This window comes from Callospermophilus lateralis, unplaced genomic scaffold (genome assembly GCF_048772815.1).
Source record: "Callospermophilus lateralis isolate mCalLat2 unplaced genomic scaffold, mCalLat2.hap1 Scaffold_79, whole genome shotgun sequence".
NCBI classification, from domain to species: Eukaryota; Metazoa; Chordata; class Mammalia; order Rodentia; family Sciuridae; genus Callospermophilus; species Callospermophilus lateralis.
The window spans coordinates 5,462,636-5,534,724 of record NW_027515935.1 but is presented as its reverse complement, the minus strand read 5'-3'; the positions used below and the strand labels follow the sequence as shown (position 1 = coordinate 5,534,724).

Sequence of the window (72,089 nt, the reverse complement as noted above, 5' to 3'; positions counted from 1 at the left end):
GTCCTCAGGGAATAGTCCGAGGAGGGCGATAGCTGGGTCAAATGGTGGTTCCATTCCCAGCTTTCCCAGGAATCTCCATACTGCTTTCCATATTGGCTGCACCATTTTGCAGTCCCACCAGCAATGTACAAGTGTACCCTTTTCCCCACATCCTCGCCAGCACTTATTGTTGTTTGACTTCCTAATGGCTGCCAATCTTACTGGAGTGAGATGATATCTTAGGGTGATTTTGATTTGCATTTCTCTGACTGCTAGAGAAGGTGAGCATTTTTTCATGTACTTATTAATTGACTGTATGTCTTCTTCTGAGAAGTGTCTGTTCAGGTCCTTGGCCCATTTGTTGATTGGGTTATTTGTTATCTTATTGTTTAATTTTTTGAGTTCTTTATATATTCTGGAAATTAGGGCTCTATCTGAAGTGTGAGGAGTAAAGATTTGTTCCCATGATGTAGGCTCCCTATTTACTTCTCTTATTGTTTCTCTTGCTGAGAAAAAACTTTTTAGTTTAAGTAAGTCCCATTTGTTTATTCTTGTTATTAACTCTTGGGCTATGGGCATCCTATTAAGGAATTTGGAGCCTGACCCCATAATATGTAGATCAGAGCCAACTTTTTCTTCTATCAGGTGCAGGGTCTCTGCTTTGATATCAAGCTCCTTGATCCATTTTGAGTTAACTTTTGTGCATGGCGAGAGAAAGGGATTCAGTTTCATTTTGTTGCATATGTATTTCCAATTTTCCCAGCACCATTTGTTGAAGATGCTATCCTTCCTCCATTGCATGTTTTTAGCCCCTTTATCAAATAAAGAAATTTGTAATTTTGTGGATTGGTTTCTGTGTCCTCTATTCTGTACCATTGATCCACCTGCCTGTTTTGGTACCAGTACCACGCTGTTTTTGTTACTATTGCTTTGTAGTACAGTTTGAACTCTGGTATCGCTATACCTCCAGATTCACACTTCCTGCTTAGTATTGTTTTTGCTATTCTGGGTCTTTTGTTATTCCATATGAATTTCATGATTGCTTTATCTATTTCTATAAGAAATGCCATTGGGATTTTGATTGGCATCCCATTAAACCTGTAGAGAAGTTTGGGTAATATCGCCATTTTGATAATGTTAGTTCTGCCTATCCATGAACAGGGTACATTTTTCCATCTTCTAAGATCTTCTTCTATCTCTCTCTTTAGGGTTCTGTAGTTTTCATTGTATAAATCTTTCACCTCTTTTGTTAGGTTGATTCCCAAGTATCTTATTTTCTTTGAGGATAATGTGAATGGGGTGGTTTTCCTCATTTCCATTTCAGAAGTTTTGTTGCTGATATACAGGAATGCCTTTGATTTATGCGTATTGATTCTATATCCTGCCACTTTGCTGAATTCATTTATTAACTCTAGCAGTTTCTTTGTAGACCCTTTTGGGTCTGTTAAGTATATTATTGTGTCATCCGCAAATAGCGATAATTTAAGTTCTTCTTTTCCTATTTTTATGCCTTTAATTTCTTTTGTCTGTCTAATTGCTCTGGCTAGTATTTCAAGAACTAAGTTGAATAGAAGTGGTGAAAGAGGGCATCCCTGTCTAGTTCCAGATTTTAGAGGGAATGCCTTCAGTTTTTCTCCATTTAGAATGATGTTAGCCTGAGGCTTAGCATAGATAGCTTTTACAATGTTGAGGTAAGTTCCTGTTATCCCTAGTTTTTCTAGTGTTTTGAACATAAAGGGATGCTGTACTTTGTCAAATGCTTTTTCTGCATCTATCGAGATGATCATATGGTTCTTATCTTTAAGTCTATTGATGTGGTGAATAACATTTATTGATTTCCGTATATTGAACCAGCCTTGCATCCCAGGGATGAATCCTACTTGATCATGGTGCACAATTTTTTTGATATGCTTTTGCATTCAATTCGCCAGGATTTTATTGAGAATTTTTGCATCTAAGTTCATTAGAGATATGGGTCTATAGTTTTCTTTCTTTGAAGTGTCTTTGTCTGGTTTTGGAATCAGGGTTATGTTGGCCTCATAGAATGAATTTGGAAGAGCTCCTTCTTTTTCTATTTCTTGAAATAGCTTGAAAAGTATTGGTATTAATTCTTCTTTGAAGGTTTTGTAAAATTCTGCTGTATACCCATCCGGTCCTGGGCTTTTCTTTGTTGGTAGTCTTTTGATGGCCTCTTCAATTTCTTCTTTTGTTATTGGTCTGTTTAAATCGTGTGTGTCTTCCTGACTCAATCTGGCCAGATCATATGACTTAAGAAATTTATTGATATCTTCACTATCTTCTATTTTATTGGAATATAGAGTTTCAAAATACTTTTTAATTATCTTCTGTATTTCTGTAGTGTCTGTTGTGATATTGCCTTTTTCATCCCGTATGTTAGTAATTTGCGTTCTCTCTCTTCTTCTCTTCGTTAGCGTGGCTAAGGGTCTGTCGATCTTATTTATTTTTTCAAAGAACCAACTTTTAGTTTTATCAATTTTTCAATGGTTTTTTTTGTTTCAATTTCATTGATTTCCGCTCTGATTTTAATTATTTCTTGTCTTCTGCTATATTTGCTGTTGTTTTGCTCTTCCTTTTCTAAGGTTTTAAGATGTGTGAGTTCATTTATTTGTTGGTTTTTTCTTTCTTTGAGGAATGAACTCCAGGAAATGAATTTCCCTCTTAAAACTGCTTTCATTGTGTCCCATAGATTCCGGTATGTTGTGTCTGTATTGTCGTTTATCTCTAGGAATTTTTTGATTTCCTCCTTTATATCTTCTGTAACCCATTGATCATTCAGTAACATATTTTTCATTTTCCAGGTGATGCAGGATTTTTCCTTCCTTCTTTTATCATTAATTTCCAGCTTCATTCCATTATGGTCAGATATGGTGCATGGTATTATCTCCACACCTTTATATTTACTGAGAGTCGCCCTATGGCATAATATATGGTCTATCTTTGAGTAGGATCCATGTGCTGCTGAGAAGAATGTGTATCCACTTGATGATGGTTGATATATTCTATATATGTCAGTTAAGTCTAGGTTATTGATTACGTTATTAACTTTTATAGTTTCTTTGTTCAGCTTTTGTCTAGAGGATCTGTCCAATGGCGAGAGTGGTGTGTTGAAGTCCCCCATAATTATTGTGTTGTGGTCTATTTGACTCTTGAACTTGAGGAGAGTTTGTTTTATGAATGTTGCAGCACCATTGTTTGGTGCATATAAATTGATAATTGTTATGTCTTGATGGTGGATGGTTCCTCTTAACAGTATATAGTGTCCTTCTTTATCCCTTTTGATTACCTTAGGTTTGAAGTTGACTTTATTCAATATGAGAATGGCCACTCCTGCTTGCTTCCGATGGCCATGTGAGTGGTATGATTTTTCCCAACCTTTCACCTTCAGTCTGTGAATGTCTTTTTCTATCATATGAGTCTCCTGAAGGCAGCATATTGTTTTGTTTTCTTTTGTTTTATTTTCTAAATAGGGAATAATTTGGGTAAACAGATTTGGGCTATGTTTTGAAAATGAAAGTCAAATTATCCATTTTTATTTCTCATCATGAGATAATAGTAAAAATGTGAATAACACACACTATGTCTGCAACTGAGTTCATTCTTTTTCTTTATTCCTTGTAGTTTACTTATGAGTTTTAACATAGATTAAACCTAGACATTGTTCTAATGAAAGAATTTCTTGATATGAAAGCAAGAGAACAAGACAGGTCTACTGAGAAAACATATTTTCTACCATTAGGAGTAGTGGGTTCATCAATATTTTTAAACAAATAATTATTCAACTAAGCCTTTTCTTTTCCAGTATTTCAATGACACTGCATTTTATTTTTACTGGTTACTATGAGGATTACAATTTCTATATTATCATTTCAATTAAAATCAGTATTATATGATATTACTAAATACAAAATAAAAATCTTATTATAGACTGTATCCTTTTCTTGTATCCTTTGTGCAACTACTGTTTTTCTACCTATTATACATCCCAAAATATACTGTATAAATTTTTGTACAAAATAATCATAGATTGTTATAAAACAAAGATCAAAAGTATTATTCATAAGATTGCTAATATCTGCCAGCCATGGTGGTACACACCTATAATTCCAGTGACTTTCGAGGATTAAGCAGGATGATCCCAAGGACAAATACTTCCTCTATTACTTAGCAATGCTCTAAGCTACTCAGTAAAACACTTTCTAATAGAAATATTAAAAGGGTGGAGGAACTCAGGATGTGGCTCAGTGTTTAAGTGTACCTAGGTTTAATCAATAGTACAAAAAAAGATTTCTAATATATTATAAAATTAGCAGTGTGGTAAAACTTTGACAATAATATAACACATACAGAATTTAATAGGTAATAGTAGCAAATTATGTAATCTTATCAGTGACATATTTGCTACAATACTAGTGGATATGAAGATTTTTGTTAAATTTTCTTTCCTATGTGCCACATAGTCCTAAGTATAAATTTTCAATGTCATTATTTATAGCCTGAGATACCATTTAAACAACAGGATATATTATACTTTATACTGATTGTTTTATGTTTTACAGGTTATTTTGCTCTCAGTTTTTTTTAAGTCACAAAAGTAAATTCAAGAATGGTTTCAAAGTCACTAAACACTACACAATAAGGACCATAGAGATAATTTAATACCCCTGGTCACAACTCTAAGACACATTAAATATGAAAAACAGTTTTATGTGGACATACTAAACATAAGTCTTGACTCTCAAATTTTTATCTACACAATGAGAACTCACTTCAGATAACAGTCAGAAATTCACCACATTATATACATTAATCAGAAGGCCAATTGCAAATGCTTTGTTGGCCTTTCCATTTCATAAAATTTTTCCTATATTTACACACTTCTTTTTTGTGACCTTGAAAATATATACTTTTTAAGCTCTGTTGTTTCTCATTTGGGAAAAGAAAAATATTAAGAAAGCAAGAGACACAAGGAAGAAACTGCATGTACCTTACTTTCACCATATTAAAAACATTATTGGGAATCTCACAAACATACAACTCAGAAACAACAACAACAAAAAAGACTACAAAACAGACACAAATACATACATCAGCACAAGAAGTAAATGAAACAGGAATGAGCAAATTCCCTGATCTCAATTAAGTAGAAGACAGAAACAATAAAGAAATCCTCCAATCTTTGAAAATAAAAACACATTTGATGAGGAAATTTGGCAGAATTATCTCTATATTTTTTTATTGATTGTTCAAAACATTACAGAGCTCATGATATATCATCTTTCATACATTTGACTCAATTGGGTTATGAACTCCCATTTATACCCCAAATACAAATTGCAGAATCACATCGGTTACACACTCACATTTTTACATAATGGCATATTAATGACTGTTGTATTCTGCTACCATTCCTATCCCCTACTATCCCCCCTCCCCTCCCCTCTTTTTAGGAAGAATAAAATTACAAACATGTTAATTGTTTGTAATTGTCAAACCCTTTTATTTTTTGCCATGTAAACTTTTAGAGACTTGTGGAAAATTGGTTTGGTACTATCTACATAGGCATACCTTAATTTGTCATCAGTTCTACTCTTTGACACCAAAATATTCTTAATGTTCCAACAGGTGGCTGCCACTTCTGCTTTCACCACCAAAAGAGACTGAATCTGCTATTACCTTCCACTGTCTAGTCCCTCTAAGTTAGGGCTCTGGTAACCAAGTTTCCCATGAAACTATGCCCAGTACCACAAAAATGTCAGAGAAAAGCATAGGGAATGTGGAATGTGGCATAGGTGAGAATCAAGTATCTAAAAGAGAAGACAATGGAAGTAAAGGTAAACTTGACAAAGAAGAAGAAAAATTGGTAAAGGAACAAGAGAATGGATCTCAGGAGAAAGAAAAAATGGCTAAGGGTGTATTAGATAAGAAAAAGGCTGATCACAAGTGGGAGAAGAGAGAATCTATTGTGGCAGTATAATATGTATGCCAGTGGCCTCATATATGGAAATTTCTAAAAGCCAAAACTTAATGGTGTAATGGTGAAATCAAACAAGTATGCCACACACCTGGCTTCTTGATCTTAGAGTTCTGCTGGAGATGTGACACTTTTTTCTCTCAAGACTTGTAATTTCTTCTTCTTCAGGCACTGCTCATCCAACTTCAATCTGCTTTTGCTCCACTTCTGTATCTGTGCCATTTGAGATTCCTCAGATTTTCTCTGGTAACTCATACCCAATCTCTTTTTTTTTCTTCAACCAATCCAACCAATACTTATACTCTGATAAATTTTTATAATTGAATTCTTAATGTCCCAACCCCTCGATATTCTGACTCCTTGATAACTCTCCAATTTGCTCCACCAACAAAGAATCAAGCATGATTGGCATAAGGTGTGGTTTCCTACACAATTAGCTACATAATCTACACTTTTAAAATAATTAAATGAGTAGATGTTCCCAATTCTGTGTTTTGTTTTCTTTTAAAAAATAATAATTTTTTTAAGCAATTAGTTGGAAGAAAAAAAGTGGAAGATACCACTAGGGTGACTGGAGGGTATAGTGAAAGCAAAAAGACATGAAGCTGTTCTATGTAGCATCATTAATATTCTATTTCTGAATATAAATAGTAGTTACATAGTTTATTCTCTTTGTAATAATTCACTGATCTGTATAGTTTTGATGCTGTTCAATTATTTGCATTGTTACATAATATCAACTTAATTTCATGAAAGGTGGTGGGGAAGAACATAAGGGAGAGACTAAAATGGTACTAGAAAATACTTTGGGGTAATGGATGAATTAATTGATTATTGAGCTGTTCTTATGGATATGTGTGTGTGTGTGTGTGTGTGTGTGTGTGTGTGTATATATATTTATTTATTTATATAGTTTATATATAAAAGTATACACCTTAAATATTTATAGTAATTAGAGCAAAGGATATAGCTCAGTTGGTAGAGTACTTTCCTCACAAGCAAGTCCCTGGGTTCAATCACCAGCACCATAAAATCTCTCTCTCTCTCTCTCTCTCTCTCTCTCTCTCTCTCTCAATATATATATATATAGATATAGATAGATAGATAGATAGATAGATAGATAGATATGTAGATATAGATATAGATATAGATAGATAGATAGTAACTATATCAATAAACCTTAAAAATTTGTTTAAGTTGAGGTAAAAATAGAATTCACACTACTAAGAGTTAAATTTAAAATAAAACTAAGAATTTGTTAGCTACTTATCAGTATCAGTATTTTGGGAAAGGTAATTTTTATAGGAAGAGACTCAAGAAAAATACTGACAAAGGAGTAATACCTAAACATATTAACAGTGAACATAGCAGAGAAAGTATCAATAATACCAAATGTTGCAATGAGAACACAAAATTAAAAGGGCTATGGTAAATTTTACATGTAAAAATTTTATATTATTTATATATTATATAATTTAACATGTATGGTATGTATAATGATGCTTCATTTAATGATGTGGATACATTCTGGAAAATGCACCATAAGATGATTCTGTTATTTTGTTAATATGATGGGTACTAACACAGTCCTAGATGGTATAGAGCATTACATACCTACATTATAATTTAGCCATTATAATGTACATGAAGTCCATCATTAATGAAAACAATATGATTTATAATGTTAAATCCATAGAGCCACATATGACTCTAGGATTTAACATTATAACAATCACTGTAGACCTTATAATGAAACAAATAATTAGCCCTGTGGAATTAAAGACAGAAAACTTAAAAAGGCTCTCACCACTTATACAATGATGAAAGACAGATACTTTACTGCCATAAAGGAGAAGAAATGATATCCTTTTCAAAGAAAGCTGCTAAAACAATGGAATATCTGCATAACAAAAAAGTCATTGTATTATTTCCTGGTAAGACATAATAAATCATTCATTGGTAAAAAAAATACTTTTAATATAAAAGAAAAATATAAGATATGCAAAAACTTTTACAAGAAAGGGATTTATACAATTTATATAGTGGTGGGTGACTGTAATACCAGCTACTTGGTAAGAAAAGTAAGAAGAATTGCAAGATAAAGTTCATCTTCAGGGCTGGGGCTGTAACTCAGTTGGTAGAGCACTTGTCTAGCATGTGTAAGGCACTGGGTTTGATCCTCAGCACCACATAAAAATAAATAAATAAAATAAAGTTATTGTGTCTTTCTACAACTAAAAATATTTTTTAAATGCTTAAGCATTATAGTGAGATACTTAAAATAAACTTTAGAAAGAACGCAATTGTACCTGAGTAGTATGGCAAACCTTTCTTTAATCATCCAAAATAAAATAATAATAATAATAATAATAATAATAACAATAATAAATACATGAATATGGTTGTTTGTTTTCAAGTTATATAATGTTTCCATAACAAAACAGGGAAATATTAAAATGTAATTTGTAGTTGTGATATGATACCATTAAACGGTACCAACTGAAGTAACAAATTCGGACAAACTAATTGCCTCACATATGACAAAATGTATGCCTCACATGTGAAAAATAGAGAAGGAAGCTAGGGCAAGAGAATTCCAAGTTTAAAGGTAGCCTTAGCAATTCATTCAGGCCATAAGAAAATTAGAGACATTGCCTTAAAATTTAAAAATAAATAAAATAAAAAGAGGAGGGGATGTTACACAGTAGTTACGCATCCCTGATTTTAAAACTGGGTAACAAAAAAGTAAATAATAATTTAAAGAATGTCAAAAACTGAGACCCCAAGGAAGAGAACATAAAAGCTATATATACATAGTAGAATATTCCTATAATATTAGCAGCTTGGGATACTCAGGAAGAAGAATTGTGAGTTCAAATACAGTCTCAGAAATTTAGTGAGGACCTAAGCAATTAAGTGAGATTGTGAGTAAAATGAAAATATTTAAAGAGATCTAGGATATTTTTCAGTGGTTAAGTGCCTCAGGATTCAATTCCCAGAACCAAAAAAGAAAAGAAACATATTTCAATATACATCTTTCAAAAGGAAACATAAGTGTTAAATAATCATAAGATATCTCAATAGCATTAGAAATTAGGAAATGACAAATAAAATAATAACTGTGAGACAAAATTAAATAGTATCAGTAAACACATGAAACAAATTTTCATGAACTAAAGAGGAAGTAAAAATTGTTATTTCTTCAAAGAAACTGGCTATTGAAAATACATGTTTATTCCCCAACAGAAGCATATGCTTATAAAAATTACTGCACATCTGAACCATGATAACATATAAAGTATGACAGTATTGGTCCAAACAGATAAAACCCAAAACATGAAGAAAAGGCAATGTACATTGAGAAAGATATAAGAATAAAGTGACGAAAATGATTTCCAGAACCCATTTTATCATAATATATCCAGTTTGACAAATATGTAAATCATCAAATAGTTTTATGTAGATGTAACATATATGTAATATTTTGCTTGCATACATATTTAAAAATATGTAGAGTTTCAGAAAATAAATATATACATATAAAAGACTTGATTATACTCACTATTGTGTACATGATAAAACTCATCATTACCAAGATGTAAAATTCCCCCTAAATCTCAAACATCACCTCATTAAAATGTTAACATGTTTTACTTTTATGGAAGAAGTGACCAGAGCAAAATTCTAAAATTTATCTGGAATGTTATATGTTATACATAAAATTAGCAGTCAAATTCTGAATTAAAAGAACTTATTTTTCAATAATAAAAACCAAAGAATCGTAATACAAAACAATATCCATAAATGAATGTATATGTCTGTAAAACTCAATGTTTATTTAATAAAAATTGAAAGGCCAACATAAATCTAAACACCTTAAGAAACTCACCACATGTGAAAGGATGACATGGCCAAACCTAAAGGAAAATCAACTACAGGGCAGAATTTACTGGTATAGTTTTTGTATACAATATGCAAGGCACTGGGTTCAAATTGCAGCCCAATAATAAAAGGCATATTTTAAGTGAGGGCAATCTTGGGAATATAAAAGAATAGGAGCTACTTACTCTCTCGCCATCCATGGATACATTGAATGCAAATATTGTTTCAAGTTCCTCTTAGGCAAAGTAAAAAAATGAGTTGAAAGATTTATATAAATTGAATAGCTGGGAAAATACCTGCCACTTGATGATTTTAAAAAGCTAGGGTAAACTTGGGCCTCAGTTCAGCCTTAGGCATTGTACTATGTAATTGGAACAGAATTACCAACAGCCAGTATCACCCTGAAAAGAGAAAGATTGGGACCATATATATAACACAATACCTCTAAATAGTTTTTGTGCTTACAGCTTAATTTTGCTTGTGCTGAAGAAGGATCTTGACATTAATAAGTGCTAAGAACGTAGAAAAAGTGATAGTTATCTATGTCCATGCAAGGACATCCATGTGCTTAAACCCTGAGATCAGGAGAGAGAAGTTAATCACAAAAGATTTGGTTTATGCATTTGTGTGTGTTCAACACACAAAGAACTCCAATCTCCAGCTTGCCTTTCTAAAAATTCCATGACTGCCAATTTTTCCCAGGAGAAAAACGTTTTCTTCACTGACCATCTAATCTTTTAACATGTTCCACTCAATGGACAAAAAACTATTTTCCTCATATATAACAAAACACTCTGAAAAAAAAAGTATAAGTCTTAGGCAGGGGGACCACAAATAGAAAGACATTTCAAGCCCTCAAAGTTCTGGGAGTAAAGCTTACTGATCATATGCAAATATCTACCAGATTAAAACCCGAGGTCTTCTATTGATTTGTAAGCATGTCTATGGGCTGCTAAAATCCCATCCAGTAGTTCAGAGAAGAGGTTAGAAAGCACAGATATCTGTTAATTCCCAGAAAAGATTTTCTACACACTCTCTCTGTGGCCACTTGACAGATTGGACTCTACAATCTTCTAACATGAATTTGATGTACTAGCCAAACAGTGGACACTTGTATACTGAACACCACTATTAGAGTAGCTTTTGCCACCAGGCATGGTTGCACATGCCTGTAATCCAAACAGTTTGGGAAGTTGAGGCAGGAGGAACCGCAATTCAAAGCCAGCCTCAAGAAAAGTGAGGCACTAAGCAACTCAGTGAGACCCTGTCTCTAAATAAAATACAAATTAGGGCTGGGAATGTGGCTCAGTGGTTTAGTGCATCTGAGTTCAATCTCCAGTGCCTACACTAAAAAGGAGAACAGTTTTGTCAATAATTTAATAATAAAAATGAGTCAAGAAATTATGGATATAGAAAAAAAGAAATCCTTGTACACTGTTGGTAAAAATGTAAATTTAGAAAACTCATTTGGGAAAATCATGTAGACTACTTGAACTATTTAAAAGAGAGCTAACACATAACATGATTACACTAATTCTGGGTAGAATTTCAAGAAGTTAGAATGAGGAAGTCAAATAAATGACTGCATGTCCATTATCACATAGCAGTATTTTCAATAGTCAAAGAAAAAAAATGATAGACTTAAGTGAAGGGTGTTCCAAGAGATTTCTTTCAGCTCCAGGGCATCCAATTACTCACCAGATAATCTTCACACCATATTTCACACTGTTCGCTTTTGTCAGAAGAGGACACAGAGACACAAATTGGCTATACACTCCAAAATTATGTGGACATGATAGCTATGGATACATCAGAAACCCCTGACCAAGGAGAAAGTATGAGAGTTACATGAGTGACAAGAGGACATATCATCTTGTAAAGTCCACAAGAGGGAATCCCGACTCAAAGACAATCAAGTAAGTATCTGTTTCTATAAAAGACAAAGAGAGGAAAAGAATAAGCATTTCATTACAAAGTGTCAGTGACACTTTTTTTTTCTGTCATATTAAACACAAACTGGAGGATAAAAATTCCATAACACTGCCACCTAGTGCTTGGGTTGTGGCTCAGAACACTCACCTAGCATGTGTGAGGAACTGGGTTTGATCCTCAGCACAACATAAAAAATGAAATAAAAATATTGTGTCCACTTATATCTAAAAAGTATTAAAAAACAACAATTTCAACTAGTTGTTACCTGAATGTAGGACTATGTTTTCCAGACATTTTATATTCTCCCAAGTTGCCATATGCACTATAGATATTTTAAAGTACTGATTTTAGAGGCTGGTTTGTAGCTCAGAGGTAGAAAACTTGCCTAGCATGTGCAGGGCCTAGTACTGCAGAACAAAAACCAAAAATATTTATTTTCTTCCAATTATTGATGCATTATTTAACTACACTACTGTGCTAGATATTACTCTGAAGTAAAAATAAACCATAGACTCACTGAGTCACTCAAGGCTAAAACCAGTTTTGAATTTCTTAATAAACAACAAATAAACCAATTTCAACTTTTTTTTCTCCTTTCTCATATATTGTCAATTTCTCTATTATATCAAAACCACCAATTAATTAAATCATGGGGTTATAAAACAAATACCTAATATGAAAATAAAAACTTCAGCTTTAAAAAAATTATAATTGTATATGGACAGAACGCCTTTGTTTGCTTATTTTTATGTGTTGCTAAGGATCAAACCGAGTGCCTTTCAGGTAAGGTAACTACTCTGCCACTGAGTTATAGCCCCAGCCCCAAATTTCAGGTTTTAAACTAGAATTTTAATATTCCAATCAGTTGAAGATTCGTGGGTTCTTTTTCCTTAACACAGTCTAAAGTTTTAAAAATATTATCATTAGTTAGATTAGCCTTTTTTACAAGTCTTTGGGAAGGTTTAATTTAACACAATTATGATGTTTTGGATATCTGATGAAACAGTATAGACTCTCACCCAAAATGTGGTTTGCATATTGAGACTGATGATGCCACACATCCCCATTCAAATAGGATATGAAAAGATTTTCTACTCACATAACAAGATTTTATGGGGAGGGGAGGGCAGGCCTCCATATTGATCTGAAAATTGCCTAAGAAAAGAGACTGCTCATGGGTTTTTAAGGTGGTTATGAGTGAAGGTGGGGTGAGAGTTCTTGTACACTTGTTACTGACACCAAAGGAGAGAGCCCCTAGATTTTCTTATCAGTTTGACCAGATGTGGGAAAGAAGGGGAATCAGAAGAAGTAAGGTTTAAAAATGTGACAGCAGTTACACATCAAATATGGATTTAAACTCTTTATTACTTGACATTACAACCAATTGAAAAAGCACAAAATACAAGATACTGTACAATATTTACATAATTTCAGAAAATTTTAAACATCTTGATTTAAGTTATATATAATTAATTGAAAATACAAAATATAAGTATGAAATTGTTTTCTGTTGAAGACAGGGAATAAAGTTTTAAATGTTCTTCAAAAAAGGTTTAAACAAAAAGCAGGAACACCATTGATAACAACAACTCAATTTTCAGAAAATAGTCTTTCTCATACAATTTTCTTCCATTAAAGATAGAAAACATAACTGATAAAATTAGAAATTTACTATTTGTTGTATTTAAGAGAAAACAACAGAGATTTAATTCACTGTCAATAATAAATCCTCTGAAATGATTATTAGAATACTATTCAAATTCTGGAACATTGATGCATAAGTGAAACCCAGTAATTGTAAAAAAAAAAAATGTTTAGTTGCTATAGTATACCCGAGCACAAATTTTAAACAGTTGCCACTAAAAAGTCTTCTGATGACCTCAGGAATTCTTCTTCTTATGAAAACAACTAAAATACCATTAAGAATGAAATTTGGACTCCAGGAATAAACAGATTTATATTTATAATGAAGAGTAATGGAAGAAGTATCAAATTTTACAGATTAACAAAAGTTCTGCCTGGGTATGCCTTGCAAAATCAAAACCAAAATAAATGACTAGCTAATGTTATAAATAAAAAATATTAAATATTTAAATTAATATAATCAAATAATTTCACTATGGTAAACCATTTCATCTCATCACCAAAAAAGGAGTATCTTCAGTTTTTAGTAGTAATGTAAATTTATGCCCTAGATGATTATAAAATATTAAAATAATTCAAAAATTAATAACTAGTTCAAAAAAAAGTAAATTGTGCTGTATTTTGTGAGGAAGATGAAAAACATTTTAATGAAGAAGAAGGTATTGTTTGATCCTGTTCAAAAGAAAAGGGAAAACTAAAATCATCTTTTCCAGTACCAAATGTATGAGCTGATTAAAAAGTGTCTGATTAAAAAGAAAATGTAAAGGTGTCTTCTCCTTCTGGTTTCCCAAATAAATTTCCTGAGGAAGACAAATATTACAAGATCATGCTATCCATGTTATATAGAATGCATATAACCTAGAAGATTACAATACAATTTATACAATAAATACAGTACCACTGAATTATTTACCTGTTTAACAGATATTTAAATGTATTCTTCTCACATGGGAGGCATTATTCTTGACACTATGGAAGGATAAACAGACTCAAACATAAACCCAACTTGTAAGTAATATGAACTCAAGTAAATAAAGAACTACTATATGTGGTAGAAGGTGTAATAAAACACTTCAAATGAAGAGACTAGCACAGAGGCCCAGAAATAGGCATAAGAATTATTAGAGTAACAGAAATCAGCTCAACTTGGCAAGATATTGAGAAATAATAATGATATATTAAGCAGGATTTAATGAAGATGAGCTTGGAAAGACAGTTGAATGTCTCACTAGAGAATCAGGACTTTATTTAGTAGACAACAGGAAAACATTAAGCATTATCAAAAATAATATGATATTAAATAAATTGTTTTATAAGGATTCTTCAGGAGAGATGTGTAGAAAGGCTGGAACAGAAGTGTCTAGGAGTGGAGAAAACCAAAAGGAAAAAAACTCTATTGTCCAGCAAAGAGATGGTGAAAATTGACTTTACCTATACCATCATAACAATGGAAATGGAGAGAAAAAAATGTTAGATCTGAGAGACATTGCATAAGTCAAACTTATCCAACCATTATTTATTGACCAACTACAATATACACTCATAGCATTGTTCAAAAATCAACTTTATGTATAGAATTATTTGGTGTTTGACTCTCTGAATTTCCACTAAAGAAAAATACTGTTTTCATCATTATATTATTTAAAACTATACATATTAAATTTGTCAACATCTTAAATTTAAAATCAATTATTATTAACTCTACAATAAATGAAAGATTTACCTAAAACAAGTATTCTAAGGCACCTAATATTTTTTTCTTTAGAGAACTGATCAACTAGTACATTAAGCAAAAGAAATTACTTTGTAACACTTTGAAGTTTTCTTATATTTTTTAATATCTCAGTTATTTTATTCTAAATAAGCCAACTACCAATTAAAATGGCTGACTGACTGGATGGACTGATTACCAGACAGTTGTGTTTTGTTTCTCTCCCTTTCTCATTCTACTGTCTTCAGCACATACCCATAAATCTTAAAAAGAAAATTTAGACATACATCCAGAAAAAACTAAAATCTTGAATCACTCTTTGCATAAATAAATTTGATTTTATTTTTTAATTTCAGAAGATTATATGTGGGCTTCATAAAACTATGTTCACTGTAAATAAATATAGATTGCTATGCAAGGCAGGATTCTAGGTGCTGTGAGGAATTCAGAAGTGAATATAACAGGTCTTTGCCCTTAAAGAAACAAAAATCCAGAGAGTATCTCATTATATATATGTACACTTATTTTAACATTCATAGTATTACTGTAAATGAGAATTTAGTAACTCTCAACTATTTTTCTAATGTACTTTTTTAGGGATTACTAATTTTTTTGTTGTCGTTTATTGGGGTGCTGGGGATTGAACCCATGACCTTGTACATGTGAGGCAACACTCTACCAACTGAGCTATATCCTCAGCCCCACTAGTTTTTGAAATAAGTATTTAAGTAAAATTGACACCAAAGTTAAAAGAAACAAAATATGAAATGTATACTACTATATCATCAACAAACTTATAATTTCAACAGCTTAATATAGTGCAAGGAACACAGTAATAAAAATTCTAATAAATATAAAAAATGGGTAAATATGACTAATTTAAATAAGTAATAATACTTATATTACATTGATACTTATATGGTATTATTAAGTGATTGAAACTTCTAAATGTTTTATGTGCATAAACTCACCTAAATATTTACAAACCTTATGGTAATAATTATTTTCATTTTACAGATAAGGAAACTGAGAGTTACCCAAAATCTTACATATAGTATACACTCAAGTAATCAGGCTTCAGAGTCTAGTTTTAACCACAAATTTATATTGTCTCTGCTTTTCAAATAAAGCATATCTTAATTTGGGGGCTTAATTACTAAATACACAAATAAGCATTTCCAATGAACAGTAGCAATGTTGATGCAGGAAATTCCTTAGGTCTTTTAAAATGAACCAATGATAATGTTGCCATGTACACACACATAGTTGAAAAGACAAAACATGAAGCCATTGTAAGTTCACTGATAATATGTAAAGTTTGTTTTCAGGATATGTAGTTTGGGGGCTGGGGATGTGGCTCAAGTGGTAGCACGCTCGCCTGGCATGCGTGCGGCCCGGGTTCGATCCTCAGCACCACATACAAACAAAGATGTTGTGCCTGCCGAAAAACTAAGAAATAAATATTAAAAAATTCATTCTCTCTCTCTCTCTCTCTCTCTCTCTCAAAAAAAAAAAAAAGAATATGTAGTTTGTTTAGTAGGCACGTTAATTAAAAAGACAAATTCATTGCAAATTGCCCTTAACTGAAATCCTTAACTGAAATTTAAATCATCCCTATCTTGAAATTTAAAAAAATAAATACAGTGAATATGGGGCATCTAAAGTTAAGAGCAAAAAGATAATAGGGCACTTTGCTATACTACAGCTACCCAGAATTTTTTTAAAAATTGCCTTATCCTGTCCCAGGATAGTTTGGTACTAAGGAAATAAAATTACCCCTAAGTTTCAGTGTACAATTTTTAGAAATCAACTTTAGTTTCTCATTTTACCTGATTTGATGAAATTTCTGAATCAAATACAGAAGAATCAAATAAATTCAATCTAGGTGATCTAGAAGTATAACTTGTAAGAAATGAAAATCCAGAGGATTCTTTTTGTGTTTGACCTTCAGGAACTGCATTTCTGTTACAAAGAGATTTTTAAAAATTATCAAAATGTTAAAAATCTATAACTAAACACTGAAGATTGACCACAAGCAATGTCATGGGGGTAAACATTAGCATAGAAGGGAAGGTAGGAAGTAGTTATTGAAGCAACCTATAAAGAAAAGATGGTTTGGGAGGAGACTACTATAGAAAGTCAACTTTCTGATAATTATTATGAATATATACTCAATATACTCTCAGGCACTCTTCTAGGTACTTCCATAAGCATAACTTATTCCTCATAATAACTCTATAATACAGATATTATTTCAGTCACTTTAATTTTACAGTAAAATATTTTTAAGCATAGAAAGTATAAATGATTTGCTCAAAAAAATACAGTAAGTTCTAGAGTTGAGAATTGAATTCAGCACTTCAGATTCAAAGTCCAAGCGCTTAACCCCAACATGGTCTTCAAGATCTTGAAAGTCAGTAACAAGCTGTGTCTATGTTGTTTATATATATATTTAGTTTTTGATAGACCTTTACTTTATTTATTTATCTGTGGTGCTGTGAATCGAACCCAGTGCCTCCCACATACCAGGCAAGGGCATTACTGCTAAGCCCCAGCCCCAGCCCCAACAAGCTGTGTCTGGATTAGAAGCCAGCCATTACTAAGTGTCTATCAGGGAGTTAAACAGTAAAATGATCAGGAAAAAATAGACAATACAATGTGTAACACATTGGTTAGGAGAATGGATTCTAAAACCAGAACTGCCTGGGTTTAAAATCTCAACTCTAACAATGATTATTTGTATTACCTATAATTATGTTTCCTCATTTATAAAATAATGATAATAATGTACCTAAAATGTATAAGATTGTTGTGAACACCAAATGATCAATATTAAATGGTCTAAAGTGCTTATAACAGTGGCTCACAGATAGTGCTACATAAGTGTTTTTAAAATATAATAGGGGCCAGGGGGATAGCTCAACAGAAGATTAAGTACTTAGTATTCACAAGGCCTTGGAGACAATTCCAAATACCAAAAAAGGAAAAAAGTGTGTGTGTGTGTGTGTGTGTGTGTGTGTGTGTGTGTGTGTATGAAGTGTAACAATACTTCCATAAACTATCTCTATGACCATGAATGAGTCATTTAACTTTACAGATCATAATTTTCTCATCCATGGAGAGAAATTTTAGCATATAATCTGATATTCCTTAATAATTCTCAGATTTGAAGTTGAGTTTCACTTTAAACATGCTGTGCTTGAGTCAATAGCATAGAATTCTTATATAAAACTTATTTTAACAATTTAAAATACAGAAGTAGGATATAGGTGAGATATCCCTGATAAAGTGAAATCTATCTGACATATTTTGGAAAAACCTCAGGGATCAGTATTAAGGAAGAGACTGAACTAAAGACAACATTTAAAGGTAGCACTATTTTCTTGAATGCAAACCATATATCTATAGTTTTCAAAGATAAATATTCATGTTAGAGATATTTATGCCTAACTAGCTTACTAAGCAGAATGGCAATTCTTGCTTCAGACACTATAACATGTGGGAAAATGACTGCTGGAACATTATTCAATGATAAGCCCACAATCTTCCAAATGTGGCAGTAGCTCTTTAACATTTTAAATTTCTCTACAAAATTTAACCCTTTGGAAAATTTTAAATCTATATAGTATTGCCCTGGGTAAGTACTCAGGATCTACATCATCTTCAGCGAAACGCTGCAGGAAAAATAGAGAGGAAGACCTGTGAAACAAGAAAAGCAGAACATTAATACTTCAAACAGGATGATAGGTACTTGGAAGTTCATTATGCTAGTCTTTACTTTGCATGTCTGAAATACTCTGTACTAAAAAAAATTTAAAGTTACAGGTATAAGTCATTTTACTATTCCTATCAACTTTATCTGACTTAATGCATAATTTACTTATAATTATCAAATAAAGTCCTACATTTCAAATGAGGGAGCTTTAGGAAACTATTTTCTCCAAAGATTCGTGTGTCTTCATAGCTTCAGGAGTTTTTAAAAATATAGGAATTTCAGGAGTTGGTGGAAAATTCTCAGGCCTTTCTTCTACTTCATCACTATTATATTCTATTGACTTTCCAAAATGTTCTGCATGTATAGGCTGCAAATTCAAAGTAACAGAAAACTAAAAATGAATGTTGTTGCATTAATAGAATGACATATATAAAAATGCACAAGACAGAAAATACCATACTAATCTGTAGTCATTTCACAGATAAGTAAGATAAGAATAACTGGAAAAGTGATGTTAAAATACACATTCAAACAATAATTATTTTAATGATCATTTTTTTCTTTTCTTTCCAGCTCCATCTTCCTCATTGCTACTTGAGAAAAGTATAACAACCAGAAAATACTGAACTTGATAAAGAATAATGTTTAGGACTGTAGTATAGATGAATAACTGTATATACTAACTCCTTGAAAGGAAAGAGTAATTTGGGTCTGATAAAAAAAAATTTATATGTACTTATTATTTGTATTTCCTTACAGAATAATACTACTATATTGTTTCTCTTATTTAAACCCTTAGTATCTAGGGTAAAGTTTAAAATATATTGTCTACATCTATCATAATTAAAGCTTCCCACTATTCAAAAATAATTTCAAGTATGGCAATTACTGGTCTTGGACTGCCACAACAAATCATTTAATCTTACCAAATTGCAATCTCAATATATATCAGCACTTAGTTTTTTAAAATTTTAATTTATCAGCCCTTATTAATGACAATTTTTGCATATTTATGTGTAAACTTTTTGTGGCTTTTGGTTTTTGTCTTGTTCTGTTTTATTTTCTTAGTGGTGCTGGGAATGGAACCCAGTGTTTTAAGCATGCTAAGCAAGCACTCTACAACTGAGCAATACCCCCAGTCCTTTTGGCTTTTTTTGTTTTAATTAGTTATAAATGACAGGAGAATGCATTTATGCACTTTGATATATCATATATAGATGGGACATAATTTCTCATTTTTCTGAGTGTGTATGTTGTAGAATTATATTGGTCATGCAGATATATATATATATATATATATATATATATATATATATATATATATATATATATATATTCATTCTACTATCTTTCCTATTCCCACATCCCCTCCCCTGTCCTCCCTTTTCTTCCCTAAGGTAACGCTATTCTTCTCTCATGTTTTTGGCCTTGCTTTTGAATCTGAAAAATAGAATCTGTAACTTCCTAGAAACCTGATTAGCAACTAATAAAATCTCACATAAATAATCTTTATTGTACTAAATCCAAAATTAAAATGGACACAAAATTTTAAAATTAGAATGGTCAAATCAAACATTTGACTTACTTGTGAAGTGCATTTTGATTCTCTTAATTGTCTTACTGTCCCTTTTTCTCCACACTCAGCATCTGTTACATGAGAACAAACTGTTTTTCTTTTTGCAATTTTATTATAAAGTAAAACACATTAGTTTAACCATATGAAATTGCCAATATTTAACTCTGTTAGTCTACCAAAATGGCAATTTCATGTTTCAATCCAATATATATATATATATATATATATATATATATATATATATATTCAATCCAATATATAAGAGAATAAAATATAAACAGTTTAACAAACAAAATTATAAAGAGAACACTCATGTAACCACATCAAGTAAAGAAATAAAACATCACAAGCACTCCAAAAGGTCCTATATTCTCCATGTCTTTCTCTTAGAGGTAATCCCTATCCAGACTTTTGTGATAATTTTTTCCTAATTTGTTATATATGATTTTATCATCTCAGTAACATATTTTCCTGATTTAAAATGTTATATCATGAAATTAAATATGTCCTATCTCTTGCTTTTGTTTACTTTTTTTTTTGAGTAACATAAGCTTGTGAGATTCATCCATTCTGTAGTACATGACATAGTTTTCTTACTGATATAAAGTATTCCATTGCACAAACAGGACATTATGTATCTATACATTCTACTGCAAATGGGTATCTAGGATGTTTCCACATTAAAACTATTACAAATAATAACATTCTTTACTGATACAATTGTATGTATATACTTGTATTTCTTTAAGTATATGCCTAGAGGTGGAATTATGAGGAATAGAGTATGTGCATTTCTCAAGACCAGATGCCAACCTTTTCTAATGTAGTTGTACTAATTTACACTGTGACAACTAGCCACCTTGGAAATCATTCAATCTCATTAGACAAATTAGCTCTAATTTATTAAAGACAATTCCTACCAATAGTTTGAAAGCTCCTATTGTCCTGTATTCTCATCAAAACATAATATTGTGAGACATTTTGAATTTTGCTAATTCGGTAAACATGTAACGATAACTCAATGTGGGTTTGGTTTTTTTTTTCAGTTCCATGATTTGCTGAGTATCTTTTCATGTTTATCTGCCACAAATGTTTCTTTCTCTTTTTAAAATACCTAGTCATATTTTGCATATATTTCTAATTGGGTTGTCTTTTTCTTCTTTTGTAAAAGTTCTGTATATACTTTCAAATTACTCTTTTTAGAGCTTTCTGTATTGCAAATATATCTTCTGGCTTGATGATGCACTTGATACTCTTTTAGGGTATCTTTTGATAAACAAAAATCTTAATTTTAATGTGGCCAAATTCATCAATTTTTCTTTTATGACTGGGCTTTTTAATTCCTGTTTAAGAGATCTTTCTCTATATTGAAGTCATGACAATATTATTCTATCTGATCTTCTGAAAGCTTTCTTGTTTTTGTCTTCTGAATTTAAATAAAAATTACTATTTTCATTACATATTAATTTCTTCAAATTTTGGCTCTAAAGATTATTGAAATAAATATTTTTATTTCAAGATAATTATATGACTTCTTGTGTATGAACAACAGGTAGAGTTATGCCAGCTATATGCAATTCCCTGCATTGTTTGATTAATTATTTGTCCTTGTTTAACACTGTTGGTTTGGTATATAGAGAGAATTATAAATAGCTAGAACAGATCACCTGTACAGGTAAGATAAGTTTTTATCTTAGAAGAAAGCAAGGAGACTATTCATTTGTGTACAATAAACATATTGTGTTGGATCTCCTAGTAAGAGTAAGAGAAAAAGACTCTAAGTATATAATCATTCTAAAATGCATACATTAACAGAATTTTCCTGGGATCAGAAAAAGCCATCTTTAAAACTTCAAAATAAAAGTCAATAATCCAAGAAGAAGAGAAAAAGACTTCCACATGGCATAATAAATTAAATAATTATTGTGAATTACTAGATTACCAAAATACATATGCATGTATGCACTTAATATACAATATATACTCACGTTTATATTTATATATTCATGTATACATGTATATACATAACTATACAAACATGAATATTGAAATGTATATGGAGAGAAAGAAAAATAAATTATATTTCCAAAGATATGAAGTTTCAATAGCTAGTTCATTTGAGAATAATAAATTCATGCATATATACTGTGATCTTTCTGTGACTTTATTCAAAGAAAATTGTCCAAGATAATAATATATCAATGCAAAAATATAATAACATTATTTATAATAGTAAAAAACAGGAAATCAAAAAGAATTCAATGTGAAAGAATGGCTAAATAATGGCATATCCACACAATGGGACATTATACAGTCATTACTAATAAAAACTAATTAATGATATGTAGAAATAACCTCAATAATTTATTATGAAGGGGAAAAGGATGCAAAATTATATACATAGTATAATTAAAATTTGGAGGGTAAAAGAACAAAACATACACATAGAAAAAAAGACTAAAAGAATATACACTGGTATGTATCATGTCCATTATTTCTGGGTGGTAGTATTTTTTATATTTTTTTTTATTTCAAAATTTCTTCAATAAAATACATTTACTTAATATTTAGAGGGAATATGTTTTAAAACCAGGTATGCATGATCAATTATACAGAGATGTAAACAATCCAAATAATTCTAGTATAAAAAACTGATGTAATTTATTACCCTTATTTATTAGGAAAAATATGAATAGCAAATACCTGTATGTCTTTTTTCAAACCACTGATTGTTGTTTGATCGTTTCTGAGGAGTTAACAATCTAAAATGCAAGGCATATAATTTTTATATTATTTTGAATTGATATTCACAAATTGCAGAAATTAAAGTTTTTTTTATTGGGGGCAGGTAGGGGTGGGGATTGAAACAGGGACCTAGTAGCATGCCATGTAAGTCCTCTACCACTGAACTACATTCTCACCTCTTAAGAATTTTCTTATTTTAAAAAATTACCTGAACTGCATAAAATTTTGTGAACATTTAATAGCAGTAACATGTGAACATTTTGAATTGTTATTCACACCAGAATCATTAAATACCTGAAAGAAAAAAAAGAAAGCATTGAATTGACTACATATGATGTGGGGAGAAAGGTACACTCATACATTGCTGGTGGGACTACAAATTGGTACAGCCAATAAAGAAAGCAGTATAAAGATTCCTTGGAAATCTGGAAATGGAACCACCATTTGACCCAGCTATCCCTCTCCTCAGTCTATACCTAAAGGACTTAAAAACAGTATACTACAAGGACACAGCCACATCAATGTTTATAGCAGCACAATTCACAATACCTAAACTTTGGAACCAACCTAGATGCCCCTTCAGTGGATGAATAGATTTTAAAAAATGTGGCATATATACACAATAGAATTTTACTCATCATTAAAAGAGAATAAAATCATGGCATTTGTAGGTAAATGGATGGCATTGGAGAAGATAATGCTAAGTGAAGTTAGCCAATCCCTAAAAACCAAATTCTGAATATTTTCTCTGATATAAGGAGGCTGACTCATAGTGGGGTAGGGAGGGGGAGCATGGGAGGATTGGATGAATTCTAGATAGGGAAGAAGGATGGTAAGGAAAAGGAGAGGCTTGGGATTAGCAAGGACCATGGAATGTGATGGATATCATTATCTGAAGTACATGTATGAAGACTCGAATTGGGTATCAACATACTTTATATACAAACAAAGATATGAAAAATTGTGGTATATTGTGGGAGACCAACCTTACATGTGACTGAGTAACAGCCCCTGACTGGATTCTGAGGTGCTCAGTCACAGAAATGTGGCAGAGCTTTCCCCACCCTTCTTGGATTCGAGGGACAGTGTCTTGTGCATGGATGTGTCTTGCTACAGCCCCATGGGTGAAGCTATGCTCCTTTGTAATATAACCCCTTGCCCTGTTTAGGATAGAATCTTCCATGGAAGTGCCTTGTGTGTCCCCTTCTCTTACTTTGTCTTTGGGTGTGGCCTGCCCAGATGTCAGTCAACCTGCTGACAGTGGACATCATGAAGATAGACTCAGCCCCCTAAAACCTGACCCCTTGCCTCATTTGAATAGCTTCTCCTCAATAAAAGGGGTCAGCGTGTGCTCTCGCTCTCTCTCTTCCTGCGGACTATTAAGGTCAGAGGAGCCTTCACAGCAACCCCAAAGAAAAAGGTATTTGTGTCTCTTGTGTGTTTTTTTTTTTTTCACAGCCTAGTCAGCCCAGTTTAACTGGAATAAACCCTGAGCCTTTTAGTCGAGAGAACAGAAACCCGGCAGTATATATGTGTAATAAGAATTGCAATGCAAAAAAAAAAAAAGTACATGTAAAAAGTCATGAATTGAACATACTCTATATACAAAGATATGAAAAACTGTACTCTATATGTGTAATAAGAATTGTAATGCATTCCGCTGTTGTGTATTTAAAAAAATAAAATCAACAAAACTAAAAAAAAAAAAAAAACAAACAATAAACATTTGCTAAAGCTATACAAGGTTCTCTCATTTCATTGGCATTTCAACCTTATCATCATCATTTGCAATATAATGCTTATATACATTAATTGAAACTACTACATATAAGACATACAAATACTGGAAAACAAATTCAAAACCCTCAATGAATTTGATGTTTATAATAAATTAATAACTTTTTTTATAACAGTTAAGGTAAATCTTTTTTAAAATTTATTCCCTTCATATTATAACTAATTAAGAAAATCTTGCCATTTCTCAATTGATGATCTGCTCTGTGTCCCTCTATCCTCTAAAATCTTTGAAACAGAATACAGAAAAGTAAAACAACAAATTAAAAGATTGAAGCCTGAACTTTCTTTTTTATTTACATATGAAAGAGCTAATACTTCATTTTTAACTTTAAATAAAATTTGTTTTATATTAACATGTAAGCCACTGCTTTATTATGTTCATTTACAGCCTTTAATTTTTCCTAAAAATATCTGGCTTAAATGGAAAGTTTATTTCATTGTTTTTGTTATGATAGATGTTCTGTCAATTTTTGCTTTGCATAATTTGGTGCAACATGGTTTTTATGATTTCTCAATGAACTGTTCTCTTTAAAAAATAAGAAATATATATATCCTTGCTAATGCTTGTGTTATTTCTATATATTGTTATATTTGCTTTTTTGTTTGTATTCACCTGATGCATACTTTCCATTTTTTATTTTTAGCCTTTATTTGTAAAATTGTTTCAGCTATTCTGTTTTAATAGTATGTAACTGTATTTTTAAAATATATCCCATACAAGTACCTCTGTCTTCTAATAGTGGTTTAACCCAGTCAGATTTTTATGATTGTTTATCTGTTCAGAACTTTTTCCAGCATCTTGTTTGTTTTCTATCTAAATGCTAACTGTTGTTTCCACTCTGTTAACCTAATTTTTATCTTTTTTCTTCTACTTTTAAAAAATTTACACCTTCCATTTCTCTTCTGATGATTTTCTTAAATATTTGACATACAGACATAAATTTGCATTTTTCCAGAATGTATACTTAATCAGCATTTATATTTTCTCCCTACATCTACTACCCCTCCACCACCAAAAAATTAAAAACTTCGGTAAACATTTGTTTTCCTCATTTATCTACCTTCATCCCATATTAAAATCATCTGTAATTTTAGATTTCTATAATACATATTTAGACTTAGTTTCATTTCAGTGTCTGTATTAATTACAAATCAGTGAAAGGACAAATATTTTTTTTTTCATTGAGGAATTCCCTCTGGACTGTTTTCAAGGGAAAATAAAGATATGCAATATTAGCAGTTAGTTACTTGGTTGGTGTAGTCCTTATTTTTCACAGGCATCAAGAACCACCCAGGACACAAGCCAGTTTCTCTTACCCATGCTCCACTACTCACTGCTTCCACCTGGAGTCAGTCATCCCATTACTGAGGCTGACCAAAGGCAAAGTAGAGAAATAAAGATGAACATGAGTTAAGTTACTTAACTCCCTCTGAAGGAGCCCAACAAATTACCTTATTGATTGTCCCTGCATCTCTATTTTGATAACAGAATTATCCTATGCATGTCCCAGGTTATAATTTCCTTCTTCAATCCAATCAGTGTTTCTTCTTCCAGAGATTTTTCAAGTTTTTGGTTTAATAGATAAAGGGCTTGGTATTTTAAAATATTTTTTCCATTATTTTGAAGGCAATGGAGCATATTATAGTCTATATTCAGAATGTCATATTCAAATTTTAATTTTTTTAGATCTCAAAGGTTATGCTAATGGCTGATTTAATATATTTATAACACACACCTGCACACACACATCTCTGTCTCAAGTGTAGTACATTACTCTCATTTAACAAAAGCAAGTATTTAATCTATATTATTTAAAAAGAAATACCTATGTGTGGGTCTTTTTCCTTTTGTCTGAAGTCAATATTGGCAAGATTTGACTGCTGCACAGAACTTTCTTCTTTTTTATCTAGATTATTAAGTAATACTACTTAAAAATCAATTCTGAAGATAGAATCAAACATCTGACTTTTTTTTCATACTGAGGATTGAATCCAGGGCCTTATGCACACTAAGTTTGCACTCTACTACTTAGCTACAACCCTGGCCCTCATCTCCACCATGTAATCTAACCTTATCATTTAGACAATCAAGTCTATATGAATATTAAATTTAAATTTAAATACACAATTTTTAAACATTACATCTCTTAATTTATCACTCTACATTCACTATGATAGCAATTAAATATGAAATGATAAAATGACCAACTGACAAAACTGTATCTTTAGAATCCATAACCAAAAAAGACAAAGTAATAATAGTAATGATGGAGGGGAGACTGATAATATAGTTAAACTAGTTAATCTATGGATCCTTGAATGAAATCTAATTCAAATGTCTCAATGACCAAGTCTCAAACACTATTAACACAAGTATGCCACCCATAGAAATCATACATATGACAATAGAATTCCTCAAATAAAAATATCTAATTATTTATATTCCTCTGACAGCAGAGCAACCCAACCAAAACACATTTTATGTAAAAAGTTTCCTTCTCAGAGGGAAAAAAAATATGTAGAGAAGACATTTTATGTTTGCTCTCCGACTCAAAGCAGTACTTTCCTGAATCTGTAAGTCTCCAGTATTGTTTGTTCTTGCTCACATCAAATGATAACTAAAATTTATTTTTATTTCTCCTTCTGTGGGTTTACCCAAGCAAATAAAGTTATTAAATAATAAACAATTCTGTACCTGTAACTCTTGGTTCTGAAGAATGCATCTTTTTTGGTCTTACTAATTTATGAGGTTCATAAGGAAGAAATAATTGAGTGCTTTCAGGGAGTTTATTCAATACAAGCATATGCTCATCTTTTTCAAAAATTCTAAAGAGAAGAATAGATTACATTAAATGAGCTAAGTAAAAATTAACATATTCTGAAGCTAGAAGGGATATTTAGATACTATGTAGTTAAAATCCTCCACTTTGCAAATAATGAAACTAAGTTCCAGAGATTTTTTTTAAAGAGAGAGAGAGAGAGAGGATTTTTTTTAATATTTATTTTTTAGTTTTTCGGTGGACACATCTTTGTTTGCATGTGGTACTGAGGATAGAACCCAGGCCACACACATGCTAGGCAAGTGCGCTAATGCTTGAGCCACATCCCCAGCCCCAGTTCCAGAGATTTTTAACAGACTTTTGTACAATAGTATTAAATTACTTGGTAATAGTGTCAGAGCTAAAACACCTTTCCTGATTAAGTCCAGTAGTCTTCTCAGTATGTCACAATTTTATTTTTAAGACATAATCATTCTTTTTGTTTTGGTACTAGGAATTGAACCAAGGGACACTTAGCAACTGAGCCATATCCCCAGGCCTTTTTATATTTTGAGACAGAGTCTCATTAAGTTGCTTAGGGCCTTAAGTTGCTGAGGCTTCAAACTTGCAAGCCTTCTGCCTCAGCCTCTCAAGTCACTGGGATTACAGACATGTATCAATACATCCGACAAACATAGTCATTTTTAACGACTTTTCAAACATATCAAAAACATCTTAAACCAAAAGTCTAATCATAAAAGTTACATTTTAGATTTCAGAGTACTTTAAACTTTAAAAAGACTGATTTGGAAACAAATCAACTACCATGAATACAGAAATCATTAAAACAATAATACAACATAAGTGGGTCTTTTAAGTTTTTTACTGAAAGATAATTTCATTGACTTCTTCCTAAATCAATGAAGTAGAATAAATGCTATCAAAATACACTATCAAATTACACATGATAAGTTCCCCAGTACCGAACTTTACATATACCATAGTTTTTCCTATACATACATAGACAAATTTAACACCTTTTCCATCTTAACTAAGCAAGCACTTATTACACATTGTAGCTTTTTTTTCTCCTGTGGTGGATTTAACCCAGGATTACTTAATCACTGAGCTACATCTCCAGTCCTTTATATTTATTTTTTAAATTTTGAGACAAGTTATCTCTAACCTGCTTAGGGCCTAAGTTGCTGAGGCTGGTCTCCAACTTGCAATCCTCCTGTCTTAGTCTCCCAAGGCATGCACCCCCACACTGAGCTGTGGCTTAACTTTTGCAGTGTGAGGTATGATAGCAAAACTAGCATAAATTTATTTTTTCTTCTTCATAATTTCATGGACAGATAAATCTAATCACAGATCTTGGCATCCTAAGCATATAACTGTTTTTTCCCCCTTATGTTAAGAACTTTCACCTTTTCACTTACATAAAGCATTTTACAGTTTCTATTCAACATATCCAAATTGCCAGCCTCACTAATCTTTCACTTTGGGGTCATTTTTAAGTATAATAAGGGTTACTTGAACACCAGCGCCATGATAATATAACATTCGATGGGATAATTGAAATGGCCACTAAGTAACTAACAGGCAGGTAATGTATACAGTTTAGACATACTGAACAAAGTGATGATTCAAATCCCAGGTAGGATAGAGTACAATGACATGAAATTTCATTAGACTATTCAGAACAGCATGCAATTTAATTGTTTATTTCCAGAATTTTCTATCTAATATTTCTGGATCATGGTTGACTACAGGTAATTGAAATCATGGAAAGCAAAACCATGAATAAGGGGGTGCTATTGTGTACACTGAGTAAAAAATGACTAAATATCTATATAAGTTCCTCTCAATATACAGAATTTTATGTTAAAACATTGTTGGCAAAGCAAAATTCTGTATGTTTGCCTATTTTTTAAAATCAGTTTCATCATAAAACTAAATACATACTGCCATAGATACGATATGTGGGAGTGCAACATGTTGGGGAGGAGGTCAAGCAAATAACAGATCCAAGGAAGTGGGTTCAGGGAAATAAACTCGAGAAGAGTGTGTTGAAAAATTAACACAAAGGCAATGAAGACTGAGGAATGGAAATTTAGAATGAAAAAAGGGCACAGGCAAAAAGAAAAAAATAGAAAGTAGATCAGAAACAGCAAGAGTAACACATCTATTTTTCTTTAAGAGAAAAATTAATGACTTTTTCTTTATGCTTCCATCACGAAGGTCTATTTTATCAAAAAACAGGACAAAAAAACAAGGAAACATATGACGTCATGGATTAAGTCACAATTATAGGCTCCTCTACACTCTCCATGATAAAGACAGAACTAAACAAGTTGGTGACAAGATGATAAAAAGGTAGATTGTGCATCAGATGTGCTGTTGCTACCCTCTCTCCCTCTACAATTATAATATCCTCAGCCTCACTAAAGCATACTAAATAATACTAGTTCAAATCATTTCAATTAATATTTAAAAAAATATTTTATTTTTTAGTTATAGTTGGATACAATAGGTTTTTTAAATTTATTTATTTTTTATGTGGTGCTGAGGATCGAACCCAGGGCCCCACATGTGCTAGGCAAGCGCTCCACCACTGAGCCACAACCCAACACCTTAAATTAATATTTTTCATAAGAAATTAATAGAAGATAGCCTGCATGACAAAGGTGTAGAAAACATACATTGGAGAAAAGATAGCCTCTTCAACACATGATGCTGGGAAAACTGGAAATCATATGCAGCAAAATGAAATTAAATTCCTCTCTCTCATCATGTACAAAACTCAACTCAAAATAGATCAAGGACCTAGGAATTAGACCAGAGACCTGTGCCTAATAGAAGGAAAAGTAGGCCCAAATCTTCATCATGTCAGATTAGGTCCTGACTTCCTTGATCAGACTCCTAAAGCACAAGAAATAAAATCAAGAATCAATAAATGGAATGGATTCAAACTAAACAGCTTCTTCTCATCAAAGGAAAAGATAAATAACATGAAGACAGAGCCCACAGAGTGGGAGAACATCTTTACTAGACACACATCAGATAGAGCACTAACTTCCAGGATATATAAAGAACTCAAAAAACTTAACACCAAAACAAAAACAAAACAAAACAAAAAACCACAAATAACCTAATCAACAAATGGTCTATGAAACTGAATAGACACTTCTCAGAATAAGATATACAATCCATCAACAAATAAACAAAAAAAAAATATTCAACATCTCTAGTAATTAGAGAAATGCAAATTAAAACTACTCTAAGATTTCATCTCACTCTAGTCTGAATGGCAATTATCAAGTATACAAGCAACAAAAAATGCTGGCAAGGATTTGGGGAAAAGGTACACTGCAAATTGGTGCAATCACTCTGGAAAGCAGTATGGAGATTCCTCAGAGAACTACGAATGGAAACACCATTTGGCCCAGCTATCCCACTTCTCTGTCTATACCCAAAGGACTTAAGATCAGCATACTATAGTGACACAGCCACATCAATTTTTTATAGCAGCTCAATTCACAATAGCAAAACTGTCTGATCTGGATGCCTTTCTATAGATGAACAGATAAAGAAACTGTGGTATATATACACAACGGAATATTACTCAGTATTAAAAGAGAATAAAATTCTGGTATTTGCAGGTAAATGGATGGAGTTGGAGAATATCATGCTAAGCAAAGTAAGCCAATCCCCCAAAACTAAAGGCTGAATGTTCTCTCTGATAAGTGGATGCTGATCCATAATGAGGGGAGGGGGCATGGAAAGAAGGAAGGGACTTTGGATTGGGCAAAGGGGAGGGAGGGAAGGAGAACAGAAATGGGGGTAGGAAAGATGGTGGAATGAGGACATTATTACCTTAGGTATATATATGACTGCACAAATGGGTGACTCTACATCACGTACAACCACAGAAATGAAAAGTTGTGCTCCATTTGTGTACAATGAAACGAAATGCATTCTGCTGTCATGTATAACTAATCAGAACAAAAAAAAAAGAGGATAGAATACAGAATCAAACTTTTAGATGCAGAATCTCTGGTCACATAAAATTGAATTTTAAAATTTACCTATACCTTTCTTTCAATTCCTTTCTCATTTCTGTACTTTTTTTCTTTTCTTCAAGAGTTTCTGAAAGATTCTTGGTTTCATTAAGTCTTGCAATCAGCTAAAAATAAAAATGGGAAAGGAAAATGAAATAATTACCTGCAAAGAAGAATATTTTGTCTTAATTAATGAATATGATTTTTTTTTTCTGTAGAATCACAAGATTTGTATTTTTGGCAGAATTTACTATCTTCTATTGAAAGTCATTAAGAGTTACATCAATATTAAATCATACCCCTTTAACTTTTCCTTACTACTAAATTTTCAATCATAAATATCAATAATTTCCATTTTTTAAAAGAATAATCATAAGCAAAATAGACATTGAATATTTACATAGGGACATAGTTATCACATATTTTAAAGGAAATAGCATCCATTTTTCTCTCATTATTAAAATTATATTGCTGGGGGCGCTGGGGTTGTGGCTCAGTGGTAGAGTGCTCGCATAGCATGCATGAGGCACTGGGTTCGATCCTCAGGACCACATAAAAAAATAAAATAAAGATATGTGTCCACCTAAAACTAACAAATAAATATTTAGAAAAAAAATAAAATTATATTGATATTATTTTGTACCTTGTAACTATGAATGATCACTATAAAATCTAATTTTTAAAAAATTTAGAAAATTTAATTTTCAATTTTTTCTCAAAATTTATAAAATGATTTTGATGAGTTCTTGTATGTATGTGAATCAAAGCCACAATTCAACGGATGATACTAAAAATATTCAATAAAACCTTAAAAGCTTAACTGTTTCTAGACTGGTTTCCTAAAAATTATAAACTACAGTTGTAAATTTTGCAAGATTAAATTATTTAAACTATTTACTGTTCACCTTTTTGAAAACACTGTTACTTTTTCAATGCTTTTAAATTCCTGTTACAGGGCCAGAGGTATTAGGTACCAGTGGATCAAACCCAAAGCCTAGTGTGGATGAGGCCTTGGGTTTAACTTACTGCACCACAAGTCAGTAAGTAAATTCCTCTTAACCTACATCTTGATCCTTCTTCATGCCCTCCCAAAAGCCAACCTATTCCCCCAAATTCAGAGTTAAATAAATTCCACACCTGAAAAACATTTTGGCTTCAAAGTGATCTAAAGCTTATCAATTGGCCTTTGTCTACATTGAGGCTATCTTAACAGCTCTCCTAAGGTGTCAACTAACACACTATTATACATTAATACATATTTTAGAAACAATAACAAAATACATACCTTGTTTAATGAATTAATTTCCATTTCTGCTTCATCTGCTTCTTTCTTCAATTCAGATGAACTTTTGGTAAAACTGTTGGCATGTTTGAGGATATCTTGTGTTTTACATCTCAGATTAACTCTTTTTATGTTAAGGAACTATGCTGTGCAAGTAAACCTTACATTTAAAATAAATGTACTATGTCAGAAATAGTTAATATTATATAATGTCATTTATATGTGTGGTATATATAAGCAATAAGCACTGTTTCTGAAACAGGTAAGATTAATATAAATATTTGGCAGACTAATGAAGATAAGTTAGTATTGATCTCTATTAACTTAAAAGTAACATCCATCAAAAATATTTGTTAGAATTTTTTTATTCAGTTAAATATTTTCACAAGGTGTTATTTGTTTTTTTTTAAACTAAGTTCACTGTGTCATTGGGATGACTAATAAAATATAATAAATTCAGGTCCCAATTTAACTTTTTATGCTTCCATCATGTATTATTCCAAAATCAACATTAAAAATCCACCCAATTTCCCTTTTCTTGCCTTATAAGGTTCATCAATGCACCCTGTAAAACTGAGAACTTTCATCTGGACATTCTGTTTAGGGAGGATTTAGACTCAATTTCAAGTAGAAAATTTATCTGCTATTAATAGACATCCTACATGGTTATTAATTAACACAATTACCTAAGTTCCTCTATTATCTATCTAGAATTTAGAAATGAATAGAAGAGTAACAGTGAACAAGAACTCTAGAGAAATTTTATCAGAACTTCCTATCCTGCCTTAAAAATATGTGACTTATATGCTAGAACAAACATTTCAGGTGAATATTATTTATAAAGCTAAATTATTACCAAAAGTATCAGTTTAAATTTTTAGAAATAGATATTTAAATCCTAATCTTTAATTCTTCCTACCTCCATCTACTTCTTCTTGTTTAACATGCAATTTTACATCTCATCCCAACTCATATCCAACTCCCTTATACTTTCTGTACTTCATCTACCAACTAACCTCTGCCCTTTCCCACTAAGAAGTTAATGCATAGATAAACAACAAATGTTCATAAAAATATAATAGGCTCAAACCAAAACATGAAGGATAAAAAGCAGCAGAAGAGATAAAAGAATGGTTTAGGATGAAACAGAAAGGAAGCAAGGTAGAATACAGGGATAAAGAAGACTTAGTACAAACATAGGAGTAATAATCTGATAGAAAAGCATATAAAGGATTGTGGAGGTTGAAAGAGGATTAAAGTTTCAAGTTCAGCATCAGGAAAGATCTCTCTGACAAACAGGTGAGACTTAGACCAATTAAGAATTACTTAAGCATCTATCACAGTGATACTGTATTAGAATTCTTTATTTGTCTTTCTCCTCTATTAAACTGTGAGCTCCTTGCAAGAGAGCTTTGTAATTTCTTAAGTACTGCCTGACACAAGGTAAGTACCCACTGAATTTTTAAATATTAGTGAATAATTGTTGACTCACTTCCTTACCACCATCTATCATAACAAGTAATAATTAATCAATTTAATCAGAACGTCTTTGAAAAGACAAAGCAAGATGACATTTTCATTAGTTTGATTGTTGATATGCCACTTTAAAGCCAAATACATATACAATTTTATTCCCCTTAAAATTACTTGCTTTTGATCACATGTACATGAGAACTAATCCCAAAAGACCTTAAAGTGACCTTTAAAACCTGAATTAAACACAAAAACAAATCTATGAAGCTCTCACCAGGAAAACAAAATAATAATTAAAATACAGAAACAATACTTATCTAATAAAATTATAAATAGAAATACTATTGTGGATACATGTGTAATGGCCACTCGGTAAGTGATGGAAAGGGTGCAGGCACCGAAAAAAAGTCATAGTTGAGACTGATTTATTGTATTCTTCTCAGTACAAAGATATAATAATTAAAGCATCATATTACAGAAAGGTTAATACCTAGAAATTCCATAAGAATAGTTTCACTCATTTTTAGTAGTTCAGAACATGCCAACACTGTCTTTTGAATTTCTTCATGTTCTCTTTTCTTCTCATAATATTCACGTGAAAAGGGTGTTTCTGAATATTTTAGTTGGTATTGCTTCAAAACTTCTTTATACTGACATACATAATCATGATACATTTTTCTGTTAAAAATAAATGATGTAGAATAGATCTAAAAACCTAGTAAATATCACTTGTTAAAGTCTCCTAAATTAAGTATAAAAAGCAATTCAAACATCTATTTGTCTGTATTACTCTCATTATTGTCTGTCCTTCAACTTTCTTTAACCCCAAGACACTTCTCAGCTACACTTTTTTTATTCCTCACCTGGTTAATCTTCTTCAATTTAACTTCCACTCCCACCAGTATAATGACATTATTCTTTCCATGGTCATCAATGATCTAAATTGTCCAATCAAATGATCTATTTTTTATGTTCATCCTAACTGACATTGCAGAACTGGGTTCTTTTAGTCACACCTTTTTTTCCCCACATTTTTTATTGGTGCATTACAGTTGTACATAATGATGGGATTTGTTGTTACATATTCATTCATGCACAGGATATAATATAATTTGGCCAATATCAGTTATACCTTCTTAAATATCTATGCTCCCTGGGTTCTGACCTCTGTAACTATGCCTTTTAAATCTCCTTTAATTTTCTTTAGCTGAAACTATTACATGAAGTCACGTTCTATGTGTTAAAACTCTGGGTTCATAATCATTCATGTATACCCCACAAGTATTCTTATAAAAAAAAATTTGAGCCGTTTGGAGGAACTCTTCTATATCAATTCAACTAATAATGGGTGACCATCTATTTAGGCACAAGTCATAAGTGAGGCATTATTCCTACAAAAGAATATTAAGACTTCTTTTTTATTTGACCCATATGCCAAAGGAGTTGATTACTACTGCCTATGTGCCAAAACTTTGTGATGGGGTAGGGGAGAATATACTGAGGATAGAATCTAGAGCCTTGCATGTTAAGCAAGTGCTCTACCACTGAGCTACATCCCCAGGCTGCCTATGTGCCAAATCTAATCCATCCTCTGTTGTCTGTGAACTAAGAATGGTTTTTAAATTATTGAAAAAAAACTCGAAATATACTCCATGACATAATAAAATTATATGAAGTTCAAATTTCACTGTCCAATAAGGTTTTATTGGATCATATCTCACTTATTTATTTATGGCCTAAAGCCATCTTGTACCACACAGTAGAGTTGAGTTACAATACTTACTATCTGGTATTTTACAAAAAATGTTTGCCAATCCTGATCTATAACACTGAAAGTACTCAATACAGTTCTTCACTGAAAATATACCCTCAGCCTCAGTGTTAGGGACTGCACTGAGAGCCTCACTCATTGAGCTATACATCCCCAGTCCTACAGAAAATATATTCCTGAATTCTCTTTTTACCAAATTCTGGTTTCAAAAATAATATTCATAGTAAACTTTTTGAAAATATATAGTCCTTATATTCCTCAAGATTTTATTTCTTGGATCAAGAAATTTCTTAAAAGATGCTATAATGATTGTTCTCCTTAGCAGAGAATAGGAGCAAGTATTCTTAAAACTTCTGGTTTAATAAGTAGTGATTAATAAGTACTGGGTCAACAAGTCTGAATTTTAAGAATGATCTAATTTTTTAATATTGCTAAACTCTGTCCCCTTTAGCAAGATAAAGCAGTTGAGCCCCAAATAAGTTCCTGTTCTTCTAAATGTATGTTTATTAATTAAGACCCCACTTATATAATAACTTGGGAAAATGGTCCAGGGAGAAGAGAAATACCATTGAAAAATTAGGCCTAGGTCACCTGTTTCATATGAGATTAGCATACCATATTTTATCTTGTTCATACTATATAGTCATATCCACTTCTAACATCTTCAATATAGAAACTTTGGCAGAACACAGCATAGCTAAGTCATGATTCAGAAAGTCATTATTATCTAATTTATTCTAGCAGTACTAGTCTTCATGAATGCTCAGAACAAGAATGGGAGATCAGAAATAAGTAGCTAGTGCCCCTACTTCCTTCCTACTTTCTCAGTACTGATTGTTGAAATGAAGGAAATTATATGCATTAATGAATATGTCAAAATGAATACCACTATTATGTATAACTTAATGCATTAATAAAAACATTAAAAACGGGGACTTTTTTGAAAGAACTTACTGAAAATATTACCACACTCCCCAATTTCCCCTTTTTGAAGACCCAGGAGAGAAATTTCTCTCAAGTCTCGGGAAAAACTTCATAACTTATCTTAAGCAAGTAAACTGCTAAGGATTAAAACCAGGGCCTTGAGCATCCTAGGAAAATGTTCAACCATTGAGTCACACCCCCAGCCTCTAATTGAATTTTTTTAAATGAACACTCTGATCATATTTCTTGATCAATGCCTTGACTACTAAGAATTTCAAAGCCTAATTTCTGTACTTTTAACAAACAATATGCAGGACCACATGTAGCCTTGATTTTTTTAAACACTGTGGTATTTTTATACAAATATCTCAAATTCTTTTGGGATTGAAGCAGGATCTATAAATGACAACCTAATAGTCTCCTTCATCTTTTCCACCTTCTGTCTACTCTTTGGATGATAGCATACTTTTGCCTTTCTCCACTTTGCTCCATATATTTTCCTGAGAAACCTCATCTACATACAAGATTTCTAATGCCATTAAGTCCCAATTTTAAACTTTAGTTCTAATCTAAGACTCATTTTTGAAAATAATGGATTATAGATTCTACATGGGTAGTTATTTTAGGAGGGTTTTTTGTTTGATATTGGGGACTGAAATCAAGGGTGTTTTACCACTGAGCTTTATCCCCAGCTTTATTTATTTATTTATTTATTTATTTATTTATTTATTATTTCTTATTTTTGAGACAGTATCTTGCTAAGTTGCTTAGGGTCTCACTAAGTTGCTACAGCTGCCCTTGAACTTGAGATCCTCCTATCTCAACATTCAACTTGTTAGGATTATAGGTATGCACCACAAGGCCTTCAACATATGTGTTTCTTAAATAAAATGTAAAAACTGATAAGTGTTCTCAAATCACTTCAGTTTTTAAAATTAGGTAAAATTTTAATGCCATATATATCATGTTCAAAGTCTCTAACATTGTTTTATTATATTCATTAATTACATTTAATCCCTAAGATGATGTGATTTTACACGAAGTAAAATAAATTCAGATAACTACTGGTATTTCTCCATTAGAATATAACCACTTTACTAAATTAGCAATCTGAAAAACTGAAATTTGACACAAAATGCCTTTAAAAAAACCAATACCTCAAATTTTTCAAAATGTTTATTCTACAAATAATTATCCTCCTAAATGTTTGCTTACACTGTTCAGTCAAAAATACCATTAATTGAAGAACTTTGCTATAAATACTGCTGATAGATAAATGGTTTATATCTAAGGCAATATCTCAACATATTCAAGCTTTTACAACAAATATGGAGACCTTCAAAGATTCAGTCCAAGATATCACATTTACTTAAAAATAATTCCCTCACAATACACACTTTCTAAATTATTACAAAGCATGTTCCAGTAATACTAATTTATAAAACTGATACACTTAAGTTAATATATATACTGTACTTGTCTTTTTCAATGGTTTCTTGATAAATAGTAAATTGGTCCTGCATATAATCTTCATGTTTATGAAAAACATCACATGTTGGCTTCCAGCTATAGAAAAAAGTTATAGTTGTAATTAGCACTTCAGAATGATAAACAAATAAAAAAATTGGCAGAGATAATAAAAAATGAACAAAATCATTTAAAGAGCAATAAATGTGTCTTCCTAGAGAAAACAAGTTTACATCAAGAAAACATTCCCTATGCCACAATGAAATCTACTACTCTGTATGATTAATATAAACCAATTTTTAAAATAATAAATACAACAGTATAAAAAAGAAAAAAATTGCATATCCTATCCCCATCACTATCAATATCCACACACTCATATGCTCAAATATTAATATTCATTAATTTTTACATAAAATTTGTTTTTGAGATATGATAGGGAAAGAAGCAAATATAGCATGGCTGAAACTAGGCCAAAATAGATTATCAAATCAGATAGAATAAAATGAATATTCACCTCATATATTTTTGTTTTATTATATAACTTGAAAACTATTACCAATGCAAAAAATCTAAAATTACTATATATACCATGGCAGCTTCCATTATAAGTATTGTTTGAATATTTCCTCTATTTTCATTTTTTTTCCAAATTCAAAAAGTACATATGCAAAATGAAAAAGAAAAAAAAAAGTCCATATGCCCATTTGGAAGCACAGAAGTGTATACATAAGAAACTATCTTACATATTCTCAATATTAAATAACTACTATGATTTTAAAATTGTTTCAAGATTTTGCTTCAATTATATATTTTAACATTATTGAGATCATATTCACATAAAATTTATCCTCCTTTATCACTTACTGAAATTATACTTAAATATTTGTCTTAATTTCTTTTTTTTTTTTTTTTTTTTGTGGTGTTGGGGATTAAACCCAGGGCCTTGTGCATTCCAGGTGAGCATTCTACCAACTGAGATATATCCCCAACCCCTTAATTTCTGATACTTAAAATATATTCCCCAAAAGGAAATTTGAAGGTCTAAGATTATACATGCATATATTCTGAGTATTTAAAAATTCCATAAGAAACATAAGCTCAATGAGAAGATATTTACTATAAGCTTTTCAATGTGCATCCTTTGAGGTTTTTCTTAGATATAGATATATTATCATGCATTGGGTTCTTATTATGAATAATGATGCATAAACTGCTTTGTTCAATTTGCAATATACTAACATTTTCCCATGTCAAACATACACCTATGTCATGATTTTATTGGCTGCCTAGTGTTCAATCATCTGGATATACCAAAATTCATTTAACTAGTCCCTTAATGTTGAACATTTAGAGTTACTTCCAATATTTTCCTATCATAAAAATGGTTGAAGTAGAAGTCACACAATTCAATGGCAAGAAAAGAAATAGCTTGATTAGAAATTGGACAAAAGACCTAGAGAGATATTTCTCAAAAGAAGTGTTTTATCTTGAAAAGTTTTAGGTTGGATTCCCTTATACAAACTAAGATCTTAAGCCAGAGTGTAGTTCAGTGGTTCTTGTCTATCATGTATCAAGGTAGCACTTGCTTATCATGCATAAGGCCCTGGATTTGATTCCCAGCACCACATAAACAAAAACACTAAGATCTTGAAAAGTCAAAAAATGGAAATTATTTCAGACTAATAAGACTTACATAGACTACACTAAAATTCTTTATTTATACTAACTATATCTAAGTTAGTGAAATCTCATAATTCAGCACTTAGGGCAATGGTAGAGAACATGCTTATTAGCATGTACAAGGAAGACCCTGAGTTCAACCCCAATACCAAAAAAAACCAAACCAAAACAAAACAAGCAATGGTGTCTTCAACTATAAACCTAGAAATCTTGAATAAAAAAATCAAATGGCAATTACTGAAGGTTCATTTCTTTCAAATACTCACTACAGTTGTCTTTGATTTCATTACTATGTTTACAGTAATGAGCAATTTCCTCATCTGTTGTATTTATAGTTTCATGTATCTTACAAATAGTTGATTTGTTTTCTTTTATGTCTTCAAAGCATTCTAAAAGAGGAAATGTTTATTTTCTTAAGGTAGAAATTATAAATTCAAAATAAACAAATACAGTAAGAAAAACAGTTTATGTCAACTTACCTAAAAGGAGTTCAGCCAGAAAGGAGAGGAAGTGAGGCTTGAGAAGGGAAGCCTCCTGTACTAAAAACTAGAAAAACCACAGCCCCCCAGAAACTAAGGAGGATTTGTATTTGCAATTGAAGAATGTACACTGGGCTAGATTAGGTGACACTTAAGGTCAATTCATCTTATGATGCTATAAATTCATGCAAATGTTTACTCATTAATTGTATTAACATAAGGATTTTGTTATTGACAAATACATAATTTCTATCAATTAATTATTAAATACACCATCAACTAACTTATTTACCAATGATTTAAGATAAACTTAGTTCTTGAAAATATTAAATAATTTCATAATATTTTTTTGATTGTAGAAAAAAATAACCAAATTCAATCTTTCTGTGACAATTAAGAAGTTAATAGTTATATTTTTAGAACTAAAATATTTAAAGCATTATATTTATTTAATTTGCTCAGCCACTTCACTTATATTTACTAGCCAATTCACTTATTTTCAGAATTATTATTCCTGAAAATGTGGCATCAATTCTGGTTCCTAATTTTTGATGATTTCTTTAAAGAGAAACATTTCACTCAAATATTTGAAGTAACCTTGTTACTTGAGAAATATAACATTTTTTAACTGCACCTTAGGGGTCATTGCTGCTTAAAGCAAAATTCTTCACAAAATAATTAAATGCAGAATACACAAAATTACTGAAAAACAGTAGGTGAATCACAACTATTTTGCCTAGGCTAAAAAGCTCATTATTAGTGGAGAGAATTAGTAGAGAATTTCCAGAATTAGTAGAGAATTTATACTAATAAATTAGTAGAGAATTTCCAGAAGAGTTACAATGCCAACTACATGTTGCCCTAAACAGGGCAATTATATATTATGCTATATGTCATAAAAATTAAGACAAAAACATCTTTAACATGCAAAACTACTTACTATTAATTCTTTGAATCATGTCTTCTTTAGTACTTATATCTTGCTCATACTGGAAAACTAAAACAATTCTATTGTGACTTTACTTCATTGTTAAAATGTCGAATAATAATACAGTTACCTATTTATTTTCATTTTATACCTACCAAATTCTAACAAAAGTCTGTCCAGACTGACAAAGAGGCTGTCATTCATCTTGGATACTATGTAAAGAAAATAAAAAATAAGTGAATATACACATGAATATAAAATGAAAATACACATGTATATTCAGTAACAACTTTTTAAATATAACATTCTCACAAAAAAATGTGGATGGAGCAAGACAGAGGGTAAGAGACGTTTTCAGTCCACAGCCACCTTCCTGGTAGAGCCCTAAGAGACACTTAGGCAGCTGCTGAACGTCGTTGCATGGCTGAGACTAGGGTAAGGGTGGGCGCCTTCGTGATTGTTTATTCCTGGTACTGCAGTTAGTCTTTGAATCTCTGGGGATCCAGACACCTAGACTTCTCAAAAGGGCGTGCCCTGTAAAATAAATATCTGAATTTGTCCCTGCTTGGCTTGTGTACTGCCCCGCGCAGTGAAAGTCCTTCACTAACAGCAAGGTGAAACCTAGAAAAGTGGTGCAGGTTTACATTTACCAATTTGCCTCCCAATATTTAAAAAAAAAAAATTCACACGAGAGCCAACTGGCTGTACAGAACACGCCAGAGGTGGGGTTCGCAGCTCTGGCTCCCCGTAGACCCGAGGGGCGGCTCGCGGCTATCAGTCCAGACTTGCGGCGGGAATTTGCTGGCCCGCCCTCCCCTCAGGCAGCGCTGGTGGTCTCTGCCCACCACAAGCCAACCACCACGCCGCGCACGTCAAGCGCCCGCCACAGGATGAGGCTCGGTGTCTCGGGTAGTTCTCCGGAGTAGGGCCAGGCTAGCCACTCAGCCCGCTTTCCTCAGAAACCACCACACACGGTTCCTTTTCCCACCCACCTAAACAGCCCCTCGAAACCCCGAGGTCCAAACCCTCTTTCCTTAGGGCCCCAAACTCCACTTAGGGCCCCAGTCGTCAGGAACGTGACCCCAAACCTAACTGGAAGGTCTGGAGCCCCGTCCTGCCCTCGCCCCCTGGCGTCAGCGTGGGTAGACCCCGAGGAGCACGCAGCAAGAAGCAGATGGCGTGGAAGAGCGAGATCCCGCTCCCTGCGAGAACAGGGTGGCGATCGCGCCATCCGGGGAGTTAGAACCACAGGAGTGAGTGCAGGGTGAGATAGCACTCAGAAAAACACAGGGGGTCTGTCGTGAACTCTCCCGCTGCCTTGCAACCTAGTGTTAACTTCAAAGACTATCCAGCCCTCTTCTAACATAATAGATTTAGACAAAAATTGCAGAATAGCAATAAAATTAACTTTAACATGACAATAAGAAATCAATCAGAATTCAGTTTTGAATTCAGCATTTTGCTTCTTTGAAAAGCATAATTCACACACGTTTTAGTAAACATTTTATGACTACCTCATTTGTTGTTGCAAATAAAGCATATTTTCTGCCTAAAACTGTCACCACTAGGTAATTTATGTTTTAGATTTTTTCATGTCGAAGTGAAGAGTGAAGAAACAATAATGTAAACAATTTGTCTCAATCCGTTGTTGTTGTTCTCAGGACTGAACCCATGGCCTCAAGTATGCTAAGCACGCTCTCTACCACTGCGCTAGATCCCTCTTGAATCTTTTATTCCTGGTGAACATGTGAAATATTATCAATAATTGCCTTAAGCCGACAATACTAAATCATTTCATAGATTAAAATGGAAAACAAGCTTTTCTTAAGTACATACCATATGTATATTTTATTATAATGTGTTGTAATATTGATCACTAGTATTAATGATAGTGAACCATCAAAGCTAAGTTAGGTTCTGATGATTTAAGAATTTACCATATTTATTTGTGAGTGAGAAAGAAAACCTTTATTTTTCCAGCATTATTGAGGTATAATTAATCACTTTCCAAAGGCCCCACCTATGGACTCTGTACTTGAATTGTTCCACCCTGTTAGTATCTCACAATGGGGAGTAAATTTCAACCCATGAAGCCTTGGGGAACACCCTCAAACCATATCCAAGCCATAGCAATTATGAAATAATTATCACAATCAAATTAATTTGTATAACACATTAACCACTTCATATAGTTATCATTTGTGTGTGTGGTGTGAACATTTAAGATCTACTCTCTCAGCAAATATCAAGTATGCAATTCAGTGTAATTAACTATAGTCAGCATGCTACACCATAACTTTTCATCTGCTTAACTCAAACTTCATACCCTTTGACTAAAATCTCCCCATTCCCACTTTCTACTTCCCCTCCCACTGGCAACCATCATTCCACTCTACTTTTATGAATTCAGGTTGAACTTGACCCAAATCCAAAATTATATCTTCCTGTCTAATATTTCCTGTCTTTCTGACACTTCCTAAGAATCAACACATGAAAATTGTTATCTTATGTGATTATCATCATCTCTTATAAATAATTATTCACAAGACATTGATTTTTTTCCTTTGATATATTCTTTGTATGCATCCAATCCACTCTATACATAGTCTTTGTAGTCAAACAGATATGATTGTAACTATTGGTTCTATCATTTGTTAGGTCAAAACTGTGAGCAAGTTTCTAACCTAAGCTTCAGTTTTCTCAAAAGCAAAATGAGAATTGTTACGATAGGATAGTTTGAAAATTAAATTATTTCTATAAAGCCCCTAATGTAATGCCCAACTGTAATGGCCAACACATGGTATATAGAAAATTAAAAAGCCATTCAGAACAAAATTCTTCAAGTTCCATGTGGTCATATTTCATTTGATCCCACTTACATTTTCATTGTAGAGGAGGAATAATTTATTTGGGGGCTCACAGTGTCAGAGGTCTCAATCCACAGACTGCAAGCTCCATTCCTCAAAATTCAATTTGAGGCTGAACATCATGGTGGAACAATGTGGGGGAGGGAGGCAGCTCATAGGATGATCAGAAAGCAGATACAGATTCCATTTGCCAGATATCAGATATATACCCCAAAGGCAGCCCCCAATGACCCACCTCCTCCAGCCACAGTTAATTCTATCAGGGGAATCCATTCATTGATTGGGTTAAGGCTGTCATATCCCAATCATTTCTCTTCTAAATCTTCTTGCTTTGTCACACATGAGCTTTTGGGTGACACCTCACATTTAAAGCATAACAGAAGCTATCTCGTCTCTTCCATAAAGCCATTTCCTCCGCGTCCTGAGTATCATCTCCTTTCACCTCCTCAGGAATGTTAAAATATCAAGTATTCTTTTCCTCTTAGGTGTATTCATCTTTTTCCATTCAGGTAGCTCTTGACCATAAGTTTTTAACTTGGTGAAATCTCTACCACTAGAAAGAAAAGAGGGCAGAAAGAGAGAGAAAGAAAGGGAGGGAGGAAAAAAGGGGAGAGGGAGGGAGGGAGGGCGGAAGGGAGGAAGGAATCAATCTTTCCTAGACACTAAAAATCTCTAATCGTCAACATATTTCTCTCATCCCTCAGATCTGGTAATGCTAACCAGAATACAAGTTAGTTCCACTGGAGCCATGGGTATCCACCTGGCACTGAAACAAGTCCAGAGCCTCTAAATAGGGGCACTTCCCTGGAAACAGGGGACACTGGAATCTACCAGATGTAGGATCGTACTGACTTGATGCTTAATTCCAAGGCAGAATCCTGTACTTACCTCTCCTCTTTCCCAGCAGATGAAGTCTTTCTCTACTCTGTGCTGTCCAAGGTTGTGGCAAGGAAAGGTGGAGGCAGACCCATGGTGGTCAGTCTAGAGTGGGTTCAGAGGCTCATTCATAGGCACTGGCCTGGGTGTAAGAGTATGGACCTCTGGTTGGTACTGGGTTTCACTGTGGTAAGCCAGGATTACAATTCTTAGGCTGGATTGTTCCTCCCCAAGAAGAACGCATCTTTCTCTATGCTGCCCTGCTTGGAGTTGGGGGAAAGGTAACAGGAACAACTCTGCTTCTGTCCTTCTTTGATAATTCTTTCATTATTATGCTACCATCTGGACTGGTTTCCTTAGCTCTTGTGAAGGTTATTTCTGAGCATAAGTTGGTGTTCAAATTAATATTTCTGTGGGAAGAGGATTCCTGGAAGGTCTCAGTCCATCACCGACTTACTCTGCTTCTAGCCAACCTGATTTCTAAACAGGTGCCCAAACTCCTACCACATTTCTCAATTTACTTCAATCTGCCTTCCAACCTCATTACACAATAAAATTTGCTCTTGTTAAGGATGACAATGATCTCATGTTATTAAACCCAATGAACATGTTTTAATCCTTATCTAACCTTACCTCTCCACAGCATTCAACAGTATCATTCCTTAAAACACAAGTTTACCTGATTTTTATCCTGTCTACAGAAATTTCTCTATCACTTCCTTCAGGTTCATCTCCTCCTACTCAGCCATTAAATGTTATAAATTTCTCAGGTTCAATCCTAGGCCTCTTCTCATTTTGTATTTCATGTACAAGTTTCCAATACAACCATTACATAGATGACTCACAAATGTGTATCTATAACTCAGGCCTCTAGTACCAATCCAAGTTGGTTATTGCAAACAACTTTTTTTCTTTTCTTTCTTTCTTTTTTTTTTTTTTTTTTTTGGTACTGGGAATTGAACTCAGGGCCACTTAACCACGAAGCCACATCCCTATCCCTTTGTTGTATTTTATTTAGAAACAGGGTCTCACTGAGTTTCTTGGTGCCTCGCCATTGCTGAGGCTGGCATTGAATTCACAATCCTCCTGCCTCAGCCTCCTGAGCTGCTGGGATTACTAGCGTGCGCCACCATGCCCAGCTACAAACAACTTTCACTTCAAAGTTAGTTTATTCTGGCCAACTATAGCAAAGGTAGAATTTGTTAAAAGATATGGTGTGTTGCGAAACTGCCTAGAATGGCTACAGAGCCAAACTCAGAGGCTATACAAGAAGGAGTACTACCTAAAGTTGCATCACAGATTTGGTGGTCAAGATACTTTCTTCACAACCAGCCCCTAACGTCTGTAGCTCACAACACTGCCATGAACACTAAATACCACAATTACCGTACAAACTATCTTTCTTCAGCTGTTACCAGTGGCAAAGAGGATACTTCCTAGGGCACACTTTTTTGTGTTATGCATTTCCAATTCAAAACCTTGAGTAGGTACACTTGTTTAAAAAACAAGCACTTACCTGGCATGTGTGAGGCACTGGGTTCAATGCTCAGCACCACATATAAGTAAATAAATTAAATAAAAGTTCATCAACAACTAAATATACTTTTTATTTATACATAACAGTGGAATACATTACAATTATTATTACATTTATAGAGCACAATTTTTCATATCTCTTGTTGTTTACATAGTATATTCACATCAATTTGTGTCTTCATACATGTACTTTGTTTTTGTTTGTTTTTTTAATATTTATTTTTTTTTAGTTTTAGGTGGACACAATATTTTACATCTATGTGGTGTTGAGGATCAAACCCAGTACCTTATGCATGGTAGATGAGTGCTCTATACTGAGCCATAACCCCAGCCCCATACATGTACTTTGAATAATAATGATCATTACATTCAACCATCATTAATTATCGAATGCCCCCTCCCTTCCCCTCCAACCCCTCTGCCCTACCAGAGTTCGCCTATTCCTCTCATGCTCCCTCTCCCTATCCCACTCTGAATCAGCCTCCTTATATCAAAGAAAACATTCAGCATTTGTTTTTTTGGGATTGGCTAACTTCACTTAGCATTATCTCCTCTAACTCCATCCGTTTACTTGCAAATGCCATGGTTTTATTCTCTTTTATTGCTGAGTAATATTCCATTGTGTATATATGCCACATTTTAATCCATTCATCTATTGAAGGGCATCTAGGTTGGTTCTACAACTTAGCTATTGTGAATTGTGCTGCTATAAATATTGATGTCTGTGTCCCTGAAGTATGCTGTTTTTAAGTCCTTTGGGTATAGACCAGGAGAAGGATAGCTGGATCAAATGGTGGTTCCTTTCCCAATTTTCCAAGAAATCTCCATACTGCTTTCCATATTGGCTGCACCAATTTGCAGTCAGTCTCACCAGCAGTGTATGACTGTACCTTTTTCCCCACATCCTCACCAACACTTATTTTTGTGTGTACGTATAATAGCTGCTATTCTGACTGGAGTGAGATGAAATCTTAGAGTGGTTTTGATTTGCATTTCTCTAATTGCTAGTGATGATGAACATTTTTTCATGTGTTTGTTGATTGCTTGTTCATCATCTTCTGAGAAGTGTCTCTTCATGCCCTTGGCCCATTTATTGATTGGGTTATTTGTTGTTTTGGTATCTAGCTTTCTGAGTTCTTTATATACTCTCGTGATTAGTGCTCTATTTGATGTGTGAGGGGTAAGATTTGCGCCTAAGGTGTAAGCTCTCTATTCAGTTCACAGGTTGTTTCTTTTTTTTTTTTTTAAGAGAGAGAGAATATTTTAATATTTATTTATTTATTTTAGTTTTTGGCGGACACAACATCTTTGTTTGTATGTGGTGCTGAGGATCAAACCCGGGCTGCACGCATGCCAGGCAAGCTTGAGCCACATCCCCAGCCCAACAGATTGTTTCTTTTGCTGAGAAGAAACTTTTTAGATTGAGTCCATCCCATTTATTGATTCTTAATTTTAGTTCTTATTAAGGAAGTTGGGGCCTAATCCCACATGATAGAGATTAGAGTCTACTTTTTCTTCTATTAGACTCAGGGTCTCTGGTTGTATTCCTAAATTTTTGATCCATTTTGAGTTGAGTTTTGTTCATGGTGAGAGATAGGGGTTTAATTTCATTTTGTTGCATATGGATTTCCAGTTTTCCCAGCACCATTTGTTGAAGAGGCTTTCTTTTCTCCAATGCTTTTTGCGGGGGGCGCCTTTGTCTAATATAAGATAATTGTAGGGGCTGCAGATGGACTCAAGAGGTAGTGTGCTTGCCTGGCATGCGTGCAGCCCGGATTCAATCCTAAGCACCACATACAAACAAAGATGTTTTGTCCGCCGAAAACTAAAAAATAAATATTAAAAAATAATTCTCTCTCTCTTTTAAAAAAAACTAATTGTAATTTTGTGGGTTAGTCTCTGTGTCCTCTATAATGTACCATTGGTCTACTAGTCTGTTTTGGTGCCAATACCATGACGTTTTTGTTACTATTGCTCTGTAGTATAGATTAAGTTCTGGTATAGTGATGTCACCTGCTTCACTCTTCCAACTAAGGATTGCTTTAGCTATTCTGGGTCTCTTATTTTTCCAGATAAATTTCATGATTGCTTTTTCTATTTCTATGAGGAATGTCATTGGGATTTTGATCAGAATTGCATTAAATCCGTATAGTGCTTTTGGAAGTATGGTCACTTTGATAATATTAATTCTGTCTATTCAAGAGCAAGGTAGATCTTTCCATCTTCTAAGGTCTTCTTTGATTTCTTTCTTTAGGGTTCTGTAATTTTCATTATATAGGTCTTTCACCTCTTTCATGAAGTTGATTCCCAAGTTTTTTTTTTTTTTTTTTTTTTTTAGGTAGTTTTCCTCATTTCCCTTTCTGAGGATCAATGCCTTTGATTTATGGGTGTTGATTTTGTACTCTGCTACTTTGCTGAATTTATTTACTAGTTCTAGAAGTTTTCTTGTGGAACTTTTAGGGTCTTCCAGGTATAGAATCGTATCATCAGCAAATATTGCCAATTTGAGTTCTTCTTTTCCTGTGTATCCCTTTGCTTTCTTTCGTCTAATTGCTCTGGCCAGTGTTACAAGAACTATGTTATATAGAAGTGGTGAAAGAGGGCATCGCTGTCTTGTTGCAGTTTTTAGAGGGAATGCCTTTATTTTTTCTCCATGTAGAATGATGTTGTTCAATGCTCAGCACCACATATAAATAAATAAATTAAATACAGTTTCATCAACAACTAAAAATATATATATCTTTATTTAACAACTCAGGAAAAGCAAAAATTGATGGATTTTAACATGATATGTGGAGAACAAAGTCAAAGAATACAAAGTGCCCAAAAAATCATTCTGTTCAATACCGGTGCCTTCAATATTACCAAACTTCTGTGAAAGAAGCCTTATAACAAAGAAAGACTAAAATCAACATGGAAATTTGTTTTTTTTAAAAAGTTCATTTAGCAATTCTGAAAATCTAGAAAACAAGGTCTGACTATAATACTGGATAACATAGACATCATGTTTTAAGTAGAAAACACAAGAACAAAAAGTAATTATCACTGAAAACATTGTACAACTTCAGCTGTTTCCTCCAAATTTGCTTTATATAATTGGATGGATATAAATTAATGAACAAAAAATTAAGCAAGATACATTAACAATTTAACAGAACCCAATAATCTAATTTCTTCCAATTTTTCTCAAATTCATTTGAGTGTTTCCATAATGGTGCTCATAAGGAAATCAAAGAACATATGGCTACTACAGTTGAATGTCAAATTAAGTGCTTATGACTTACTAAATTCTTCTACAATACAATTATGAAGAATCTTTAAGGAACTCTCATGTTTTGCACACAAATACAGAATTTTATAACCGCATGACTTTATAGTTGTGACCTCAGAAAAGGAATTTCTCCTTTAATTTTTCTTGCAGTTAATGTAAAAATACTCTAAATATCTAAGCTGCTGAAGTGTTAGAGGTAGAGATGATCTAATAAAGATGTAGTAGTAATGTTTATCCATTTAGCATGTGTTTATTTTTCCTTATGTACTCAAGGTGATTTATTTGTTCAGCTCAGTAATATTACAGCTACCAAACATTCATTAGCAAAAGGAGAAGCAGTCTATGCCTAACAGAGGAATCAAAAATGTTTCTTATTTTTGTTGAGTTGAATATTTGACTCTAACACTTTTCCACATACTATTCATAAGTTCCTTAAATATATATATATATATATATATATATATATATATATATATATATATATATATATATTTTAAAACGTCTAGAATATATGCTCAGTCTCTCCTTCCTTCCATACTACTCAAATAGGCATTCTCCAAATAAAAGAGTTACATATAGACAAATAGTCAAAAAGAACAGCAACTTCTTATGTTATCTACCCTCTGAGTTCCAGACCCATGTATCTAATCACCAACATCAGAAGCTGTCTTAGTTCATTGCTGCTGTTATAACAAAATACCATAGACTAGGCAATTTTTAAATAATAAAAGATTATTTTTCATATATCTAGAAGCCATGAAGACCAAGATCAAGATATTAGCACATTTGGTGTCTTGTAAGGGTTTGGTCTCTTCTTCCAAGACAGCACTTTGTTGCTGTGTTTTCCAGAGGAGATGAACGTTGTGTCCTCACATGGTAAAAGGGACAGAAGGGATGGAGGGGATAAACTTGTTCCCTGGACACTAATCCCATCTATAAGGGCAATGCCACCTATAAGGCCTTTGGGAGGTGATTAGGCCAACTCCTAAAGGCCTTACCTCTTGATACTGTTGCATTGGGGATTAAATTTCAACATAAATGTTGGAGGGACACACACACAAATTCAATTTTATCCCCCCCCCAATAATGCTAGGCTTCTTTCAATGTTAATTCTTTTTTCATGTACGAGATCAGTATCCATTTATACATACCAGAAATAATCTTCCTCTCCTATCATCCCCCATACCTAATCAACCATAAATCTTACCAATTTTACCTCTTAAACATAATTCAAATCCATTCATTGCTCTCATTTTCAACTGCTAGCATCTTAGTTTCTAAGTTATCATCATTCTTTCTTGTATCTGGATTTTTGTAATAGCTTTCAAACTAATTTTGCTGCATATCTACTTTGACCCTCTTGTCCTTTCTCTATCCATCCTGATCATCCTGATAGAGCAATTCTTTTTTTGGTGGGGGGAGAAGGAGGGATTGAACTCAGGAATACTCATCCACTGAGCCACATTCCCAGCACTATTTTGTATTTTATTTAGAGACAGGGTCTCACTGAATTATTTAGCACCTCACTAAATTGCTGAGGCTTCTGCCTCCGGAGCCACTGGGATTACAGGCATGTGCCACTACAATTGGCCTAATAGAGCAATTCTTAAATAAAAATTTAATACTCTATCTCCCCCCATACATATACACACACCTTAAAATACATCAGTGATTTCTACTGCTTTAGGGATAAAGAACAAAATTGTTATCATGACCAATAGGGTCCTTTATAGTACTGTCCCTACCTATCTCTGTATCTTCATATTATACTAACTCCATCTTCTTCTCTGAAATCCAGCCTTATTAAAAACCTTTCAGTTCTCAACATAATCCTTTCCATCACAGGGACATATTATTTGCCAGTTCCTCAGCCTAGACTGCTCTATCTTTCTTCGTTTAATACCCTCCTACTTATTCTTCAACTCTCAACTCAAGTATCACAGCCTCTGTAATGTTTAAGCACTTATCCTTCATAGCCATTAAGACAGTTGTAATTCTCCACTATTTGTATAATTATTGTATGAATATCTACATCATCCACTTATTGTAGTGCCATAAGAAAAGACTCAACCCCGTCTTGCCTCCCCTACCCCTTGGTAGCCACATCAAATAGCTTACAGCAGTAGTTTTTTAATAGCTACAATCCCAATTCAACTCATGAGCACTTCCAAGAGAATGGATGCCACTTCACTTTACAAATAGTCTTTATAGGAAAAAGAGTTACAGAAGAGGAAGTGAAAAATGTGAATTTGCTAAGATTAATTTTTTTATAGACATGGCAGTCAAATCAATAGAGAAAACAGGTTTAAAATGTGCAATGATTTTCAAATAGCATGATTGGATTTATACCCAAAGCTTTTTCTTTGACCCCTCATTGGATCTTCTAAGTCTGAGTCAGTGCAGCTGACTTTCTAGGCTAAATCAGGCTTACATCTTCATCACTGCCTTAAATTATCATGTTGATAAAATATGGGTAATTGTTTGATAATTCTGCCTTTCCGACAATAATCTTAATGCTAGAGGATATGCAAACTTTTTGAAACAAATGTGAAAAGCAGACTTTTTCATTACAATATATCTTGTAGACACCACCAAATGTTAATCTAACCCATCCACTATTTTACTGTTTATGTACCTTTGATTCTGTTCTTTGTATTTTTGAGGATATTTCTCCTCAAATATGTTTTCTTACTTCTAAAATCCAATTCAACTCATTCCCTCTTATCCTATCCTTTATCTTACACAATTCTTTAACTTTACTCCTGTTTTTTACTCCATCGTATCTTCAGCACCTAACACAGGGCCTAACTCATAGTAGAAACTCAACATAAATTAATTTATGAATAAATGAATGAATGAGAAGTGGGTGCCCCAAAATGGATACACTGTTTAAGTATGGATTACTGTAACAGACTGGGGATACCTTCTATTTGATCTACTCTGCAGTTTTCTATTCCATGCAATAATAATACTGATTTTTCTTATATCTATTCCATCATATTACTTACCTGATTAAAAAAAATCAAAACATTTTACTCTGTTTCAAATTGGAATGCCTCTTCAGTATTTTAAGACTATATTATGACCCCAACTTTATTTCTCAACAAAATCTTTCTACTTTAATCAAGACAGGTCCCTCAATAATCAATGAAGATATTGTGCTTATTGAAGTCTCTGTGGCTTTGTGTTCAGGTTGTTCCACTTAACTGAAAAGTTTCTTCTTCTTGACCCAATTAAGATCTACTTATTCTTCATGGTGAAGTCCCAACCTCCCCAGAAATCCTATACTAATATCTTGATTCTTACTTTTCTCTCCTGCGTCTCACATGGGATATGAAATGAGCGTTTCTCTTGCGTAAAATGTACTGGCTGAGAAATATGGCGAAAAATCACACAACACAGAAATAATTTTGAAAAACGAGGGTGGGATGGCTCCGTGACCTTAAGGGTCCTGCTTCTACACTGGAAGGAGAGAGAGAGAGGAGCCTGCGTTTTCTTTATTTATATAAGGGGGCTTCATAGGATTTCAACGGAATGTTCTTTTGTCAAATTAGGTGGGTAGGGGGTGCTGTCCAAGGCCAATGGGTAACACCCAAATCTGGAGCTACAGAGCAGCCTCTCTAGCCCATTGAAGACTGAGGTCACCATGTGCTTTGCATAATAAGCCACAAAATGACTTGCAATGCCAGACCAAAATCTCCTTGGCTCCAAGGCCGAGTAGAGGCCATTCAGATAGCTCAGGATTGCCCCCCCCCCCAAACTAATACACATATCCCTTTACTGAAGTCTATGGCACTTTATAGAAAACTGCATGTAATTATGTAGTATACTAAACACTGGGATTACAAAGATGAACAAAGTCCTCACTCTCAAAAACATCACCATTTAACAGCAAAGACAGATGATAACGGTGATGAAAACCTTATGAAATATATACATGTAATTGGGATGATATTGAGATAAAAATCAATGATCTCAATCACCTTTAGTTCAAAGTCAGCCAGTAGCTCAGGACAGAAAACAAAATTCACACCAAAAATTTAAAATGATAAGACAATAGTAAAGAGACTACTTATAAAGATATGAGCAAAGACAATTAAATAGTGTTTTCCTCCTGAAGGTAAATGTCTAGAAGTCCAGATGCTAGCACTGAATGCCTGCAAAACACTCCAACAAAACACACACCATAAAGTCATTTGTTCTACAGCAGAGACCAGAAAGGAGCAAAAAACATCAAATATACCCAAGGCACTATCTACCGAATCATGAAGTCAAATTTGCCCCATATCCCGCACAAAAAAGATGCCATTTTAGAGAGGAAGAGGAAATTGTAAAGATTTAGTATTTAACTAGAAAAATAATAAATTACCTAAAAGAAACTTACGTGCTGGCAGTAACTAAGATATCTCTGATTGAGAAATTTAAAGTTTTTCCCCATCTATCCCTATGTTCCTGAAATGTAGAAGGGTGGAAGATTTAAAAGATTGAATCAGTTATAGAGAAATAAAGACTCATGACATTCAAAATTTATCCTCAGACAACAAAACTACTTTTTCCCCCACAGGAACCAAACCATATCTTGCTCCCACAGGGGTATGCCCTTTTGGAAAGACATGTAAATTGGTGTGGTCCATTATAGCACTCCATTCCCAGAGTCAATATTTTCTTAAATGATATAGAAGAAAGATGTCTCTCAACTAGCAAACTCCAAAACCTTGTAAGCCTGTGGCTGCTAATAATTATGTATCACATTAAATGGAAAAAAGCCTGTTCTACAATGAAGGCAACACAGATGAAAGAAAATGTAAGGCATAGAAGAATCAGCTACATCCAGTTCTATAACACAGTAGATTCCCTTTTTGTTCAAGGTAGTCTAACTTGGATTTCTACTACCTGCACCTACAGGGTCCTGTGGAATGCAAAAAACATAGAGGTAGTGAAAATCTGTATCACTGCATATGCCACTTGAAAATTTACTTGCATCAGATTTCCAAGCATCAAAATCAATTACATTTTTCTTCGTTTAGTCTCCACCAATTATTTATAATACTGCCATGTTTTAGGGGTTTTTTCATATTAATCCATGGCTTCTTATATAAATTTTGTTTTCCCTAGAGTTTCTGATAGCATTTCTTTTTTTTTTCTATGTACAGAATCCCACATACTCATTGTAGCATCAAAACCTTTGGCTTCTTATTAGTTATTGAATGAGTTGGCATACAATTCATTGTCAAATGAGCTAACATTATTTCTAGGCCCAGAATAAGTATGAACACTCCATTTAGGGAGACCTATACCTTCCCAGATTAATCACTCAATTCCATTAGTTACAATTTCTCAGGAATATCTTGGATGCATTCACAGATTAAGAAGGGATAGGAAAGGCCAGTTATGAAAGCCCTTGTTCCAAACAGCTCTTTAAGCTCTAACCTCATTTTCTGTTCATCCTTCCCTCCAATTATCTGTATCTATCAACTAAAGGGAACTCAAGGGAAAAACCTTCTCATTCATTTAAAGCAATACTAAGTGTTAGTTATTGTACTATGCTGTAATACAATGATGGCATTAAACTCTGCAGTTTTATAGGATTTAAGACCTTTACACTAATAACCTCAAATTGAGAAACTTTTTCAATTCTTATGTCTGTTTTTCCTACATGAGAAAACTATAAAATTTAACTGAAGGGAATAAAAGAACATTTGAGTAAATGAAAAACATTCCATGTACCTGAATTGGAACATTCAAAATGGTGAAGATTTATCCCAAATCAATCTATTTATGTATTAGAGTCTGTAAACAAGTCAGGATGGCACCTGGCATTTTGCCATGGGGAGTGGTTTGTGAGGTGGTGCCAGTGAGCCATTAAGGGTGGAGATTTCTTATTGGTTGACTGCTGTATCTAGTTTATGTTTGTATCTTATTGGTTGACTGCTGTATCTAGTTTATTTCTTATTGGTTGACTGCTGTATCTAGTTTATTTTGCTGCAGCCAGACTGTGGCATTTATGTAATGTAATTCCATGAAAATTCTCAGTAGACTCATCAGGGTAGTAAAAAAGAAATTTGACAAATTGTTATGGTTTAGATATGCGGTATTCCTCAAAAGCTCATGTGTGAGACAATGTAAAAAGTTTAGGGATGAAACAATTAGGTTATGAGAGTTTTAACTTAATCAGCGAATCAATCCCCTGATAGGGATGAGTTATGTGGTAAGTACAGGCAGGTAGGGTGTGGATAGAGAATGTGGTCATTGGGATGTGTCTTTGAGGTATATACTTTGTTCCTGGTAAGGGAGAATTCTCTCTGCTTCCAGATCCTCACATCCTCTGCTGGCTGCCTGCCTGTGTCTTGCTCTTCTGCCTTGATGTTCTGCTTTCCCTCAGGCATAGAGCGATGGAGTTGGCCACTTCTGGACTGAGACCTGTAAAACCATGAGCACCAAATAAACTTCCTCTTCTAAGATTGTTCTTGTCAGGTCTCTGGTCACAGTAGCAAAAAGTTCACCCTAAATGCAAACAGATTTTGAAGTTCATATGGAAGAAAATATTCACAAAACAAAGAATTTTCTTTAAAAAAATTCTAGAAATTTTGAACTACCTGATATTAAAATGTAGCTCAACTAGCATACTAAAATTACAAGAATAAGTAGACATAATGATGAAAGACAATAGGAGGTCCTGAAGAATTTCCATGTGTACATAGAAATTTATCATGTGATAAAGGTACGATTTTCCTGGGGAAAGAACAGATCAATCAATAAATAATAGCAGTAACATTAGAAAATGATATTAGGAGGGGAAATAAAACCCTGTTTTATTCCAAATTTATATCAGATATCAAAATAAATCCAGATGGAATAAAAAGTCTAAAATTTTTTTTAATCTAAGAAGAATAGGGTAAGAATATACAGATTGTTTCTATAGTTGACTAGAGGGCCTATACTTAAATATGATACACAAGACAGAACCAGACTTGATTACGTAAAAACTATAAACCTATAGGGCAAACAACACCATGAAGTTAAAAGGCAAATGAAAAACTTGAAAGAAGTATTTGCAATATATGACAGGAAGAAAATGTATCTGTTGTGGTTTGAATGTGGAATGTTCCCCAACAGCTCATATGTTGAATGCTTGATCCCCATAGTAAGTATTCACAGGTAAGACTTTCAGGGAGTGATTGTATCATGAGAGCTCTAACCTCATCAGGGAATTAATCCATTGATGGACCATAATTGAATAGACTACTGGGAGGTGGTAGAAACTGTTTGAGGTGAGGCCTAGTTTTAGAGAATGGGTCCATGAGGGAGTGCCCTTATGGTCTATAACTTATACTTGGCCTTTGGCTGCCATGAGGTAAGCAGTTTTTCTCTACCATACCCTTCTGCCATGATGTTCCATCTGGCCACAGGCCCACAAACAATGGAGATAGGTGAACATGGACTGAAACCTCTGAAACTATGAGCCAAAATAAATTTTTCCTCTTTTAATTTTGTTTTTCTCAGAAATTTATCACAGCAATGGAAAGATGGGAACAGTATTCTTAATATCAGAAGAGATCTTACAAATAATTTTAAAAGAACAAAAATTCCAATCAAGGAATGTAAGTGGAAAATTCTGAAAAGAAAGAAAATATATGGCCTGTACTAAGATGAAAATGTATAACCTAATTAATAATAAGAGAAATACCTATTTTAAAAAATGAAAAAAAACATTTTTCACCTATTAAGTTGGCAAATATTTCTGAGAAGAATAATGGTCAGGATATGGGGAAAATAAATTCATATGCAGTGTGGTAGACATAAAAACTGATAAAAATATTTTTGAATGGTAATTTGGAAATATGTACCAATTTTTAAAAATATGTATACCCTTTGGCCCATCCATTTCACTTCCAAGAATTTGAAGGAAAAGCCTGAATGATACATAAAGATGTTCATTGCTTTATTGTTTATAATGTGAAAATCTGGAAACAATTTAAACATCAGTAGAAACTAGTTAACTACATTACAGCATTTATGAAGGAATATAACCATTCAAAGTGGTAACATGTATTTATTATCAGAAAACAATATTTGAGAAACTTTATCATGAAAAAGGATTCTAAAACAGTGCAAATAATATGGCTGTTTCTGTCAAAGGGGAAAAAGTGTGTATATCTAATCCCAGTGTGGTGACCCATACCGGTAACCCCAGCGACTAGGGAGGTTGAGGCAGGAGGATTGAGAGTTCAAGGTCAGCCTCAGCAATTTAGTGAGGCCCTAAGCAAGTTAGTAAAACCATGTCTCAAATTAAAAAATAAAAAGAACTGGGGATGTGACTTAGTGGTAAAACACCACTGGGTTAAATTCCTAGTACTCCCCCTGAAAAGTATAGATCTCTATACAAAGAGAAATATATCTGTAAAGATATGCACCTCATACTGATAAGTTCTGGTTATCTCTGGAATAATAGCACTACAAGAAACTTTCACTTTTGACTACATATAATCTTAGTGTTTGGATTTTTATTTCAATGAGCATTAGAGATTTTATAAGAAGAAAAACAAAGAAGATATTTCCAGTAAGGGGAAAAATGAATATTCTAGATAAAGAAAATGTATAAAAAACCTAAATTTTAACAAATAAAGCAAAGCAAAGTGAAGAATGAAGAGAGGAACATGTGTATGTGTATACTAGACAGTCTATTTTTGTCCCATACAAGAATAGACTGTCTAGTATGGTGTGTAGCTCAGTGGTGAGAGTACTTGCTTAGCATGTGCAAAGCCCTGGGTTCATTTCCCACCACCAAAACCAAAACAAAATGAAGAGTGGACGGTCAAGATATGTGTGACATAATTATTAAAAAGTATTCTTGGGAGCTAGGTGTGGTGGTACAGGCCTGTAATCCCACGACCTGGGAAGCTGAGGCAAGAGGATTGCAAGTTCAAAGCTGGCCTCAGCAAAAAGTAAGGAGCTAAGCAAGTTAGTGAGATCACTCTGTCTCTAAATAAAATACAAAATAGGGCTGGGGATGTGGCTCAGTGATCGAGTACCACTGAGTTCAATCCCTAGTACCCACCACCAAAATAAATAAATAAAAATCTCAGTCAATATGATATCACCTTAAAAAAAAGTATTCGGAACAGAAGGGACACATTAGAAGGAAAACCCCAGTTAATACACTATTTTAGAAAAAATGTTAGAATTGGAATAAAGAGGAGGAAAGTGAAAAACTAAAAAGTCTTGATTATATTTGGGTGACAAAAATGGGCAAGGCAGGAGTGTCATGGAAAGAAAAACAGCACATTTTGAGGTGGGAAATATTAAGTGTTTGAGTTATAAATCATATAAATAATAATCTTGTCATATGGAATAATTAAGAGAGCCGGTAAAAATAAGAAAATGAAAAAAAAAACATTATATGTATAATGTTTTGAAAAGAGTTAACTGTCTGAATTATGCCTGGAAGGAACTATTTTGAGTCAAGCAAATTGTTTTAAAAACACGCATTTTTGACAAATAGTTGTTTTCTATGTGCCAAAATCTAAATAGAAGAATTGTTGCTATAATAATAACTACTTCCCAACTGCTAAGAATGGAAAAGGAAGATTAGATAAAATAAAATGGAATATTATTTGATATGGATTTTTACTAAATCCAAATAAAAAGCTCACTGACATATGTTAAATTAAGTAAATAATACTGAAGAATTAAATCACTTGTGTAAAGTGATTTGCACTTAGTGATTTATTGCCACAAGACTCGTTTAACTCTTGTTTTACAAGACAATATCTATAAGAGAGCAGTGCTTATAAGAGGAAAGGGTTCTATTTCAACTCCCTGAAATAAGAAAAATGAAAATAAGCTGCAAATTTCTTCATACATCTGTGAACTGTACTTCAACATAATACCATAACAATTCTTCACTGTATACTAGAATAAAATATGCAGAAAGAAATGAAATCTTTCACTTAAATTATTCTGTGACATAAATATACTTCTTTAGTTTTCACTTCTATTTTTATCCCAAGGGAAGCTTTAAAAGCTCTAAAAACACAATATTTTACATAAAATGAAGAAATTATTGAAAATTCTTCTTTGATAAGACTTTTACTAATCTTAACATTGAATAGTATTGAGGTGAAAAGTCTATAATTTATTTTTAAAAAGTCAAAAGGATTTATTTTCCAAGTTCTAGATCATCCACTCACAATGTTCTATTATTTCAATTCCCTTCCAAGAAACATTTGAGACTACTATATTTGTCATACAACTGGATATGGTATGCAGGAGGAAAGAAGGTCTCCAAAGGTGTGTTCCCTTTTGATCCCCAGGATCTGTGACTTTAACTTTATGTAGCAAATTATGTGATTAAGTAAGGGATCTTGAGAAGAGAAGCATATCCTAGATAACCCAGGTGGTTCCTCATGCATTCTCCTGGATCCTTATAAAACACAAAGATTTCACATACACACATAGATGTGATGTGAGGAGGGAGGAAGAGACTGGAGAGAGGCAGTCACTAACCAAGAAGTGCCGGCAAGTTTCAGAAGCTGATAGAGAGAAGACACACTGCTCCCTAGAGTCTCTGGAAAAAGCATGACCCTGCCAACACTTTGATCCAGATTTGTGGCCTCTAGGACTAGGCAAAAATAAATTTTTGTTGCTTTACACCACCCAGTTTGTGGTAATTTGTTACAACAGCCACAGGAAACAAACACAGTGGGCATTTGAAGAATTTCACATAAGCTATCGATGACTTTTTAAGATTAACTTATTGCAACAGTGCTCCGTGGAATAGGAAGTCCTATTTCAAAAGAACCTATTGCTTGCAAAGTTTTAAGAGACCCAAGCAGGGCATTGCAGCCGCCGCGGCGCCGCTCGGCTCCTCACTCCCAACAATGGCGGCTCCGGGGGCGGCAGCGGCAGCGGCACCCCGGGCCCCGTGGGGTCCCCCGCGCCAGGCCACCCGGCCGTCAGCAGCACGCAGGGCTTTCAGATAAACTTCTGTGAAAAGGCACAAAGTAAACGCAAAGCACTGAAGTTGAATTTTGCAAATCCACCTGTCAAATCCACAACAAGGTTTACTCTGAATCCCAATACTACAGGAGTCCAAAACCCACACATAGAGAGACTGAGAACACACAGCATTGAGTCATCAGGAAAGCTGAAGATCTCCCCTGAACAGCACTGGGATTTCACTGCAGAGGACTTGAAAGACCTTGGAGAAATTGGACGAGGAGCTTATGGTTCTGTCAACAAAATGGTCCACAAACCAAGTGGGCAAATAATGGCAGTTAAAAGAATACGGTCAACAGTGGATGAAAAAGAACAAAAACAACTTCTTATGGATTTGGATGTAGTAATGCGGAGTAGTGATTGCCCATACATTGTTCAGTTTTATGGTGCACTCTTCAGAGAGGGTGACTGTTGGATCTGTATGGAACTCATGTCTACCTCGTTTGATAAGTTTTACAAATATGTATATAGTGTATTAGATGATGTTATTCCAGAAGAAATTTTAGGCAAAATCACTTTAGCAACTGTGAAAGCACTAAACCACTTAAAAGAAAACTTGAAAATTATTCACAGAGATATCAAACCTTCCAATATTCTTCTGGACAGAAGTGGAAATATTAAACTCTGTGACTTTGGCATCAGTGGACAGCTTGTGGACTCCATTGCCAAGACAAGAGACGCTGGATGTAGGCCATACATGGCACCTGAAAGAATAGACCCAAGTGCATCACGACAAGGATATGATGTCCGCTCTGATGTCTGGAGTTTGGGAATCACATTGTACGAGTTGGCCACAGGCCGATTTCCTTATCCAAAGTGGAATAGTGTATTTGATCAACTAACACAAGTTGTGAAAGGAGATCCTCCACAGCTGAGTAATTCCGAGGAAAGGGAATTCTCCCCAAGTTTCATCAACTTTGTCAACTTGTGCCTTACAAAGGATGAATCCAAAAGGCCAAAGTATAAAGAACTTCTGAAACATCCCTTTATTTTGATGTATGAAGAACGTACCGTCGAGGTCGCATGCTATGTTTGTAAAATCCTGGATCAAATGCCAGCTACTCCCAGCTCTCCCATGTATGTTGATTAATATCGCTGCTACATCAGACTATAGATAAAAGGGCTGAGAGGAAGCAAGACGTAAAGAGTTTCATCCCGTATCACAGTGTTTTTAATGCTCGCCCAGACACCATGTGCAATAAGATTGGTGTTCGTTTCCATCATGTCTGTATACTCCTGTCACCTAGAACATGCATCCCTGTTATACCTGATCGATCACACAGTGTTAGTGCTGGTCAGAGAGACCTCATCCTGCTCTTTCGTGGTGAACATATTCATGACATTTGGAAGTCAGTACGATCAAGTTGTTGACTGTGATTAGATCACTTCTTAAATTCATTTCTAGACTCAAAACCTGGAAACACAGCTACTGGAATGGTGTTTTGTCAGACTTCCAAATCCTGGAAGGATGCAGTGATGGATGTACTATGTCTGAACATAGAGACTCGGGCTTGAGTGAGAAGATCTTGCACAGCCAGTGAGACACATTGCCTTCTGGAGCTGGGAGACAAAGGAGGAATTTACTTTCTTCACCAAGTGCAATAGATTTACTGATTTGATATTCTGTTGCTTTACAGTCACAGTCGATGATTGGGAATCGATGTGCTCAGCCAAATTTCCTGTTTGAAATATCATGTTAAATTAGAATGAATTTATCTTTACCAAAAACCATGTTGCGTTTAAAGAGGTGAACATTAAAATATTGAGACAGGACAGAATGTGTTCTTTTCTCCTTTACCAGTCCTTCTGCTCTTCATTGGGAAGACTCAGGAGTCTGCCACTTGTCAAAGAAGGTGCTGATCCTAAGAATTTTTCATTCTCAGAATTCGGTGTGCTGCCAACTTGATGTTCCACCTGCCACAAACCACCAGGACTGAAAGAAGAAAAAAAAGTACAGAGGGCAAAGTTTACAGATGTTTTTAATTCTAGTATCTTATTTGGAACAACTTGTAGCAGGTCTGTTTTCCCTTGGTTCCGAGCCTGATACTTTAGCCATCATAATTCATTAACAGGGAGAAGTAGCTAGTAGCAATGTGCCTTGATCGATTAGATAAACATTTCTTGTAGGCAGCAAAAGACCAAATCTCACTTGTTTGCTTCTTGCCACTGCTGGTCTAGGTCTTTAGTTTCTGAACCTCTGTTTCCCTGTGGTCTATTGCCACTGTGTAACTTTTACTTAATCTAGTATTTCACTTTTCATTTTTAATAGTAAAACCTTTATAATTACCAGGGATGTTTCTTACCAAGAATTTTAGCCCCAAATCTCTCATATGCTCTAATGTTTAAAAGGCTGAGAAAAGCGGGGCCCAGCCAATGTGGTAAGTGATGAAGAGGCATCTTTTCTAGCGACACTTTTGACCAGAGGAAGAATGGAAATGGAGTCGCTTGTTGCCTGCTAGAGTAGCGGTTCAGCATTCATTTCTTAGAATTAGAATTCTACCCAAAAAAACCCCCAAAAGATGAAAAACCCAGAACAGTTGAACAGTTGTAAGAGGTCACTTAAATCTGCTATCTTTAGCTTTTTATCTTTACTTACCCATTAACCACACTCTGGTTAGATTTTGCTCCAGCCTCCCTGGCACTGAACATTAGGCTTTATATAGTAGTTAAGCAGCACTGTGAGTGGTCCAAGCACACTGGAATCTAAACAGCCATGGTCTGAGATGCAGGTGATGCCATTACAGAACCAAATTGTGGCAGGTTTTGCTGTGTCTCCTCCCAGAGTGACAGTCATAAATATAACAATAAAGGGAGAATGGTGCTGTTTAAAGTTATACTTCTGTAAATTGCAGACTTCAAACGTGATTTATCTTTTTAGTCCATTTGCCTAATTTCCCTATTTTCTTCCCCCATGATATCCTAAACCTTAGACTTCCCAGTGTTCTGAAAGAAGGCATTGCTGTATGTCTTCCTTCAACCACACCAAGCCATCATCCTCCATTGCTCCCGGGGACTCAAGAGGAATTTGTTTCTCTGCTGTCATCTTCCCGTCTGGCTCAGCATAGGGTCACTTTGCCATTATGCAAATGGAGATAAAAGCAATTCTGACTGTCCAGGAGCTAATCTGACCGTTCTATTGTGTGGATGACCACATAAAAAGGCAATTTTAGTGTATTAATCATAGATTATTATAAACTTAAGGGCAAGGAGTTTATTACAATGTATCTTTATTAAAACAAAAGGGTGTATAGTGTTCACAAACTGTGAAAATAGTGTAAGAACTGTACATTGTGAGCTCTGGTTATTTTTCTCTTGTACCATATAAAAATGTATAAAAATTATCGAAAAGCTAATGTGCAGGGATATTGCCTTATTTGTCTGTAAAAATGGAGCTCAGTAACATAACTGCTTCTTGGAGCTTTGGAATATTTTATCCTGTATTCTTGTTTGAATTCCTCCTCTATTTAAGATATATACATGGAATCGAAGTGTTTATGTAATAGTTCTATCTTTTTGCCTGCAGGTCAGTTGTAATAAATCTAGGATGTGATGATGAAAAAAAAAAAAGAGACCCAAGCAGAACACCAAAGGATGATGATCCCAAGGACAAGATAGAAACTGAGATATCACTAGGACAATATAGGAGGCTTAACTGATAGATTAAATGGAAGATGGCTCACAAGAGGGGAACTAATAATCAAGAATTTACTCTATATTAGGTCCCATGCAAAGAATAGTTGTTCATAATCTCATTTAATCTCCACACCTACCTTATAGCGTAAGTATAACACTGTATATCAGATAAGAAAAATGCGACCCAAAATTATTATTTAAACTTTAAAATATCTAAAGTCCTCTCTGTTTCTACTAGTTTATCTATCTACTTCCATAAAGTTTAGTTTGAGAAGCATTAGTGCCCAAAATATCATTATAGTGACTATACCCCTCTTTCTCTGAGAACTGCACTCCTTCCCCTTCATATTCTTTCAGTAATAAGCTTTTTGTCTTTGTCTACCTCACAATTTTAAGAGAAGTCTTAAGTCCCAGATCATAAAATCCAGGGTAAAAGATTTCTCTAATATGTGGAAGCTAGAGTAAAATAAGGGGGTGGTGGGGTCAGCTGTCAAAAAGATATCAGAAAGATCAGTGAAGTGGAAAGAGGCTGGGAAGAAGAAAGGAAGGATGGAAAATAGAAAAAAATACGGAGTGAATTTGATAAAATCATACCATGTGCATGTATAAATATACCACAGCAAATCCTACCTTATATATCTATAAAAAACCAATCATAAATAAATAAATAAACAAATAAAAAAGCGTGAGAAAAAACAGTAGAGGAAGAAGACTAGGGGAAGGGAGAAGTGAAGAGAGATTAAGGGACCAGGGACTGAAATGGAGAAATCAAATCCCATGCATATATGATTTTGTCAAAATGAACCCAACTACTTGTATAACTATAATGTACTAATAAAAGTCTACTGAGGAGTAACTGGGCAATGGAGACTAGAAAGCACAAGGAAGGAGTTGTGGAATCAGAACAAACAGAAAGAACATAAATATAAATTATTAGGATATTGAAATATAATCATTAGGAAATAAGATAACCATCAGAAACTCCCAAAAGTACAAATAAGGATGAAAAGATGAACAAGCAAAAAGGAGATGCGTGGAACAAAAGAAAATTTATCTAAAGGAAGGGTAAAAAATAAATATAAAATTCAAAAAAATCAGTTCAGCCCCAAATTTTAATATCTGAAATGATGAATTTTCTTACATTAATTACTCCAAAATCTAGCACAACAGAGAAGGTAATAACAAAAAACAATTCCAGAAAAAAAACAGGAAGGTTTAAATTTTTATAATTTGAAAGAACCTGAAGGAAAAAAAATGTTGTTAAAGGAAACATGCACACATTTCTCTGTCCCTTAATGTTTTTCTAAATCTATTCCCACTGTCTGCCCATACAATTCCCTGCCAGAGCTTTGCAGCTGGTCCCCACTGGGGCTTAAGCAGCCTCCTCTCTGTGTTTCCATTTAAAAATCTTTATTTCAATAGGTGGGCCTAGAGCATCTGCACTTCCAAAATTACCACACAACTGATCCAAAATGATTGAAACAAAATTGGTTTCAAAAATTGCCCCTAGGCTGAAAAGAAGATGAAGGCTAACATTTCAGACCTAAAGAAACATTTATCACAATTCTGAGGTCTGTAATAGACTTCTGTAGTCATAATAGAAATGTTGACAGCTTGTTAATTATAGAAATGCTTGTAAGCATCACTGTTATTCTTTTGAAAGACCTGACAAAAGAGTTCAGAGTTTTTCCACTTAAACCCAGCTTTACAACAAACACCTCAAGTCCAATCTCTTCTCCCCTACAGGCTGCATTCAGTTCCATTTTTCCTGTTAGTGGACAGTGTGCTGTCTCAGGGAAGACTCTTCATCAGCCTCAGACTCCCCAGAGAAAACAAAGAATGTCTCTGAGTCACATTTTGAAAGGAGGATCACACCACCTGACTAGACTGAGGATAGTTTAAATATCTCTGAAATTCCTGCTGCAAATTATGAAGATCACAGCAGCATGAAATAGTGCAGAGTCTCACATATGGCAGGCATCAATAATTATTTGTGTAATTCATATCTTCTGCCCTCAACTCAACTGAAATTAAACCACCTTTCCTGACTGAGGGAAATAAGGTATCTAACAGAAGTTTGAATGTATTTTACACCTACCTCTGTCATTAGCTGTGTAATATAGGTAATCATTTAAACTCTTTGATCTTCATATTTTATTCATTTGTAAAACAGAGAGAGACTGATAACCCATTGTTGCCTGTTTCACCAATTATGAAAAAAAACACATAGATTCCATCATGATAGAAATAAAACCCCCACTTTGGCCACAGATATTTATGGGTTACTAATACCACTTATGGTAAATTCTAAGAAGAAAAATTAATAGTATATTCTTAGGAATAGATTTTATTAGTATGGCCTACATCTAAGGTGAAATTAAAAATGCACTGATTCCTTTGAAAACACTTCAACTCCAGAATAAACAGAATTTTAACAGGTTTTGTATATGCCTTAATTATTTTGAGATCCTGTGAGGCAAAGTTCCTTAACAGCAATGGTATTGATACTTGTCATAGGGAGATGTTCTGTTTGATTGCAATATGTTTAACAACATGCCCATACCCACTAGATGCCAGTTGCTACAAACAAAAATGTCTTCAGATATTGCCCAATATCTGAGAAGTGGAAAGGGGAGCCAAAATTGCCCTCAGCTGAGAATTGCCGCTTTAAAGGGTAAGAATATGTATTTTTTATAATGCAATTTTTAAAAGTATTTTCTGCTAACCAGCTAGGTCAATTCATAATTTAAGGTATTTATTAAAAGTTGCTGTCTCTATTTGACATTACAGTATGTGGAAAGGATTCATGACTTACCAAAATAATATAAATAAACATGTGTGTATGTGTATACATTCATATATACATATATAATATATATAATACATATAACTAATATGCACATGATGCCTAGCATTGATTTTTCCTTCTGCACACACACACACGTACTACTATTCTGACACTAAGAAAGAAATGCTATCCAAAGAGTCTCCTAAGCTTTTTACCTAATGAAACAGATTGCATATTTTAAAATTTGACACTCATCTTTAAATCACTTGAGCTGAACTTCTCTCCCCACCCCCTTAGAGTCCTTTCAATTTACCTCTCTGTCCTTAGATGTTCTTTGGGTCAGAAGCCTGCTAACTAGTGGATGATTTAGGCAGATATGTTGAACTGCAAACCAACCAAAATAACTGAAGTAATGGAAAACAAAAAGCAGTCAAATGGTGAGATATACTTTCAAAGCCCAGGAAGGATTGATTTTTGATTTTTAAATTACTTAAACAGATCTGGCTCATCTGAACTTTATAAATGACTGTCATTGCACACAGTGGCCCTTTTTGGAGAATTTTTAAAAAATCAAAACTCTTTCTTGCACAAGAGCCCTAGACTGAAGCATTGAGAAACACTTTGTGATCAAATTGGTGTTCTTCCCAAAAGCAAGCAAATGCCTTCCTGTAGGTCCTGAAAGGCTAAGATGATAGAGCTGTTTCCAGACTGAAGTTTGTTTCCTAGAGCACATAGTAGTTCCACTAGTTCCTCAAATGCCCAGGAGCAGGAAAGGGCTATAGTGAGGCCAGGGAGGCACCTAGAATGACAATTTTAAGGAGCCACTCATTTTCAAGGTCATGTAAGTGCAAGGAATCTGAAGGTTTCTGTAAATTTTGCACTCTAAATGCCTGTATTGCCTCACCATAGTCCTGAATCTACCAAGTAGTATTGCACTTCTATGAAAAATCCAGTGATTTCCAGTCCTGTGCCTCAGCTCCATCCCATCCTAGCTATGGAGTTGCCCAGAAACAGCATTTGGAGGAATTTGTTTGGCAAACTTTTTCTCTTAACTTGATGATTCCAGGTCCAAAAGGAAAAGGAAATAACTAATGAGTGGAATAATGTAAAAAAATGATATTCTAAAGATTCCAACCCACTTATCAGTTCAAATGATGTCTAGAAGTAGAAAGAAATGCCCATTCTGCATTTTAAAGGAAACAAGTAACACTTCTAGGAACTAAGCTTTCTCTTGAAAAGAATTTTTAAATGACACTTACTTGTTTGGAGAAAGCAAGAAGGCCAAACAGTGGTGGAAGTTGGTTTTTTGTTTGTTTGTTATTGTTTTCAACGTTCTGCTTTAGTGAAAGCCTTTAAACTACATCTATCATTTACTTAAATTAACATGCTCCTTAAGGATTACATTATAATGTGGCTATAATGTTTCAATAATCTGGAGATTTGTTCCTCTAATTTCACTTTAGAATCTTAAGTAGTTAATGCATTTTTAAAGATTCCTTTAAAAAGTATTTATCTGGGGCTGGGGATATAGCTCAGTTGGTAGAGTACTCACCTCACATGCACAAGGCCCTAGGTTCAATCCCCAGCGCGCGTGAGCGCACACACACACACACACACACACACACACACAAAGTTTATGTGAAATCTGGTGACACCTAACTGCCTTTGTGAATAATCAATTATTTGGCGACCACATACTGGAAATTAGTCCAGATCTTCACAGATATTTCTTTTATTTGAGATTTCTTTTATTTAAAGGTCCAAAATTTCCCATGAACATTATTATAAAAGATTTATTTTTAAGCCCCCTATTCCCAATATCAGTTTCATCTTGTTCTAGACAGGGTTCTTTTAATCAATAAAATGTAGAAAGGCTTAACGTTCTGAATTTGGAGATATCTCCATATGATGAGTTTCCTTTCTTCTGAAATTCTTTTATCACAGTTGCCCCAAAAGCAGTTACTCTGGCTGGCAGAGTAGAAGGAAGCATTTTTACATTTCAAGAGACGTGACCAAGAACCGTCTCCGCTCAGGTTCTTTTACCGCTTGTAACTATTCCAATCATCCTTCAGTTCCACAGAAAAACAAAAAAGAAAAGAAAGAAAGAGAAAGAAAACCGATGGCCTTGCTCCCCAAATGCTGCAGTTCCTGTCGCCTCCACTTAATGACCCACTCGGCTTCCACCCGCCGCTGCCCACCCCCTCTTCCCCTTCACCACTTTGTTTATAAAAAATCTGAGAGGGAGGAGAGGCTTGGGTGGGGGAGGACTTGCTCTTTGTTTACATTAAACAAATGACAGGCAAAGAGCTCAGGCTGTCTTCCTTGACCTCGTTCTCTCTCCCTAATTTTAACAAAAAGGAAAAAAATATTGTATCCAAAGAGAATGTGAATGGGGAGGGAGGAGGAGAGAAGCAGCTTTTTGCTCTATTCAGCGGGGACGCAGGAGCGCAGACGATTTCCGTTCCCATTGTGAGGCGGGGCGGGGGGGAGGGCAGCGGTGAATGGGGGGTCTGCCGGGCTGCCTGCGGGGCTGTCAGGCGGCTCAGCGTAATCAGGGCTAATGACAGCCGCCGGGCGCTCGGCCGGACAATGCGTGGGGCCACGGGTTTTGTTGGCCTGAATGGCTAATAGGTTTGCCTGCGGGCAAAGAAGGGGCGGTGTCAGGAGAAGGAGGCAGAGAAGGGAGAAGGGGTCATTGTCCGCGCACTGGCCCGGCGCCAAGGCGCGGCCCTCTGTCGCGAGGCCGCCCCTGGAGCCCGGCGTGAGGGACGGGCGGCAGCGGCCATGAGGCCTCCTGGAGGCCCGATGGAAAGAGGCCGCGGGAGCGGTGGGCGCGTGGGTCCCCTCGGGGAGGCGGTCCTGTGCAAAATGGTGCCCGGACCCACAGCTGCCGGGAAGGTGCCCCTTCCTCCGGGCTCGGATCGGGACTCTGAGGGGAGGCAACTCAGCGCACCCACCTTTTCCGTCCAGCACCCGGGGAGCTCGCACACTGAAGACCTCGAGCTACTCCTGTTGTGACGGCCACACTCAACTAGCTCCGGGAGAGAAACCTCTCAAAACCTGGGGACGGGGTTAAATAAAAACCAAGGTGAGCAAAATACACACCCAAGTGAGCGCTCCAGGAGCCACGGGAGACACGCGCTCCGCCTTGGGCCTCGCCAACGTCTGGGCTCTGCTAGAGCCTCAGTTAAGCCACGCAGGGCCGCGGTGAGGGTCTGGGCCTGCGCAAGTGTCTGTGCGCGCGTCGGGACTAGGCCTGCGCGAGTCTTGCCGGGACCGCTAGCCCCAGCGCAGTAATAGCCCCTGGCTGTAGGCAGCGCAGAGCTAGATTCCCCGCCAGGGTGAAAAAGCTGAGAAGTTTCAGACCCACGGAGCGGGATATGCAGGCACTGGGACCTCCATGGGGTTTTGCGCAGCCCGCAGAGGCTCAGCTGTCCGGGAGGAGACCAGGAGCAGTGCACTACGAGGAACAAACCGCATATTTAAGCCTGGCAAGCCACCGGGACGCCTCTTCTTTTGGAAACCTTGCGACTCCTGTTTCCCTTTCTAAATTCTTAGACATTTCAGGGTGCATCCTGGCTCGCAGTTCTCTAGATCTTGCCTTGATCCTGTCTCTGCTAGGATTTATATTCCCAAGCATGTTTAGACATACCCAACCGAGAGAGAACAAACTGGTTTCCTTTCCCCTTTCACCGCCTGGTGAGGGCGATCCCAGGGCAGCACAGGCAGTTTCACGCCTCCGTGATTGCTCATGGAGAGCTAGCCCTGGGTAGAACTACCAGGTGGGGTTATCCCTTTGAACCTCCTTACCTATCCTTTTGGGAGTCCCCCCTCCACTTTGCCTCCTTACAAGTGTCCCAACCCAAACTGTCAAAAGCCCTTCAGTGTTCTTCACTCTCCCTTTATCAAAATCTATTCTCAGGAGTCACCAAAAAAGTCAGATAAACCAATTCACATCCACATAAAAATAGCTGCTAAAAGCTTAATGAATTAGCTACAGATTGGGACCTGAGATGGTAACTGCTAGGAGATAATCCTTTAATTCAATAACCCAAGTCACTAATGGTGCAATTCAGACATCACATCAGGCTAGTAGAAAATTATTTGGGGTTGGAAGGAAGCCAAGAACCCTTCAAATCACTCCAATGAAGTAGATGACTGTTTTTTAAGTCATATAACAGCAATACTGAAAATGAAATGAAGGGGCTGGGGTGGTAGTTCAGTGGTAGAGTGCTTGCCTAACATGTCTGAGGCATTTGGATGGATTCTCAGCACTGCATATAAATAAATAAAAATAAAGGTCCATTGACAACTAAAAAA

The 72,089-nt window shown here is 34.3% G+C and overlaps 1 protein-coding gene and 1 pseudogene across 1 annotated transcript; one reads left to right on the top strand and one right to left on the bottom strand.

Moving 5' to 3' along the window:
• Window positions 1-14,023: 14,023 nt before the first annotated feature.
• LOC143388655 (protein SIX6OS1-like) lies at window positions 14,024-42,004 on the bottom strand (annotated as a pseudogene).
• A 19,505-nt stretch (window positions 42,005-61,509) lies between these two features.
• LOC143388642 (dual specificity mitogen-activated protein kinase kinase 4) lies at window positions 61,510-62,778 on the top strand. The gene has a single exon (XM_076842279.2). It carries the CDS (start codon window positions 61,593-61,595, stop codon window positions 62,436-62,438), a length of 846 nt encoding a protein of 281 aa, XP_076698394.2. The 5' UTR covers window positions 61,510-61,592; the 3' UTR covers window positions 62,439-62,778.
• The last annotated feature ends 9,311 nt before the right edge of the window (window positions 62,779-72,089 follow it).

What these genes read in the sequence shown, in the direction of transcription:
- LOC143388642 (XM_076842279.2), top strand. Translation starts at nt 61,593, where the DNA reads ATGGTCCACAAACCAAGTGGGCAAATAATGGCAGTTAAAAGAATACGG.